We start from the raw sequence: 60,948 nt of genomic DNA on the forward strand, positions 1-60,948 counted from the left end.
CACATAATGTTTGATAATCTTGGAATATTAAAGTTGAACATTGAAATAGATAAGCCAGACTCTGGGATCAGACAGCATTTAGTGTTTATTATTCTGCCCAAATGGTGGACAGTACTAAAACTTAAAGAAGTATTGGGCTGCCAACACTAATGTTTGAATTGTTCATACTAAATGGGCAAGCATAATTAACATAATAATATTAAATTACATCATGGAATAAAAATTATATCAAGCAGTATTCATTATTCATAGACAATTATAATTGGTGTCTATCATAAATAGTGGAAAAATACATAAGTGATTAATAGTCTGTATTGAAAGTTGTCATTGTGATGTTATTTAAATGTCCTTAATCACACAGCGTTGCATACCAAAGAGAATTCAAAATAAATTATTCTTAACCAGTCTATTTTGCTTTGTTGAGATTGCATCTGGACGATTTTGGATACATGATTTGTAGACAGTGCAAGTATTGGAAAGATTCAGAAAAGCAACTAAAAGCAGGATTCTGAATCTTACTCCTCTTCAGAGAAAAGAACAATGGCAATTCCAGTCTATTTAACTAAATTGCAAACATTACTGAGAAAATGAGCATGGAACAAGAACATTAAGTAACAAACTAACAAAGTTCATGTAAAACAGAGTCAACAGACATTTGCAGCAGATCATGCAGTATCTGTGGAGAGAGAAACATGGCATATCAGATAAGTAACACAGGGAAACATGTTCTGAAACACAGAGTGGGAAAATGGGAGGGGAGAATAAAAGTCTGCAATAAGGTGGAGGACAGAAGAGATTAAATGACAAAATGGGTGCGAGCCAGGTAAATGAAAGTGGTGAAGGTCTTTAGTGAAGTAGGAATGAGAAATGGCATCAGGAAGCAAAGTAGAGCTCCTCTAAACACTCCACTCAGCACTCTATAACGCCTGACCACTTTATTTCATAATCTTTATCGTACTCTTTGTCACTTGTCCTCTCCAGTGTTTTGCCACAACACAGACTCTCCTTTCACCTTAAAACTTATTTTACCTCTTATTTTTCCAGCTCTGATGAAAAGTTGATTAAGACCATAAGACCTAAGTGCAGAATTGGGCTATTTGGCTCATTTAGTCTGTTGCGTTATTTTGTTATGGCTGATTTACCATAACCAACTCTCTCAGATGCTACCCAATGGATCGAGTATTTCCCGTGTTTTTATTTCAGATTTTTAACATCTGCAATAGTTTTGACTTAGCAAAAAGCAAGTTTGTTTTCTTTTGTCCATGATAAATATATATATAATCAACTCACAACAAGGATGGTGCTCACTTTTTAAAGATAATGATGTTATATTTTTTGTTGAAAATAAGGACATAAAAACCTTGCCTGACAGTGTTTTTCTCAAACTAAATACCTGATGCTTTGCAGCCAATAATATGCCTTTGCCATGCAATAAAGTAGAAGTAGCAACCAATTGAACACAGAGATGTCCTGTGAACAGCAATGAGTTAATAACCAGATTAATTGTTCTTTGAAAGTTATATGTTGACCCTGATGATGCAAATATTTTTCGTTAACGTGAGAAAATTTCAACTGTTTACTCCTTTCCACAGATGCTCCCTGACCTGCTGGGTTCCTCCAGCATTTGTGTGTGTGTGTGCTTACCGTACTTTTCCTGATTTCTTTTAAAGTAAAGTCATGAGGTCTCTTATCTCCAACTATCGGAGCTTCAATAAAGCATCTCATTTGAAACCTGGTGCCATCAAATGTGCTTTGCTCTCTGAATATTGTATTGCCAGGTTGAACTAAATTTTGAGCTAACATCTCTGAAATAAGTTCTGAACTCTTAACCTATAGACTTACAATCCTACCATCTTATTCAGGAAAACGCCCAGGCAAATGTTAATATACTGCAAGTTGTAAGGTTACATAAGCAGCTTGTCCTAACTTGAGGAACAGGAAGAAGGTCTCCAAAGACTTTTCTCTGGAGATGAGATGAATAGAGTATCATTGGCATAGGAAGTTTATGGAAAAATGGATTTAATAGTACAGTCGTACTTCATTAGTACTTTAGTTTAGACAAACAATCCAAAAAGGAAACAAAATATTTCCAAATTAACCAGAGGACATTAAAAATATCGTGGGCAGACAAGACGTTGGAGTTATTTTTGTTGTTTAGCCAGGAATCCAGTTGTCTAATATACATGTAACAACACTAAAACACAGAGCAATATTGAATCTCATTAGAAGTGCAGACTCTCCAATTTGTCAGAATTATATTTTAAAACCATATATGTCTTTAAAAAAACTTGTCTTCGACATGTAATGTGCAAGTACTGGGATATGATAGACATGTAAGAGTTTGTAAATATCGTCATGGTCAAAGTAACAGTAATGTGGTTTTGCTATTTCACCTCATAAAACAGCATTATACTAATCAAAATTGAAAAGAATTACAGATTAAATACAAAATTAGAACGAAGACCAGCAGGACCGGAAATCTGAAATGAAGTAAATTAGTATTGATATCATTGGACTTAAAACTGAATCGATATTTTACAAACTTTGTAGGAATTCTTAAATTCCGAAGCCAACCTGACGTGATTTCATTTATTGATTTATTTGACAGTGGAGTTTATTGTGATTGGAACATTTAGGAGATTAAGCCGTTTTTTTGTAGTGTCCTACTCTGTGTCTCGTCCTATAAATTAATTATGGTTGTTGAAATAATGCCTTATGCTGGCGCTGCCTGCTTATAGTTTCTAGTCGCAGTAAAATGTTTACTGACCTAAAACGTTTCTCGTTCTAGGCATACTGTAAGATCTGCTGAGCATTTCCAATGATACTCCTACCCGTTTACTTTCCCTTCCGGTTGGTATGGAAAGAGTAGTAGGTCCGTTGTGGATTTTCCAGCTACGTTTTTGGAGTTGAGTTAGAAGTCAACGTTCCTGACCTGATTCATTTATCAAATTGCCTATTAATTCTCGATAAATGTCCAATAACCGACCAAGAACTAAATGAAGAAAATATATTCAAACTCAAAAGTTCTGAAACTAAGCTGTTGGAGTCTGAGAAGGCGGGATCTTGCTTAAGTATTGACACAGGCTGAAAGTTATTGGCCAATTATCGGAAATCACAAGAGGACAGATCCACGACAGCCTGTCTGCACCGATCAAAACTTTTCCGATAGAGTTCAGAGCAAATAAACCCTTCGGGAGAGGTGATTCCCGAACAACCGCGAGGAAATCTCTGCACGCCGAAAAAAAACACAGTAGGATGTTTCAAAACCGATACTTGGCAGAATTGAGGGTGTTGGGTCATGTTGTAGCAGTAAGTGCCTTTATTGCAGAATTGCGGAATTCATAAATAAGTCATGAAAACTCGATCAGGCCCACTGAAGCACAAAAGGCAAGTACCTGAGAGGTGTTGGGTGAAACCAATAAAAGTGAGGTTCGAACGAGCGCGTCGCTTTCAAGCACACACTCCAGATTTTAAGTAATAGTTCTTGTAAATAATAAAAGTCTTTTTAACTACCCACACATTAACATTTTAATAACACGCTGCTCTAACAGAGGAGTCACTCGTTTGATCTAAACCACCTGAATGTCCTTCACTCCCGCCCCCCCCCCCCATGTTGTAATGGAACTGTGGTTTGCTGTTTGTTGTCATTGCATTTCGGTAACCTCCAGCGAACCACTCCGCCTGCACGGTTGCCCTGAACTCTCCAGAGGCAACACTAGTTCTCGAAGTGCGACCTGTGCTTTTGCTCTGGGTTCAATGACAGGATCGCTGATTACCAGCCTAAAGCACGCTGCTTTAAAAATAGTCATAGCGGGGATCACAAAATGCGGCAGGAAACTTCCTGTCTGAAAATAAAAGCAGAGCGTGTTATTGACCTTTAAAATTTTCATTTGAATTTATAGCTCATAACTTTTTTTTGAAGTTACAGTGTGTTATTTATACATGAGAGCTGTAAAATGATCTAAAGGACGTTGGGTTCTGAGATACTACGAAACAATATTTAATGCTCGTCTTTCTGTTTTTTGTGTATTGATTAAAGTAATCAGGACTTTTTTTGTGAAAAGGAAGCCGAGATAAGAGAATCTCAGCATATTATTAAGGATAACATGCAGTTAATTTTGCATGAATGTAATCGTGCTTGCAATGAAGTGTTAATTTGCATGAGATACCGAGCCCAGTACAAGAGGACAAAAATCACTAATTAGGATTGCAGAGTGTCTTGTAAGCTTCAAGCACTGTTTCAAGTGCTTGGGTGATGCAGAAACGCTTTTATGCAAATCTGTAGCAGAACATAAAATTTGGGCATTTGATAAAATGAATGATTATGATAATATATATAAAATGAAATTTATAAAGAAAATGATCAATCGGGCATTAATTGTGTTCGCGCTTTTTACTAAAACAGAAACCGAATCTAATTCAAATCGATCTCCAATTTAAAAAGCGAACGCAGGGCCGAAAAACCACTGGGACGAAACGTTCTTTCAAGTGTGGGGATAAATACTTCCCTTAATCGCCCCCCGCCCCCCCCCCCACACACACACGCACATATTTTATCATGGGCACCGGGATGATGGAATGATACAGTCCAAATTGGTTTTATTTTTGTATATGCTCTTCAACGCTGAAATAAGAAGCCAACTCGTGAAAAGTCGTTGAATTTAGGTGTATGATGTCCTTGTAAAAATAAAATTAAAAAGGTCCAAGGAAGTTTGCAGCGGTTTATCAAAAGAAGGTTTCCACTCTAATAATAAAGGCACTCGACTATCCTGAATTCTGGTATGTGCAACTATTTTCTACGTCCAGTACAACAACCCAAAAACTAAAGGTCACACTTAGAAGAAACCGGTCGGGAATGAGGATGGGAATCGCCTATATACTTTCCTTGTTGCCACAAATAGAAATCAAAACATAATCAACTGCATAAAGTTCCGAAATATTTCTTTAGAAACCGAGTAACTACATAATTAATTATTTATAGGCCGATGTGTTCTGCACTGCAAACACAACTGAATTGCAAGTTTACCCAGTGCATTTTACAATAATACGGCAGAAGTCCGTCAGACGCTTATAAATCCCCCAGATTTACTTCTGTTTATACATACAAACAAGTATAATGCGTGTGTCCTGTTAATATCAAGCAAAAGCACGCTATATTTAATGGTAGGTAATAGTGGATGGGGGATTGAAAGCGGGATGTTCAAAACGTGAGATCTTTTGGTCTAAAATATTATTCTATACGTCGTGTGAGTCTCCCAACCCACCACGACCTCATAGTCTTCTCTAGGTGTCTGACTCGAATGACAAAATAGCTTATTTTTCACTACATAGCTGGGAAATGTAGTGACTGATAATAGAGATTTCTCTTTCATTTTTTACGCTTGACTTAGTTATTGTTGCTTTTCTTTTCCCGTGATTCCTTCAGAGGATTAGCTCTGACTTCACCACTATTCGCGGTCAAAGTGCCCCAACTCTATATGACAATTGACGTGGATCAAGGGATTGCTAAGAACTGATTTGTGCCAGCCAACTCATCAAGTAGGCTGTTTGAGGCGCATAATAAAGGCATTTTTGGTGAAACGTTTTAAAAAGTAACGCTCAATTATCAATAGCTTTTTTTTTGACGGATTACAATTCTGGGAGTTGGGAACTAGCGCAAATGTACAGCGTTTTCAGCGCGCAGGCTACAGTCTTACACATAATCTGCTTGAAAATTAGGTAGATAATCTTTTGATTCGTGGTATGTGATACTTACCAATAAAAAAAGCCAAGACTGGGGATATTACCAAAAGAATTTGTAAATAGTCTTAAACGGAACTCGACGATGACTTTTACGGGCTGAGGGACACTTATTGGACCGAATACACTAGTTGAGATTTTAAACAGAACTGATTATCTACCATTCTGTTATCGGCTGATTTATAGACTCGCGTAGGGGCTTGAGTTAAAAGTTGTCGAGGGATGAAGTTTTTTTTATTACCTAATCAAAGTTAATCTTCACTAAGTGCGTGCTGTCTGTCTACTCGATAAACTGGGTGGTTCTCTAGGATTCAGACAGGGGGATAATTAACAAACACGCAGCCGAGAGAAGCGCACAAAGGCGGCTTTGACTTCCTCGCTGCTGGTCGCCTCTAAGATGGTAGCACATCTTGCGCTGGTCCAGCTTGTGTCGGTCACCCTCTCCCCGGCCCCAGCCCCCATACCTCCTTCAAAAGAGACACAGGAGCGGGTGGGGGACGTCCCGTCTCTGAAAAGTCAGGGAACTGACTTATTTCAACTCTGCTAAACAGAGTTTCAGATCTTGCTAACGAGTTCTGCCAGGCGATGACGTGATCGAGGTACGGGGGGGGGGGTGTTGGGGGCGGGACCCCGGGAAAATGTAGCACATTGCAGTCGGGCCCACAGCACGGTGGACTTCAGCAGCGTGCTCATCAAACTAATCATAATTGTCAGCGGAGCGCTGAACATTATTACAGCAGCCCATCCCTCACTTTCCAAACACTGCACCTAGCTCTTGCACGCACGCACACACACAAAGTCATTCGTACTACATTTTGTAGACTGTGAGTTCCCCTTTTCCAATTAGTTCTCTGCCTGAGTAGCAATAGTCCAGTCCGCCCGAGCACCTCCGAGGAGGCGCATTGGTTTGCGTATTCGTGAAATTGCTCCTTAAATAACTGTTTACCTCCTTGTTAGTGGCCAAGTCTCAACCTTTGAAGAACAACGAGCCTACATTTTTTTGCGCCTGGGCTCATTCACTCGTGTTCTTTGGTAGGACTTTCTTCTTTTCAATTCTCAGTGTGTTACACCAATTAAAGGACGACGTGCTGTAAATGTAATGGGCTGAGGGGTGATTGTTTTTGACAAGCAACAAAACACATGGATCCACCCATCAGATTAAGCGATTCAAGGGAGGTTCATGCTGGTCAATTGCTTGAATGGTTCATGAACTGTAATACTGGGACTCCTGTGAAAAGGTCTCTTTGAAAGGGGAACGCGCAGCATCTGCGGGAAATGAGACTAGCTATAGTCAGGGCTTGTCATTAGGAAAATAGATAGCATCCACCACATTTCATGATACTAAACACACAACCTCTAGAAATGACTTTCTGAAGTAAAAACTGTACCTGAACTTTAATGGCTTTAATCTGCAAATACTAACCCTTCCAACACGTTTCAATAGTCTGTCATCTTTTCAAATATTTTAAATCTTTTAAAATTACAATAGTGTGACTTCCTGGAAACTCATGGCCGACATCAATTCCCAAACAAGAAGGCAGGTCGTCAAATATTCGCTTGCTATTTACCAACTTCCTGCAGCTTCCGCAGTTGTATTGAATTGTTTAAGTTACTTGCCTGGATGTTTCAGGTCTTTCATCGTGTGTGATAAAACAGCACTGATCAAAGACGGAGAAAACTACCCAGAAAGACTGTGTAAGAAAATGAAGGGAAAGGCAGAGAGAGAAAGAGAGAGAAGGGGATAGAGAAAGAGTGAGAGAGGAGAGAGAGGAGAGAGAGAGAGAGAGAGAGAGAGAGAGATTGCGATTGATTTGATAACCAGGAACTTCCTACTGTTATCCAGAGCACAGTACATTGGATTCAAAAAATCACATCTGTCTCCTTGCCAGAGTAGATTATACCGAAACAAATGTGCGAGTCACATAAAGGCAAAATCACAATGACACAATTTCCTTTGTTTTATTTTAATTACTCAATCATTTTGAAACATAGTCAAATGCTACAATCCATGAATTCTTGAAAACGACCTACTAGCGTTCAATCAAGTAGGTCATAATTAATTTCATTGAACAGTAATGTCATTTTATTGTGTATGTTTGTTAAACCCTTCTTTAAAAAGACAAATATCCACGTTATACCACAATTTAGTACTAATAAACGACAGGGCGGCCAAATAAAAACATTATCTGTATATCGACGTCTTAGCTTATGTATAGGTGATGCGCGCAATAAATAGTATTCATTAATATCTTACATTAATTTTATATGTACTTTATAGCATTGAAATTTATGCATCTTATTTATTGATTGCCCAAATCGTGTTAGCAAATTCCAGACATAGGAACGAACATTTTTTTTATCTTTATGTTCATCTCTGCCAACAAGCTAACCCTCCATGTGAAGGTATGCATGCCTTCCTTTGCAACCCGAATAGTGTTCGCTCCTACAATTTATAATTATTTTCCATTAAACCCATTATGTTCTTCGTCCCACAGATGATAGTCTCTTTCGGTCTTCTGGCCAAATATTTCAAAAGCTTCGCTTTAATTAAAAATAAAATTAATATTATTTTTACTGAAGTTAAATAAAGTCATTTGCCGCCCTCTGACTGCTTAAAAGATACAGAATACTTATTCGTGATAGTTAAGGTAATTAAACTTGATATGTCGCTCCCTTTTGTGACGTTAAGCACAAAGCCTACTGTTTACTAGGCCGTATTTATTGAAGGCATTTTCGATTTCATGATAACTCTTTCAATTGTAGTAACGAGACTAATGAGAGTTAAACAAGAATCTAGGTAATAACTGCGTTAGGTGCGATATGCCGCATCAAGCCAAGGGCTGGTGGAACAGAAAGAGCGCATTTCACAAAGTGCAGGGCATTGCGTGGAAATAAATAAATAAATATACACGCGTGTCAACAATGCGCCGAGGGGGACAACCTTCCTTTCAGGGCAATTAAAAACTGGTCCCTGCAACTTCCAGTCTGAACCAAGCCTCTCAGAAACGCTTCATGCCCTCTATTTCGATAGTTCTATAGATGTCCCAAGTATATACTTGAAGCTGCAGAAGTGGCGGCGCAGGTCACCTTCTCAGTGTGAAACCTGACGTCTACAATACTTTATCGATGTGTACATTGAAGCATATCAGATGTATGCATATATACACAAGAATATACGTCTACTACGACCATCTATAGGCTGCCTGCTGAAGTTACTGTATTTACAATGGCAGATGTACTGGCCATAATTTTAATATTGGTGTCTGTCACATGATGAATTTTAATTGGCGTGGGGACGCTTTTATGATTTAACAAATCGCGGAGTGCCTAATACAATGGACTGATATAAATATAAAATGCGGCTCCCATTCAGTTATGGGAACATAAAAGAATCCGCAAGTTAATTAGATGCAAGCGATGGAACTACTGTACATGTCTTCTCTTTGGTAGCCTGTGGCGGAAAACAAATGTACGTAGCTGGAGTCTGCTGAAAGGAAATAAAGCAAACTTTGCTTGAGAGTCATGATGTTAACTTTTACTAGTCTGTCAGATTACCAGGTTGCGTCTCTGCTCGCAGATTCCGCCGATTACATCATAGACAAAGTATGTTTGCACCTCTTGCGAAACAAGGCCGGGACAATTGTCGACTATTTAATTCGAATATATTTCTTGCAACTCGTACTCGCCGGTTTTGAGATTGAGGTTTGGGAGGAGAAGTGTGGACCCATCTTTCTGCATCAACTTCACTAAACGACATTGCCGCCGAGACAGGCTGATCAAACCGTTGACCGCCAACTGCAGGTTCTATACGGGACAAAAAGCCACCTTAACGATTTTCCTAATTAATAGATAACATCTTCCACTAGATGAGAGTGATGTATTCTGCTCCAGCTTATTCTTTGTTAACCTCCTAATTAACTTTCGTAGGTCACCCAGGTCTCCCCAACCTAAAAGTGAAGAGAGGCTTTGTGCTACGTCTTGAAAACTTACTTTTTTTTTGGACCGAACGAGAGATTAAGGACAAAAAGACTCAATTTTGGCCTGATTGTGGCTGCACACACGCATATACTTTTTCTGTCAGAAACATAACCTCAATCCAGTTCCCTATTCTTGGTGGGTAATTGCGGTATTCGAGAGGGGGCGGCCTTCATGCATTTTTTAAATGACTGCAAACACGTGTACAAAGCGGTATTTTGATGGTAGCAATGGTCAATTGGCTGTACAGTCAAGTTAGCCGTATAGTAGCAATATTAAATGCGCGATATTTGTTCACTAGATTCTTGAAATTTGCTCAGAACGCGACCCAAAACAGGAGCAAGTGACGGTGCGGTTGCGATGTTCCACATACAAGGAGGGGGAGAGAAAAAAAACAACAGAAACCAGGTCCAGGTTCAAACTGAGAGACAGACAGTGAAATGCAAACTGTAGTTTCGTAGCGGCCCCCACCCCTCCATACTCCAACCCCCTCCCAACTTCTCCCCTCTCATAATGAGTGAAATTTAGCATTTGGCCGTACAGTACAACGCTTTTCATGTGACTCTGTATCAACACAAATCAGTATTTCCAGCAAATCCTTTGCACTTTCCATGTGCCAGAACATTCCTGTACTTGTGTCTGCAAGAAAAGGCGATTTTCTCACACTCATTAGAGGCGTACCTAGACGCAAAGGAGAGTCAAGCTCCTAGCCTGCCCGCCACTCCGACAAGTCACCTCATAGACCAAAAACACGGGGATGATTTTGAAAAGAAATTGACTTTTGTTTCGAGTTTGTGAAAACTCGGAATCAGGCGGAGGACAATGAGACTCCCCGCAGTGCTGAATGACTGGAGCCATCTCGAATCAGTCAGCCAAGGCACCAATTAATCCGCTCTTTGTGAGCTCCGAGCCAGCCCGGCCACAGCCACCACACTGCATTCGGCCATTGTTCAGACCTTCATGTGGCGGGATTTATCCATTTCAACAGGAAAGTTTTGTCTAAAATAGTTCGAGCGGAAGTTTCTCACTGACAATTTGCCCCAAATTGATAGATTGCCGTATCCCGACCTGCAGCAGGTTCGACAACAGTGTGGAGCGACGGTGCAGAAATAAACTCCGCTTTATAATTTATTTTATAATTTACCCCAAACACCTTCAGAGCTAGGGACAATTTGTTATTAAAGGAATGGGGGTCCCCCTTAAGTCACCGTAACGTTCTAGTAACCATATATCGTACCGTTTCCATTTGGCTTTAGAGGCTCGACAGATGCTAAAACGCTGAGTAAAATCACCCATCGATGCAAACAATTAACATTACAGTATGACGACTACCTGCATTACCAAGGTACAGTCTGTTAATGACGTGCATTATTAAGCACTGGCTAGCCTCGTGCCTCCAAGAGAGCGATATTGCGATGTTTCTCGGGGTCAAGTTGGCTCCAAGATACAAAATGTCTGCTAGTGGGATTCCACTCCATGCAAATAGGACTAAAGCACGCCACCGTACTCTAGGGTATCCCCCTCCGCCCATCAGTTCACTGGGTCCTTGACAGAAATACAGCGGTGAGTGGGATACTTCGCACTTCCTCTTCGCTATATATATATTAAAAAATCAAATGTTCCCACGCGTGCAGTGATTCTGGCGGGAAACACTGTAGAGCTGCGTGTCCCAGCATTGCGTGCTCGTAGATTGTCCGGCTCCGGTGGCGCCCCGCCGACACTTAAGGCACCGAAAGATTTCCTGCTGTTAGTTCGTTCTTACGTTCTTTAGCCTTGTAGTATACCTCAGGAAGAAAAGAAATTGCGCGTCATATTGTACCAACCGTGTAGATCCCTCAGAAATAAGGTCTGAAATTCTTTACCCACCAAATGTTGTAAAAATAAATTCCAGGGACAGTTGAACGGAAAATAAGCACTGACGCGATCTCATTGTGTTAGGCGTGGAAATATCACTCTCATTTTAATAAATCACGGAATGCGTGGCCTTGAACTTGGTTTCAATAGATTTCTCAACCTACCTTGAGAAAAATTCCCAAAGTGGATGCCACAGTTCCATATTTCTCCTCCTACAAAGGTGATAAAAGAAATAAATATCTCGATTCAATTCTTGACTTCTCGTATCTCAAAGCGCCCTGTGGGATTTAACACAGTGAAGGATTTCAGCAAATGTGGGACTTGTTCTGCCGCGGTGGAAGTGCACGATGTTCCTCGCAACCGGATCGCACAAATGACTATCTGACAGGGAACGGAAAATATGCTCGGTAAATGTTTTTTATTGCACAATAAATAACGACCATGGGGGAAAACTTCCTATTTTTCGAAGTAGTCATTGAGATATTTTATAATCACCCGAGGCAGTCGACAAGAATGATTTTAAAGTTTCATGTATAAAATGGCACCCCCGGCAATGCTGCACACTGCCAGCGTAACGTTGTGACTGAAATGGAAATTAAACAATTAGGTTAAATACCCCTTCCTTTCCAGTCCTGATGAAAGGTCTCGGCTCGAAACGTCGACTGTTTATTCCTCTGCTGCCTGACCTGCTGAGTTCCTCCAGCAGTTTGTGTGTTTTGCTATGGACGTCCAGCATCTGCAGAATCTCTTGAGTTCGGGTTCAGTATAGCAATTGCTATCACTTAGACGTGGAATTTTCTTCTGACAAAGTGGGGTTATATTATTTGAAACGAACTATAAATTTGAACCAATCTCACTTTTTTGATCATTAAGGTTGTTTGTCGCCAACCCAGCAGTTAATGAGACTCTAATGACTGTGTCACGATTCAGAGGTGAGGTATGCGATATATTGGATATGTGATGTATTTTCATATGCATTAATACTTGGAGCCCTTTCGCGCAACAGTCAGAATGACTAGTGACGCAGGGAGGTAATAGTCCGGAAGCACGAGCTCAAATCCCATCACGCCAGCTGGGGAAGTTAAATTAAGTTAATCAAATACAAAACTAGTATCCGTAATAATGACCATGAAACTACCGGATTGTTGTTTTAAAAAAGCATCTGGTTCACAGTTGGAAATCTGTCGCCCTATCGACTCTGGCCTACATGCGACTCTAGACCCAGCGAATAATGGTCGACCCTTCACTGCTGTAATCAATGGTCAATCAAGCCGCGCAGTTCAAGGACAATTAGTGATGGCTAATAAATCCTGGCCGGCGCCTTCGATCGCCAGACATATCGCTGGAAAAGCATTTGCTTGAAGACATTTTTTCTCGTATTTTTTTTATCTGAAAAGGATGAACATAAAATCCGGTGTTGGGGCGACAAAAATTCTTGTTGCGGATGTCGCTGAGATTAACCGCTAAAATGGGAAATGTTGCAGTTGAATCAAGACGATGAGAGCATTACATATTTAACAACAACTTTATATACCGTGATTTGCAGATATGCCCGCTTATTTTAAGTCTGCCTCGACCCAGAGGGGCTGCCTACGAAGATGTTCACCAATAGGATATAACGAAACTTCTTAGTTCACCAAAGATATAAAAATAGCTAGATTAAGATTGCGTGTGTCGCTTTGGAATAGAATGTGGCCAGTTTACTGTACACCGATGGATGTTCTGCAATAACTTTTACGGCATGGCAAATTGAAACAACTTGCCCTTTTCTGTTATCTAAATCAGTATGCTATTGGTCGGTTAGCCCAACGCCAGTATTTTTGCATATGTTATTCCCAGAGTGAGGCTCAGATCAGATAATATCATTGGCACAGTAAAATTCGGGTGTTACTTTGACCTCGCGTTCCGAATGTCAGAGAGGCGTAAAAGTTTACAATTTCCATTGTTCATTCGTTCAAAGATTCGACGCATTCTGTAGATTCCGTCCCGCGTTTCAAATTTAATTTTTTTTAAAAAAATTAGTTTGCATTGTCTTTATTGACCATTAAGAATTACACATTGCTTCACGTAAGCTTTGATGTAATCGATAAACGTTAAGTTTAAGATCTTTTTCCATGCCTGTTACAATTTATCACCGAACTGGGTAGCTGTGTACTCACATTGTATTTTGCCGTCATAATCGATGTTTTCATGCCGAGTATCTTGGAAACCAATGAAATATTAAAATACAAAGACACCAAAGTTTAGAATGAATAATGCAAAAGCAGTGAAACCATTTAGACGTACTCTAGAGACGCCGTTTTAAAGTGAATCCAGTTTTGAGAGGTTTACTTCGTGAAAGTAAATAAAACGATAGACTTGATCATATTCTATTTGTATTTAAAGTTTCTGTACATATGTTATTTAACCCATCCCAATATCCTCTACAGTTACATTTGTACGACATGCATTGGGCAATTGAGATGACAATTGCTCTCGATGCCACAACACATAACTAACTCAGAACCTCATGAGTTAGTATTCAAATATCCAAAATGACAGTAACCTATCTTTATAAACTAGGATTTTCGTGGGTCACGTGACAATGATGCTGGCAATGGCCGCGGGGACTGGCTGTCACCGCTTTACCGCAAAGAATTTGTGTCACTACTAAAGTAAAATCGATAATGCTATTACCTAGAAAAAGATCCCGTTGAAGTCGTCAATACAGTCGTGCCAAAGCCAAGCTCACCAGTCCGCCGTGAGCCGTTTCACGTCGCAGTCTGCTTCAGCAGCGGCAGATCCTCACTCATTATGTAGTTAACAACTGTAGCAGTTTCGATGCGCTGAAACTTTAAGGAGGGTTTTGCTGCGGCCCGGCCCAAAACATTGCCAAGAAAGAACCAAGATCAATGCTCCCGGCCTGTAATCGAGTAACAGCTCAGAAGTCGAATCTTCATCCGGGAGAGGTTAGTAACCTCTTGTTTCACATGTTATCGCCACTCGGAGAGAGTGTAACTTCGACACGAAAAACTGAACAAATTCTGGCAGTGGGGGCCTTGTTCCTGCGATCGTTGAAACCGGCACTGGATTCACAGGCTGCATTGTCAGTAGGCGATTTATAAAAATTATATCTTGTTATATTCGTTGTTACGCTATGGAAAAGATAGACATTAGTGGCATATTGCAAATCCACTACAATAACCGAGACTACCCTGGACTTGGTTTCATGTATTACACCGTGTTTATCAAAATATTCAGAAATCTATGCCTCGGTGTTTCTGGACTAGTTACTAGATTTGTGAACCAGAACTTCTCTAAAGAACACACTGGTAGCGAGTGCGAGGTTTCATCCTGAAGCTTTCTGGCGAGGGAACAACATAACTGATATAATTTTACATATCTGCGTACATCTTTACTCACCGGAGCGCGGTCTATGGCCGAGAACTGCAGCTTAGAATTAGATTTTATTGAAAGTGAATAATTCTGACATTTACTGCTGAGGATGGTGTGAGGAGCAATACACGTGACTGCTCCGGTTTCCTCGCCAATTTCCAACTTGCTTGATTCAAAAGATAAACAGTCCTGCCGATATTTGTTTTATTACTTGGATCAGATGACAGAGTGATGGTTTCGTCATCTCACGCCCTTCTCGCACACACCGCGATTATTTTTTTGCAAACAAAAATCTTTTGTAACTTTAAAGTCTCAGCACAGCTCCGAATGCCAATGGCATCTTAAAAGCTGCTGACGTAATGGCTTAATAGTTGGGAGGAGGTGGTTGGTAGAGGGTGATGAAAGATAAAGCGGCGAGCCGCACTATGGAGACTGGGGAAGGAAGTTTGTGCCCGCGTTGATCTATCAAATCCCGTGCTTGTGTGAAAGTATTGATGTTCGAACCTGGGTCTGGGGAGACGTATTCACTACATATCGCCCGAATGCTCAAAACAAATCATAGTTTGGTTCACGTTACCGGAAGCCGCTTGCAACTTGTTCCTTTTTATCCGGACCGAATCGAAAGTCAGGACTCTTTTTTTTCTTTTAACCGCTGACAGCTCGAAGGATCGGAACTTCCAAGGGCTTGATGTATAACGGATGGACCTGCTGAATTCAACAATCGAATTCTTCCTACCTTACAGGAGACGGGGCGAGAACGGGGCATTTATGGACGGCACTGGCTGAGGACTTGACTGGAGGAAAGTGGCTGATATTATTAGAAGTTATCGCCCAGCTTCTTGGGAGCACAAGAGTCGCCAGTGATCAGCGAAAGGAGAGTTATCGGAATAAATCCGAACATACTGTTGAACCAACTCAAGCCTCGTGTTACATCTCTATATGTTAAATATATTCACACACTGCCATATATATCCATACGAACCAATTTCAGACCAAGATCGCAAGAATGAGCAAGCCCGCCGGATCAACAAGTGGGTGATGCATATAAATATGGATTTTTTTTGTGATGTGGGATTCTGGTGGAGCAAGTATTCCAATAATATTCAATTGACCAGTATCGGGAAGACGTGTGAATGGTAGATTTGTGAAGCTCTCTGCTGAGTGTGTGCATCAGTAACAAATACCAGGCTATATTTTATGATCAAAGTGCAGATTGAGAATATTTTGCTACTGGGCCTTGAACTACACCTCGAGCTGTTTTAGCCGAGACCGTTTTGACGGGCCGAGCACGGAGAGATGAAGTGCTCAAATGAAAGCTTTTTATTTGGTACTGGGCAACGGCTTAAGTTTGCAGGTCTTGGCTTATGGTCTCTAACGTTAGCTCGCTTACTGTATTTTAGTGATCCCGTTCCGAGTATCTATTACGCTGGTGTAGCTCGAGGACCTGTTACACACACAGGCTGGGGATTAACACATAGAACTTTGATTCTGGTCGCTGTGGTCTCTGGGTGTGAGCATTGTGGCGAAGGAGTTTTACTTTACCTTCGTAACTCCCATAGCATTTAAAAGGAGAGGGAAAATGTACAGAAGCTGCCAATTCCTTTCTTTAGCAACACGTCTAACTGGGGGGCTGTTAATATGAGGTTCCAACAGCAATCCGTTGCTGTCTTCCTTTACATCTCAAATGCACGACCAATGCTTACCTTTCTAACCTCTCCTCGAGTATTTTCACCATATCAAGTGATTTACATAGATTAACGTCTATTTATAATTCAGGTCCAATCGGCATACTGACACCGGGATTTAATTTTACACATCCAGAGTGAGTGTGTCGGTTTATTAATACTAAAACTACGCTCACTTTATATTAGCGTGACGCACATTCGCTAGTCATGGTAATAACTACTGATTTCTCATTCCTTAAACTAAAATGCATTGGTCTGATCAGGAGTTCCTTCCGCTATAGAATAGGGATTCATTTTATTTAAAGCATTTTTTTTTTGTTTGCTAAATTCAAATATTACAGCCAACGTATTGAAGTCAGTGAGCAACAATTTCAGTATTTGCTTGCCAAACAGACTGGGTTTCAGGTAAAACTTAGTCCGAGACCCTGGCCAGAACAAAACGGGGGTAGACGGCCTCGAACAGAACATCTTTATTAAGATTCACTCTGTTTGGTGAGGACCACGCAGAATACCACATAAGTGGCACTAAAATTATTCAAGGTGTTACTGAGGAATTCACAATGAAGCGCACCGATAAAAGCATTTCATCCTCTACATGATGTAGTCAGGCTCAAAAAGTTAAAGTTTTACAGTACAGAGCAAATGCTAAAAGATACAAATCTATGGTATTATAACTGTAACATGAAAATATATATCCCCAAGGATATTGAAATGGAAATGGTCGCATTTACTAAATTCATTGGCTAATGGGGAATGCTCTCTATATAAATGCTGAATCTGAACACGGGATTATTATCTACATGTTTAGTGTCACAAAGAAAGAAAAACCTAGATTTAAAAAGAAATGAAGAAAACATTAAATATACGTGAGCAGAAGTCAAGCTGAGTTAAACAGATAAACAAATGTCCTTGTAATCGAACCGAGTGAAACATTCAGAATTAACGAAACTACTGTCTTCTGTCCTCAGTATTGCAAGTTTTGCGTATGATACCGTTATTGGAGATTAAATTACAAACAAGAATGCTGATACATATTAAAATGTACAAACCCCACACATCCCCGACAGGGTATGCTTAATTATTTTGTTTTAGTTTTGCAAAAAATGTAAGTTAGTTTAACGAGGTGATGAATTGAACACGTTAACTTCAGAAATGGTCCATGCAGCAACATCTCGCACTCTTGCCAAGATGGGAAAAGGTATTTCTCCCATGGAGTCCCATCAATGCGTGCAAATTACATTGTTTCTGTGTGTTGAATTTCCTACTTTCTGTGAGCAAATATAACGTCTCTTGAGTTTTTTTTAATAATTTCACTATGATTTGTTAGAACGCAGTTTGATACACCCATCCCCATGCGGTTAGGTGAACTGTGGTGGGACTGGAGCTTTCACTAACTCTGCCTATTAGTTTATGTTGAGCACAAACAAGAATGCTATATGGGTGGCAATAGAAACCAACTCGTCTCCCAACAATCACTTTCCTCGAATCAAAGATAACTTCTTTCAACGGCTTATAGCATTGATGGTAATTACAGTAATATAATATGCCATATACTTTTAAGTAATTATTATACACAATAAGTGTCAAATGACCCCCTACTGACAGAAGTTAAAGGCATGTTTCCTAGTGAATAATATCGTGCTGCTTTTTATTTTACAAACGTCAAGACTAAAGCAGTCGATCACCTGTTTAATTATTTGCTCTACTAATAATGTTGCTACCTTAGTCCGTCGATTTCTTTTTTTTATTATTGAGAATTCGTTCTCCTTGGCTGAACTTTATTTGGAATATATTCCGACCGCGCGCGCGAGTGGTATTATAATTAGGGAATTTAGAAAAATAAAAGGGATAACATCTATAGGATTGAAAACTCCATTGTTTATTCTTATCGTGATATTATTGAGTGAAAAGGACTGATAAATATTTTGAGTGGCTTTTACGTTTCACATCGAACTTTTCTATGGCAGAAATCGTTTTTTTAAAAGTTTTTAAATTGTTTAATTTCAGCAGCGGTATCTCTGTATGCAAGAAACAAGAGATAGTGAATAATATCTCGATTTTCAATTTTTTAAAGAAAATCCAATATATGTGTCCATGATTATTCGCATGAGGAGCAAAATAAACATCTTTTCACATTTAAGTTCACTTTTCCCCATCGAAAGTAACTTTGGTGAGGTAACGACTAATAAACTCAATACTTTATGTTAATCAGATCTTTTCTTTTCTACATGAAGAAGGCTATGCGCGGTCTGAGCTTTGTGATGTTAAATGAAATTGAAGCCATACGATTGGACCTTGTCCTTACATATCGATTGCTTTCCCCTGCATCCATGCTGGCATTTCCGAATTCTCATGCTACCGTTTTTGACGGGTCACTGGTAAATCAGTGGGCAGGTGGGAATATATTCACATAATTACACATTTACGAAATGATTCCATTTTCACTGGACGCTGACGTTAATCAGATATCTGTTTTAAAATGACTTGATGGTCGATATCTTTCCTGTCCAGGTTCATTATACCACTTTTTAATTCGCGTCTTTGGAGAAGGTTTTAATCCCCCGCACTATAGTGCTGTTTTTCTTTAGCTCTTGTATAAAGCAGCTGTCAGGACTCATTTAAGAAAGTCATGACAGCTTGTCCTCATTGCGAGCAGTCAACAAGTTCAATGGGAAATCATTAACTCAACACTTTCCCCCCAATGTTCCGACTCGTAGTTTGACTATCACAGACATTGTTACAGCTGTCTGTACTTCTAAAACCCTGATTTTAAATTCCCATGGTCTGCATAAGCAACCTGCGACATAAAAAGTCCTCAAAGTCCCAAGATCCGATGATGTTCAACGTCAGATAACTGCTGACATCTCGACTAATGAGGATTTTCAAGAATTATACAGATGTAGAGTGTAACTACTGTCAATAGTATCAGACCGCTTTGACAAAGTGCCTATTTATTGCTAACTTACAGGTTCTCTGTGCCAGATGCTTTCCAGCGCATCAAGAAATACATTTTAAACAAGTCGTTTCTCGCTCGCCTTTCATGTCACTTTTATCCATTGACTCAAAAAAGGGAATCTGTTATCTTTTTGAAAAAAAAATTGTTCTTGGGTTGTAACACGATAATGTTACTACCCAGACTGATTTTCCCCGAGGCTGTTGCCAGGATCCTTGAAGCGCATCTCTCCTTGTGGCAACGCCCTCCTACTCCTGTATTAACCTGGTCAGTTTACTCGCCCCTTCTTTCGCTTGTTGTCCACATTTTTTTTTTGTCCATCCCCGTCTCTGAAGTAACAAATTGACCCACTTTGAATTGAATCCAAAATTTCAAAAGAGGATCCACAAATAAGAGTGTTTAAAAATCCTGTAAAGTAAGCGCACTTTAAAAAACTTCTCCAGGGTCAATGCGTCCATCAGTCAGCTTACAATTTATTTACAATAGTGGTTTATCTATTTTCATTGTTTTTAGGAACCAGTGTAAGCAGACTTTTCTGTCTGTTTCAAGGCGACACAGGGGTATACCATGTTTTACTTATTCATTGCAGCAAGCATATCTTAAACAGCTTCTTTAAAAAGTTTATTGATAAGAGCAGAAATATTTGGTGCCAAGTTCGACATAAATGTCCAGCCGCTCATGGTAATTGTCTTTAGTTGGATGGTGGGTCCTTTCCATGTAAATAAATTAAAATCTTTTGCTCTGGTAGATGATTTAACCCCATTTCTCTCTCTGTCGAGGTTGGTTGAGCCTGATAATAATGACACCCTATCCTCTCTAACTTCTGCTATGGCTGAAATAAACAAATAGATGAGCAATAATTTCCTAAAACTAAACGAAGATAAAACTGACATACTCTTGGATAGTCCCAAAGCTAAACAGAGGTAAACTTCTTGATAAACTTGGGAACTTGGCTCCCCTTGTAAAATCGGAAGTAACAAGCCTGGGTGTTATCCTTGATTTAGATTTGAATTTTAAACCCCACATAAAGAAAGTGGCCCGAGTATTTCTACACTTAAGAAATATTGTAAAGGTACTGTCACATAAAGATGCCGAAAAACTTACTCACGTCTTTATACCGAATAGACCAGATTACTGTAATGCAGTCCCCCCACCCCCAACTCATTCAGGACGCCGCTGCTAGACTTTTAACAAAAACCAGGAACAGGGGGCACATCACTCCCGTCCGAGGTACTCTCACTGGCTTCCTGAATCTTCTAGATTTGATTTTTAATGTTCTTTTAGTTGTTTTTAAAGCTCCCACTGGTCTGGAACCGGAGTAATCTCAGAAGTGCGTTCGTTTTATAGTCCTGTTCGAGATCTCAGGTCTTCTTCCGCCGGTCTCTTAAATTTAAACTATCTCCCTCAAACCATCATTGGCAGGTCAGCTTTTTTGAACCACGCTCCCAAACTATGGAATTCAATAGCTAAAACTATATAACAGATGCAGCCTCAGTTGACAATTTTAAACACCAACTCAAAACCTGTTTATTTAATCTTGCTTTTAATTAACGTCTTTCTGTCTTTTATTTTCATCCCATTGTAAAACACTTTGAACTACATGGTTTCTATGAAATTGCTCTATAAATAAGTTATTATTATTATTATTATTACTCGCATGTCTGCAATTCCCACTAGCTATGCCTGTTTAAGCTACTTGCAGGGTTGTGTAATTACTCAGCTCAAAACACAATCTCTGAAGGAATCTGATTGCCGCATATTTTGTGGTTCGAATCTAATTAATCCTGATTAATTACTAATGCTACACGCAATATACCTGAATATAACTGTTGTTGGAGCCACCGATGCACAGAACATGTGGAGATTTCCATGGTTTAAAAATGATAGATGCCAGACACTGACAACTTGCACCCGTGATTTTGTTTTGTGCATCTTACTCGTTCTCTTATGCAGGTCTGTGGCTAATAAAACGCTTATTTCCTGTGAGATTCCTAATGTCTCGATAGAAGGTCATCACTTCATTATTCCGAGAACATAATCTTCATTTTCAACACCCTTGATATTTCTTTATATTGGACTCCTAAATAAATCGTGCTTCTAACAATAACTTCAATTTGAAAACCTGAAAACCCTTTCATCTCCAACTTAAATCATCCAATTTGTCATTCCGTAGGTCGTATTTTGGATATTCCGTGCAAAGTCTGTGGAGACCGAAGTTCTGGTAAACATTATGGAGTTTATGCTTGTGACGGCTGCTCGGGTTTTTTTAAGCGCAGTATTCGCCGGAACAGAACCTACGTTTGCAAATCAGGAAATCAGGTACCAACGAAGCTCCAAGACCCGATGCGATTACCTTCTGTGCTCAGAACATTTGAGAAGCATTTCGCATCTCCTCGACACGCACGATTGGCTGAAATGTTCTTTCGAAAGGATATTATTTCGAAAGGACAGATCTGGCTGTGTGTTTGTCGGGATTCGCTCGTTTTCGGCAATTTATGGGAAACATGTCTGTCCCGTTACGCTGGGAGTAGCCGTAAAGATGCATCTACTTTCCACCAGTATGCCCGGCCTAATTTTTTTATGGGGGGGGTGGTTGTGGGAGTGAGAATTTACTCTTAAAAGTAGTTAGGATGCCGATTTCACTTTGTATTGCGGGATGGGGTGCTCGCCGGATTCCCATACGGGAATCTTGCTTACTAGGTTCCAGACCCTTATGGAAATTGTTAAGCGAGATGGACCAGGGGGGTCGGATCGACTCCGGCTGCTCGTGAAAAACAGCGTTGCGGCAGCGATGTTAAATCCTTCAGCAAGTTTGATTCGACACAGAACATTTGAGATTATTGTAGTGTTAGACCGGTCAGGGAAATCAAATCAAATCAAATCCAATCAAATCAAATCAATAAGTTAAACGTTTGTAAACTAATTTGACCTTATGTATAATGAAGATTTTCAAACTGATTTATGTTGCAGGGAATGAGAGACAATTTGGCTCTAGTTACTCAGTCATAAGCACAATATTTCGATTTCCACCTTCATTAAAGCACTCATACGCGTCGTCTAAAGTGAGACACATTTCATCCCTACCAAGCATAGTGTTTATTTTAGGCTACTTTTATCTTTTTAAAGGGTGGCTGTCCTGTAGACAAGACTCACAGAAATCAATGCAGAGCTTGCCGACTGAAAAAGTGTCTTGAAGTTAACATGAACAAAGATGGTAAGTTTTCTTTTCGTCATGTCTCAATCCAGCCACTCATGCCACCGCCTCTAGTTGTTGGGTGTTTCTATCTGCGATTTAAACTAATCTTCCCTTCTAAGCATAATATCGTTCGCCCAATTTGAGTATCTAAACCATAATACGATTTTCAACTTTTTGTCGTAGATGGAAAACACTTCTTATAAATCTTACTTAGTTCAAATTGTAATTCTTTGTTGTATCAGAGCAGGACACGAACCACGCTATGCCACCGAATCAACATGATCCCTACCCAAGCTTATTAATACTTCACTGGGAGTCATCCATTGCAAATGTCTTTCATAAATGGCTTCTATTGTTGTTTGATATTCAAAACAAAAATGATTGCATTTCCATCTTTTTGCTCCTTAACGAGATGTTGACATCAGTGACAATGCCGACATTGTATTGTCCATGTCCATCCCTAATTTGCCCGAACCGGTGAGGTAGTTGAACATTTTTCAGGTTCAAGCTTTGTCACACGCAGGCCAGACTTCACAGATTTCCGGAAGGACATTCCGGAAATAGGCGGACTTTTAGTGTTTTTAGTAAAAGAGCTTTTATTTGGAAAATTCAGTGTCCATTTGATTACCTGAATTAAAGTTCCTATTAATCACATCCAGTAAAAAACTTCCCCCCAATTCCTCTTTAAAATTCCTTCCTCTCACCTTAAACTAATTTCCTCTTGTTTTTCATACTCCACCATGAGAGAAAGTTTCTGATTACCCCATCTATGCTTCTATAATATTATTTGCCTGTTTCAATCACCCCTAAGCCTCCTTCGCACCGGGAAAATTAAATCCAACCTAAGGTCCTCAAGTCCTGCTGAATCTCCTCTGCGGTCTCTTCAGCGCCATCACATTCTTCTTAGCTGTAATATGCCATTAAACGCTTAGAAAAATAAAATGCTTTGGAATAATTAGCTAGAAAATCTATCTTCAAATCAAGATGCTGCCCAATCCTCAACATAAACTACCCAATAATTTTCAAATTTAGTGGAAGAAATACATTTTTCGGCCGACATTGAACTATTGACAAGTGCTTTCGGCGGAAACTTGATTTAGGTCTAGATATCCCCTACCAGACCCCAGCCATTTCCTTTCCTTCTAATGCTTTCATATGTGTGTGCGTTTCTCTCTCGGCGTGTCCCTTTCGGGCAACCCACACGCACGATAACCTATCGATTAGGATAGCTTGTGGTTTTAGTCCCGAGTGGGACCGAATCCCTAACCTATATGGCGCCGCTTTTCTGGAGCAGTTTGGCAGAAACCGTTCCTCAAGAATATCATGTAGGCCTTCCCTTCCACCTCTCCCTCTTTTTTGCCTTAAAGCTGCAGATGAAACCAAAGGTCATTTTCCCGCCATTCTTATTGGTTAGAAACTATTTATTCAACAGGCAAATCCGCGATCCAACCCCCAACCCATTCAGACTGAAATTTTTTAACAGTTGATTTGAAGACTGTTTGTTACTCGGTTGTTAGGTTAATTAAATCGAATGACTGATTTGCTGAGACTTAATTAGAAGGATGAAATTCGCAAACATCCCAAGTTATAATGGGGATGAATGTCATTTAATTAGTGTTTCATTTTTATGATTAAAACTACTGATATCACGTTCAATATTTTGGCAGCAAGTGCGTGACGTTTTACAATTCATGATGTACGTACAATGTAGAAATCTCTGATCTGCTGTTGCCACATATGTTTCGTGTCTGCTCTGTTTCTCGTATCGACGTGGTGTCCATTCAATTGGGCAGATGAAATAATCAGCTTTTTTTTAATACAGCCATTCTCAGAGCAAAATTCAATCAGCAGCCGCAATCATATTTTGTGGCCAAACACTGTTTTCGTTAAATGACTTTTAAACTCGAACTTTTCCTTATGGGTGCGGAGGCTCGGTGCTTAATTCGCTGAAGTAACCGTTTCGAACTGATAATCCGAAACAGCCTTCAGATTCCGCCCCGGCACTTGGGCCATGCTGAACAACACACTCTAACTCCAGAATGGAAAGAGATCATCAGAGATGGACAAGGTGAAATTGGCGGATGATTGTAAATACTGGTTGATGTGATACAGGGAGAGAAAAAAAAGCCATTCGGCCCAACCAGCTCATGCTCTATTCAAGCCTGCACCTAAGTTTCCTCGTCTAAATCTACCAGGGCGACGTTCTACTGTCTTCTTCCATTGTCAAACTTCTGTTAAAATGTATTCACTTCACCTGCAAAGGAGATTTCCTCATTTTCCAGGGTTCCCAAATGATTTGCTGTTGACTTATTTTTATTAATGGGCTCCTATTAAACATTTCCTGACAAAGGAGACAATATCTCTCCATCCTTCCAACAAAACCTTTTGTCTTTGGAAAGAACAACAGGAATTCTGCAGATGCTGGAAATTCAAGCAACACACATCAAAGTTGCTGGTGAACGCAGCAGGCCAGGCAGCATCTCTAGGAAGAGGTGCTGCCTGGCCTGCTGCGTTCACCAGCAACTTTGATGTGTGTTGCTTGTCTTTGGAAAGACATGCTTCAGGTCAACTGTCTATCCTCTTTCTTGAAGCGGGAAGACGCTCCATCTGTTGAAAATCCAAACATCTGCAGATGCTGGAAACCTGAAATTAAAAATAGTGGAAGCTGCCGGAACACACACAGTAGGTTAGACAACACCTGTGGAAAATAAAAGTTAGCGTTTTCATGCTAAAGACTAATATTCATCAGGTTTCTGATGTGTCCGTCCTTACACCTCTTCTCCGCACCCCCTCCTCAGGCTCTGCTTCCTCTGGTATCTTACATTTATCACAAAGAGGTAGCCCTTTCAGCCCACTGGGTACGTGTTTGCTTCCATGGGAGCCATCCCCTCAGTCCCATGTCCCCTCTTCCCATTTCTCTATACTCCTTGTAATTTGTTCTCTCAGATGATTACCCATTTAGTCCCCTTAACTCTTTTTACATAAGGCAAAGAGCATAGAGCATATAACATAGACCATAGAGCATAGATCAGTACCACTAACCTATGCTGAGATATAATTAACAGCTACCAATAAGCCTACCAGTCTTTCTTTGAGGTGTGGGAGGAAACCGGGGCACTCAGGAAACCAATGTAGTCATGAAGATGAGTGTAAGTACTGCACAAAAAACAGCCCAGGTCAGGCTTGACGCTGGGTCCTAAAGATATGAGGCAGCATCAGGAACTGCTGCATTAGCATGGCACACATATGTCTAACCAAGGTTTGATATAGGTTTTGCATAACTTTCCTACCTCTTAATACTTCCTCTCAAGAAATAAACCCTGGTGATTGATTGGCATTTTATGGCCTTGTTAATCTGTGGTGCAACTTTCAGTGATCCTAGCATTTGTTTGTCTGCCCAGTCTGCACTCACGTTTTCCAAGAGCTGTGACCTTCCTATTCCTTCTGCCAAAATGTCGTAGTGTACGGTTAACTGTGCTGGTTTTTATTCACATGTATTTGCTTATGATGCAGACTTACTAACGAATTCATAATTTGTTGTCTCCATTGTCTTTTCTCACTACCCACACTTCTCACCTTCACCACCCCCATCATCCTGAGTATCTCAGCCACTGCCACCCCACCAAATCTAGTATCATTCATATATTTAATAGTTGTGTTTATGTTTCCATAATCTAAACTGTACTGTCAATTGAAGTTAATGGTATCAGGCAAGGTGATTCACCCCACTGTGTACTTGCCTGCTGTGAAAGAGCTATTGTAAACAATCCACCTTCTCACATTTTGTCCTGCAGCCTTGAGGTTCAGGGTGAGCCCAGATGTATCAAAAACTTATCCTAGATTGCCTTTAAAGTATTCAGGGCTTTTACGTCCACCACCCCAGGGCCAGATGTGAAAAATGGACCAGGTACATACAGGTAGATGGTTGAATGAAGTTATATTTAGAGATAAATTTTAATCATCAATTGCAATTTATGAACATAGAAGTTATCCAGCAATTGATTGACATCTTATTTTTCCCATTCACACGGTTTCTTATTTAGACTCACAGTACTTTGCTAAAGTCTTGGGCACACTTATATAGCTAGGGTGCTGAATACTTTTGCACAGTATTGTAGTAATTTTATGTATTGCACTGTACTAGTGCCACAAAAAAATCATGACATTTATGCGTGATGATAAACCTGATTCCGATATGGGTCTTCATTCTGGACTGAGAATGGGGAGGGTGCAAGAAGAGGGAACTCCTGATTGGAGAAACGGAAGGGAGAGGGAATGGACAGGGAAGCACAGAGAGGCATTCTGTAATGATCAATAAACCAATTATTTGGAATCAAATAACCCTGTCTGCTGTCTCGGGGTTGGGTGAGTCTGCATCCATACCACCCCTCACCCCTGACACTCCTTCTCTGCCACCTATCCCCCCCGCAGTGCTCTACCCTCACCATTCCCAACATCTTTTGCTCCCGCCAGATTTACAAACTCACTCTCTGCTCTACATTGACAAATATAGTACTATACAAAAGTCCCAGGCACTCTAGCAATATATATGTGCCTAAGACTTTTGTACTGTACTGTAGCTACAACAGTTTCAACTTTATCATGTCTCCTCTGCCATGCAATAAATACTATACAAAAAGATCATTGTAAATATTCCTACTGGGGGCATTCACAGCAAATCATGCTGTGAATGTTTCTGTGGACATTGTTTCTGTGGAATACAGACAAAACTTACCGTTCTTGGTTCCATCGCTCTTTCAATGCAACAAAGTCCTCTCTAATTACTATATTATCTTAAATCCATGTCTCTGTTATTGACCTCTTTGCTGGGGAAATAATCCCTTCTAACCATTCCACAAAGTCCTCCCTCAATTTATCAAACTTTAACTGAGTCTCTTTGTCCTTCTATTCCAAAGTACACCACCACAAGTCCTCACAGCCCCGTTTCACCAGTTTGAGCAATATACTCCCCTGAAACCTGTACAGGGCTATCATGTTTCCTGTAATACTGCAATTGGAACTCTCTCTAGATGTTGTGTACCAAGTGTTTTCAACAACTCTTGTATGTTATCCTTGCTCTTATATTCAAAGCCCTGGGCAGTAAAGAATCATCCCACAAATCCTCTTAACCAGCACATTCCGTTTCTCAGCAACTTAAGGGATTTTTAAACACATCCTTCTAGATCTTTCTATTTCCCTGCACATCTCAGTTACATGTACATGCCTTTGCATTGTTTGCCCTCCCCAAATGCATTTCTTGCAATTTTCTGGACTGAATTGTATTTGCTGCTTTTCAGCCCGGTGAAATAAATCCATTGATATCTTTCTGTGGCCAGCAACTTCCTTCCTTTCAAAGGTTCAAAGGTCCAAAGGTCCAATTTAATGGCAGAGAAATGTATACAATCTTCCTCCTGAAATACTTCTTCTTCGCAAACATCCACAGAAACAGAGAAGTGCCTCAAAGAATGAACGACAGGTTAAACGTAAGAACCCCAAGTCCCCCCAGCTCCCCCTCCCTCCAGTGCGAAAGCGGCAGCGAGCAACAATCCCCCCTCCCCCCACCGGCAAAAAAAACATCGGCACCATCACCAAGCCCTCAAGCGTGAGCAAGGCGACAGCAAGATATAGACTTGCAGTTACCCCAAAGACTTCGCGTAACACCCGGCTTTCGACATTCTCTCTCTCTCTCTCTCTCTCCCTAATAAGGGAGAAAAAGATGTCTCCATCTTCCCAGAGAGCGGGGAGACATAACAAACAACTTCAGTTAGTCCTGACGAAGGGTCTCGGCCTGAAACGTCGACTGTACCTCTTCCTACAGATGCTGCCTGGCCTGCTGCGTTCACCAGCAACTTTGATGTGTGTTGCTGTAACAAACAACTCGCTGGTTTACGATGTTAAAAAGTCCGTTACGTCGCTTTTTTTCGAGCTCTGTGCCCGAAGATCGCAAAGATCCCGGGTCTTCGGGCCCACAGCAGATATCCTGACTCCCCCGACGACACACGGATCTCCTGTCCTGACACCAGAGATCTTAGGCTTCCGAATTCGAGGCGTGCCGAACAACAGCCAGTCCTGAAACCCCGAGAACGGGTCCCATTCCAGCAAAGAACCGAGGTCAGCGTGTAACTCCAGGCCAGGGTCTTCAAAAGAACCCTGAAATGGGAAAACAGAGATATTAAAGATGGAAATGGAGCTGTTTCCGAAGATGCAAGTAAAGGAGTCACCTTTTAGCGCCATCTTAACTCCGCCTCTTCATCAATTATGTTCTGGTTTGAGTGTCTCCGAAACTGCTGATCTTCTGTCTGGTAATAACGACTATCCCATAGTCAAAGTCACTTAGCTCACATCTCTTCCCCATTCTGATGTTTGGTTTGAACAAATAAACCTCCTGACCATGTCTACTGCCACATGATAGGCTGATTAGATATTTCCATTAATGAGTGGGTGCACCCCATGAAATGGTCGCTGAGCGCAACATACTGGAAAATGGTAAATTATTGTCCACCAGGTGAAGAAGTCATCAGTGTAAGTGCGAAGAACCATTGTTTCAGGATAGAGGGTGGACTGAGAATGTTCCTCTCCCAGGACGGTTCTGAAATGGAATTCTCTACCTCAGTGAACCATGTCTGAGTATAGTCAAGGCAGATATATCTCGGATTAATTACATGGAGAATCGCAGGACACGGCAATATGGTAGGAGAGTGGAATTAGGGCAGGCATGAGATTATTGAGGCAGAATAGGCTCAAGTCAGTGTATGGCCTATTAATTTACATAGTGTCTTTCAAAACCTCCATTGGGCAAGACACTTTAAACCCAATTAAGTACTTAAATGGCCACTGTTGTAAAGTGAATGTCACGACAGATAATGAGGTATTGAATATCCAAGTGGGTACAAGAAATAAGAGCAGGAATCGACCATACATTCACTGAGGCCTGCTCTGTCTTTCAACAATATCATGTCTGAGCCCATTTTACCACTGTATACTTGTATTCCTTGATTTCCTTTGTGCCTCAGAATTTATCATTATTGTTATGATGACGATGTCTGCCTGTTACTGGCGTTTAGGGCAGCAATGAAGGTCCTCCATCTCTGGCAGTGTTCACTGTGTCAGTAGCCTCCTCTTGGTTTTCACTACTGTCAGTCATGCAAGTCTTGGGTGGAGATTCAGAAATAGTGCCGCACTCAGATGCAAGAGGATTCTTCATTGCTGTTTCCATAACAATTTTGTTTTACCAGTCAGGGTGGTTAGCCCTGAGCTGAACCCCCGAACCTGGAGGACTGGTGGACCACTCTTAGTCTGGCCTCTACTGTTTGGCATGGGTGACCCTACCAAGAGCCAAAGCATAAGACCCTGATTCCAGCCAATATATTTCTCTGGGTCTTTGAGACACACAAGCCTCCAAACCACGACAAGGTTGTGGTCCACTTGGAAAATTATTGCATATAGTTAGCAGAGTAACCAGAGTATCCTGGATTAGAGAATTTCACTTTAGAATCCTCCTGCGTCTCAGTTGCAATGTCCCACTCTTAGCCTGAAGCAACAGACACTAGTTCTATACTATCCTTCCATCAAAGGAAACAGACTTGAGTAACTCAAAAACTCTAAGATTTTTCCATGTATTTAATAGGATCTCCTCTCATCCTTGTAAATTAAAGCACTGCAGTCCATTGTAATCAATTTACCTTAAAAGTAGGCAAATAATTTGGATGCATCGAGTGTAAACTACTTCGAAGATCTGCCATATCTAGAGTACTTTTTTCTTCATTTCTTCTGAACAGTATGATTCAATTAGGGTTAATTAGTGCAGCTCAAAATTCTCATTCTTCCTTTGTAACCGAAGGGAATCAGTTACTCTTAAATTCCATACATCTCTACCACAGGAGGTGAAAGGAGCTCTTTCCCTCTGCTAGCCTACAGGTCACCCTTGGGTTAGATGTTGCACCCATTTAGCCCCCCAATCAGGGTCACATGAAGCCATGGGAGCAGGTGATGGATGGTCATATGTGCAACTGGTGCATATCACAAGTCCTGGTTATGCAAACACAGACACCAGGCAGACAATCTCTGAAGAGTTTTTGATAATGGCTGGGGTCACCCTTCTTGTAAAGACGTTGCCCAGAGAGAAGGCAATGGCAAAAAACTTCTGTAGAAAAGTTTGCCAAGAACAATCATGGTCAAGACCATGATTGCCCACATTATACAACATGCACATAATGAATGAATGAATATGTATTCCCTGATCTAAGTGAATGACTAATCATCAAACCAAAGCACACCTGATTTGTTTCTCTTTGGCTCCTGTCATGTTTTCTTACGCTTTTTCTCCACAGCCGTGCAACATGAAAGAGGACCCAGAACATCCACGATAAGGAAGCAAGTAGCTCTATATTTTCGGGGGCATAAGGAAGTGAATGGAGGAGTCACTCCTTACCCATCTGCTGCATTGCCTGGACCAGCTTTCTTCACTGCTGTAACCCAGTTAGAGACACACAACATTGACCTCAATACTGGGCCAGATCATCAGGCGCTAGTAGGCTTACCACAGCCGACTCCAAAGGTAAATGACTATCTACAATAGTAATGACACAGATATTGATAGTCACCTTTAAGATGCACTCGACAGACACATCAACAGCCAGGGTTGGTGGGACTTTGATCACGTCCAGGCAGATGGGATTAATTTAACTTATCATCATGGTTGGCACAGACATCATGGGCCAAAAGAGCTGTTCCTGTGCTCCACTCTTCCATGTTCCATGTCCTTTTTCACCTTTGATATCAAACAGCAAAGAAAATCTGTGAATAATTGATGCCATTAATTCTTAGTGAATACAGCCAGAGGCAGAAAGGTTTCCTGCATAAAATATTTCTCTAATTTATTTAGTCACAAAAGCATTTGTATCAATAAAAACGAGGGCCCAATTTTTATTTAAATATTAATAGTTACTTAGCTCAAATTGTTTCTTCTAATGCAGATGATGTGAATCTGAAACAAAAACAGGACGTGCTGGAGGTACTCATGAGGTCAGGCAGCATCTGCAGAGAGAAGAGAACTAGCATAGACATTTCTATGTAAGGTCATCGATCTGCAACATTAATCTCCCCCGATGCTACCTTACCTGTTGAGTATTTCAATAATTCCAAATTTTCAGCGACTTGTGTTCTTAATTTCACAGTTCTAGTACATAGTTTTTTTAAAAATCTCCTTTGTCCTCGTTCATGTGTGTCTCCCTTTGTTGACATCCCCTCTAAACAGCGCAGCTGTCATTAACCAACCCTCACTGCCCTCGACACTAACAGTATCTGAGTCATCTTGATTCACATGGCCTCAATCTTATGAGATGTTCTCGCCTCTCCAAACCCCTGCCTGCTGTCACTTAAAACATGCTTGTCTTCTCATAAGAACATAAGAATTAGGAGCAGGAGTCGGCCTTCTGGCCTGTCAAGCCTGCTCTGCCAATCAATAAGATCATAGCTGATCTGGCCATGGACTCATCTCCACCAACCTACCTTTCCCCCATAACCCTTAATTCGCTACGATGCAAAAATCTATCCAACCTTGTCTTAAATATACTTACTGAGGTAGCCTCTGCTGCTTCATTGGGCAGAGAATTCCACAGATTCACCACCCTCTGGGAAAAGCAGTTCCCCTTCATCTCCATCCCAAATCTACTCTGCCATATCTTGAGGTTATGTCCCCTAGTTCTAGTCTCACCTATCAGTGGAAACAACTTTCCTGCCTCTATCTTATCCATCCTTTTCACAATTTTACATGTTTCTATAAGATTCCCTCTGATTCTCCTGAATTCCAGTGAGTACAGTTCCAGGGGGCTCAATCTCTCCTTATAGTCTAACCCACTCATCTCTGGAATCAACCTGGTGAACCTCCTCTGCACTGCCTCCAATTCCAGTATATCCTTCCTCGAGTAAGGAGACCAGAACTGCACGCAGTACTCCAGGGTGTGGCCTCACCAGTACCCTGTACGGTTGCAGCATAAAATCCCTACTCATAAATTCAATCCCTCTGGCAATGAAGGCCAACGTTCCACTTGTCTTCCTGATAGCCTGAATTTTTCTCACATGTATACTTTCTGATGAAAAGTCATTGACCCGAAATGTTAAGCCAGTTTCTCTCTCCACAGTTGCTGCCTGGTCTCCAGATTACCTCCGTTACTTTTCTGCTTTCAGTTCATTACAAAAGCCTGCTTTCTGTTCAGATGTTTGCTGCCACAATACCGTGATGTAATTAGCCACACACACAAATATGCGGACACAAAAGCCGGACAGAAACAAACCATGAAACACCCAAGCACAAAATAACCATCATTGCTCATACATGCATTTATCTACACTGATTGCCACTAATGTATTGAAATGCCTTAGACACACACACACATAGTGTCACATACAACTATATAGTGGGCATGGGATGGATATTCACATAGGAAGATATCTTCATCCATACAAGCGACTCACACGCAATGATCATCTGACTAGGATGTTTGCGGTCGTTCTCTGCCATACAAGAAAGAGGGAGAGAGCAGTAGTTTATATCAGCTAGCGCCTATTGTTGCCTGCTCTACCCCGTGAGTGAACCCACGCTAACCCCCATGTGAAAAGATTCAGTTGTTTAATCCGCAGTTGGAAAATGGCAGCGCGGCAGTTTTCATTTCCCTTTGTAGCCTTGTGTGGCGAACCATCTCCTATTTATCCGAGAACAATATACCTGACTACTGTAAAATGCGGATTGACTCCAGTGCAACCCGATCCCGTCAACTGAAAACGATCCCAGTTCACGAGGCCAAAAAGCACCCTCTACCTACAACCACAACAATCCACAATGACATCACCACTTTGTTCTCAGACTCCGGCTCGCATTTGGACTGTTTAAAAAGAGCGCAAATCGCTTTAGATTACGTAAATATGTAAATGTTTTTTAAAAAAACAGGTCTGGGGTTCAATAGGCACAGACATGTTTGCTTGCAAAGGCTCCCTACGGTGCAGCTATCAATTTACTTATTAGTGCCTTTTGTGGACCGTGAACCTCTGTTTCCCTCTTCGTTGAAGGAAGTACAACTATGGTCTTAACCAGTGCTGTGTTCCTGGTCTGAGAATGTACCTCCCCCGGTGAACAAATACCGATCCCACAATCAAAAGATCCAAAATACCAAAGCCCTCAGGAAATCTGTGGTTCCGCGGAGCTTTGGGAACGCGGAGGCAAACCCGTCATTTGACGATTGCTTCGTCATACGGCGCTATTCATCGAGGGACTGGAGATGGCCGGGGACTGTGCCCTGTCCAACTTTGTGGCTTCTCGGAAGGGCTCGGTTAGGCAAATTGTTCCTTATTTGAACCAGATATGACATAGTCCCTGCAACAAACTCGGTGATAGTGGATCGTCGTTTTACACCCAGTCAGGTTTGTTTAATTGGATAAAGTCAATGGATTGGTTGCCGGTGCGTTCTTGTCTGCTTAGCATGACATTCACCCCTCAAACTGATATTAAAGTCCGTCCTGACAACCTTATTCGACAGCAACGTTGCTATAGGCGGTTGTGCTCTACCAGGACAATATACTTCGAAGTGAAACACTTACGGAAATATCACAGGCACACAACATTAACAAGAAAAACATGAATTATGCATAAATTACACAAAACATACAAGAAAGGACACAATTAGAAGAAAGAATGTCCTCTATAGAAAAAGTCAAAGTGGTCATAGTGTTGCTAAGCTAGGGTAGTGATTAGGGTTGTTCAGATTGGTTTAAGAACTGAATGGCTGAAGGGAGGCAACCAATCTTGAAACTAGTGGCGTGAGACTTCGGGCTTCTGCAAGAAGATAGCGTGGCTTGGATGGTGGAGACCTTTGATGGTAGATGTTGCCTGCTTGAGGTAGAACCCCATGTAAATACTACCAGTGGTGGGGAAGGATGTACTAGTGATGTAATGGGCTGACTCCACTACCCTCAGTAGCTTCTTACATTGTCATGCCGGAGCATAATGCCCCCAGTCAGGATACTTTCAACAGTACATCTTTAGAAGTTTGACAGTGTTTGATGATAGATCTTGTTTCTACTGTTGAGAACTGTGGGGAATACAAGATTGTGAACATGAAGACAAAGAGGAGGAGGAGAACAGAATTGGAGCCAACATGAGAAAAACAAATATATTTTAACAACATATACATTGTGAAAAGGCATAAAAAACACATTATTGGGAAAAATCTTCCTTCTGATTGTGGTATTGCCTGTACTCAGCTTTGGTTTTTAGATGAGGCTATTATACTCATAGTGTCTCTACTGGCTCTGACTATCTGATTAATCTCAATCTCATGCTCTTTCCCCATAGTTTGTTAAAACATTAGATATGCATAGAATTGTATTTAAAAAGTTACTATTGCATCTACTTATACCATTCTCTCAAATGTCCCCATCAAATCCATTCCAAACATCTGGTGCTATAGAAGTAATGTTTCATCTCCAACTCCTGCATACTTATTCTCTGGCAAAATCTAGACATCTATAGAGCAATGACAGGCTTTAGCCAGAGCCTAGGTAATTTTCACCCCTCGGTAACCAAGGATATATTCCCAGCAGATTGGTGACCTTTCCACTTTGGAAACTCTTGACCAATTGTATCCTATCTTATCTTGTTGTCATAGACTCATAGAGTCATACAGTATGTATACAGGCCGTTTGGGCCAACTGGTTCATGCCAAACAAGATTCCTATTGATGCTAGTTCTAGTTGTCTGCATTTGGCCGATACCCCTCTAAACTAGGGGTTCCCAACCTGGGGTCAATGGAACCCTTGATTAATGGTTGGGAAACCTTTCCTATCCATGTTCAAGGCTAAATGCCTTTTAATTGTGGTTAATTTACCTGCCTTAACCCTTTTCCAAAATCCAGTCCCTTGAGTATGGGCAACATCCTTGTAAATATCTTCTGCACTGATTTGCTTAATGACATCTTTCCTTTAGCAAGGTCACCAAAGCTGAACACAATTTTTCAATTACAGCCTCACTGACATCTTCTGCTACTGATGCATCGTAACCCAACTTCTTTTCTCAATGACTGGTGAAGGCCAGTCTGCTAAAATCCTTCTTCACCACCCTGACTACCTGTGCCATCATTTTCAGGGGACCATGTACTTATATTCCTATGTTCCTTGGTTTTTGCTCCACGAAGAAAAATGTAGTGCTTCTATTGGTTCTAGGGAATTTTATCAGTAAAGTTTCAATGGGAAAGTGTTTGGGAAACAATGATCACAACATAAAAAAGACTTAGAATAGTCATGGAAAATGACAAGAAGCAATCAAGTGTAAAAAATATATTGTTGGAGGAGGACTAAATTCAGAGAGTTGCATAAAGATAGAATAAAAAGGTTAAAAATTAATGGATTAACAGATGAAACAGGAGCTGGAGTATGCGTCCAACCTATCAAGTCCATTCAAAAAGATCACAGCTTAATTTCTACCTCATAATCATTTTCTTGATCTTTCCCATATTTCTTGATTCCTCTAATATCTAGAAATCTATTGATGATTCAGTAAAAGCAATCAAAAATGGAAAATCCCAAAGATTAACCAGTCTCTGAGTGAATAAATTTCTCCTTATTTCATTTTTCAATGGTCTTTGCCTTAATTTGAGACTTTTACCCTACCAGGGGATACATTCGTCCTAAATCTACATTATCATGGCCTCTGACTAGTTCACCTCCTAGGAAACAGATGTCATAAGACCATGAGCCCATAAAAACATACGAGCAGAATTAGGCCATTCAGCCCATTGAGTCTGCTCTGCCATTCTATTATGGCTGATCCCGGATCCCATTCAACCTCATACACCTGCCTTCTTGCCATCCTTTGATGTGCCGACCAATCAGGAAACAATCAACTTCCACCTTAAATATACCAATGGACTTGGCAGAGCATTCGACAGATCCACTACTCTCTGGCTAAAAAAATTCCTCCTTACCTCTGTTCTAAAATGTCACCCCTCAGTTTTGAGGCTGTGCCCTCTAGCTCTGGATACCCTCACCATAGAAAACATCTTCTCCACATGAATGCCGAGTCCATTCAGTCACTCCGCATATGAAAACCCATCTTCACAGGAACCACAGTGGTGAATCTTCAATGCACTTACCTCTGTAGCAATATTTCCTTCTTTAGGTCAGTGGACCAGTATTTCACATAATACTCCTGGTGTGTTCTCACAATGTCTGATATAATTGTAGCAAGAAATCCTCACTTCTGTACTCAAATCCTCAAGCAACTAAAAATAATCTATTGAGTAGTTTCATGGTTACCATTAATGAGACAAACTTTCTTCCCCCAAAAAAGAATTCCATATTTACTTAATTAGGTTTAAATTCCCCTGCTGCTGTGATAGGACCTGAACCAGAATATAAGATCAATGGTCAAAACTCCGGTTGCTAGTTCAGTAACTTATTAACCACACTGCATTAATTAGTAAACACATCCCATGAAGGAACATGAAAGGTCATCTGAAAGTAAATATTCTTGTATGAGAATAAAATAAAACAGGAAAAAAGGTGGCTTGAGATACCTATAAGGTTTATAGTGTACTAGAGAAGCAAGTTGAGTATAGAAATTATAAAGGAGATTTTAAAAATGAGTAAGGTGCTAAGAAAGGCAATGAGAATAGATTAGAGGCAAACATAAAAGATGACCCAAAAGCCTTTTATAAATGCATGAATAGGAAATGAGTACACAACTATAAGGTAAGTTTGATTAGGAGTTAAATAGAATGCCTGCTTTTGGATGCAGACAGAAAATCAAAGTTTGAACTGAATGTATCAGAGTTTTCACTAGAAAAGACGTTGGCCATAGGGGCTACAAAATGGAGGTGGGTCAAAGAGTAAGTGACAATATTGGATAGGAAGTTATTGCTAAATATTGATAATAAATGGCTGGTGGACCTCAAAGTTTTGAGAAGCATCCAGACTACAGTGTCAATATGGTAACAGTACATACCTGGAAATGTTAAAATGGTGCTGGAAAGGAGGAGAGGGATAAAGCTGACATCTACAGTCCATTCACTAAACAGTGAGGATCAGAACCAACTTCAGGAAGACTTAGATTCTTCAGTAAAATTAGCGGGTATTGTGTATGACTTTTAATGCAAAGAAGTCAAGTAACAGTTGACTATATGCAAAATACTGATCAGATTTTAGCACCACACTTTTAGATGAATTTGGAGAGGATGCAGAATGGATTTACCAGAATGAAGGAACTCACTTATACAGAGATGGAAAACCCCAAGATTTCCCTTTAGATCAGGAAAGGTCAGGCGATTAGTTGGTAGAAAAACACATGAATGATTTTGGTAGTGCAAATGAGAGGCATATGTCTAATGAGAGAAAACTCACAAAATAGGCAACAATGATTTAAGGCGATTACCAAATGAGCTAGACGTGACATAAAGATGCACTTTTCAAAGTACCTTGCTGTATTTGGATATGCACTGCTATAAAGTAGATTCACAAGTAACAGTGAAAAAAATGCACAGAATGGAAATGATTAGCTAAAAGATTACGAAAAGGGCACAGGAGAAGAATTAATTGAGCGGACTCTATCAGACAGGGATACAAGGGCAAATGGTCACCTTCTGCGCCGAGCCATTCAATAAATTAATGTGCTAGGAGAAAGAATTTAAATACCCAAGAGGGCAACAGTTAGCTCAGAATTCAGAATCATGACCAGGTTCAATATCACCGGCATGTGTCGTGAAATTTGTTGTTTTGCGGCAGCAGTACGTTGTATTACACAGGGATAAAAACTGTAAATTATAATAAGTATATATAAAAATAAATTTAATAAGTACTACAAACAGCGAGGGAAAATAATGAGGAAGTGTTCTATTGTCCGTTCAGACATCTGATGGCGGAGGGGAAGCAGCTGTTTCTGAAACGTTGAGTGTGTGTCTTCAGGCTCGTGTACCTCCTCCTTGATGGTAGCAAAGAGAAAAATGCATGACCGGGGTGATGGGAGTCCTTAATGATGGATGCTGCCTTTTTGACTGAGGCATCGCCTCGATGTTGGGGACACTCTTGCCCATGACGGAGCTGGCTGAATTTACAGCCTTCCGCATCTTTTCCCCCGATCCTCTCCAGTGGGCCCTCCGTACCAGGGGTGATGTATCCGGTTAGAATGCGCTCCGCTGTACCTCTTGTGAACTTGCGAGTGTCTTTGGTGACATACCAATTCTCCTCAAGCTTCTAATGAAAGATAGCCGCTGTCTGTGCACCATAAATATCCTCAATTATTCCACTGCACTGCCTTTCCAAGCAATGCATGACGCCGCGTTCATTTTCACAGTACCCACATGAAGTCAACGGAGCGCCAATGTATCTGTACGAAGTGGCGACTGAATCGGTGTGTGAATCGGCCGCGAGGCTTCTCTTCATGAGCATCAAGTGGGCGAAGAGCGTGCCCGCCTTTTCCACGCTCCCCTTCCAAGATCAGGTTAGTGCACTCCTTCTTGTCCTACTGTCGATTATCCCAAACACTCAGGCAACGCTGTCCAGTTTACGGAAATCATAAGCAACAGGTGTCTTCACATGAGCGATACCAGTTCATTGCCGTCCCCGTAAAAGATAGGGAGGGAAGCTAATTCTGGGATGAAATGTGGGCTCTTTCATTGGTTCAGTGAATGGGTTCCCCTAGGTAGGAGGGCGCGCCGACGCTGGACAAGAAATCAAAATCAGGTCATAAACCTTTGGAGAAAAGCCAATAAAAAGCCATTGCAACTGTTTTCAAATATAAAATTGGGGGGAGGGGCACATTGTCAAAACTAACAGAGACTTTTCTGCGCTTCGTCTCATTCCAGCTAATTCTGTTGGAAGATGCGTGGAGGGAGCTCTTTGTTTTGGGGATAGCCCAATGGGCCATTCCAATCGATTCCAGTACTCTGCTGGCCGTATCCGGTGAGTCGCCGCACATTTATGATATACAGTACTGTGATTAATGTCAAAACACAGTTCACTTGCAATTCTCGGTACGAATGTGACTACACGGAGATAACATACGTCGAAGAAACCTCCTTTTGCACTTAGATTACTTTTAGTTTATTATCATAGGCAACGAGGTACATTGAAATTCCTTGCTCGTGTGAAACTCACTGACGATTATAACGTCGAGCGCAAAACTACAGAGTAGTTACAAAGATCGTAGATTTTAAACTCTTTGTGCAAGTTCGTGGCATTACAAGTTTAACGGTGTGGAAAGTTCCTGGATGCCTATTTGACAAGAAGATCTGCAGATGCTGGAAATCCAAAGTAACACACACACAATGCTGGAGGAACTCAGCAGGTCAGGCAGCATCTGTGGAAATGTACGGGTAGTAGCCAACGTGATGTCATGAAAATCGATTTCTCGTACTTTCGGTAATTGCCCCTACTCCCCATCATTATTCCCTCATTCCTGTTTCCCCCCTCACCTGCCCATCACCTCCCTCTGGTGCGCCTTCCCCTTTCTTCCAAGGTCTTCTAGCCTCTCCTGTCAGATTCCCCCTTCTCTTTCACCAATCAACTTCCCAGCTCCACACATCCCTCCCCCTCTCCTGGTTTCATCTACCACCTGCCACCTTCCACCTCTTCCTCCCCTCCCCCACGTTCTTACTCTAACTTCTCACCTTTTCTTTTCCAGTCCCGATGAAGGGTTTCCGCCCGAAATGTCCACCGTTTACAGTACTCCTTTCCATAGATACTGCCTGGCCTGCTGAGTTCCTCCAGCATTTTGTGATGCGGATGCCAATCTTCCTGGTTTTAAAATCGACTCAGAAACGAGAAAATCTGGAAATCCGAGCAACACACACAAAACACACATTGCTCCACTGTCGTGATGTGGCCACACTTTGGTTGGAGGAACAACACCTTATATTCCGTTTGGGTAGCCTCCAACCTGATGAACATCGATTTCTCAAACTTCTACTAATGCCACCCCCTCCCCTTCACCAATACCCATCACCTTGTCCCTCTCTCTTGTTATCTCCATGCCCGCCCATCGCCTTCCTCTGGTGCTCCTCCCCCCCCCTTTTCTTTCTTCCATAGCCTTCTGTTTCTTTCACCAATCAACTTCCCAGCTCTTTACTTCATCCCTCCCCCAACAAGTTTCTCTCTCCCCTCCTCCCACCTTTTAAATCTACTCCTCAGCATTTTTTCCTCCAGTCCTGCAGAAGGGTCTCAGCCCGAAACGTCGACTATACTTTTTTTTTCCATAGATGCTGCCTGGCCTGCTGAGTTCCTCCAGCATTTTTTGTGTGTTGTTTAAAATCAACCGTCGGGAGCCTCAGCATTTTCAATGAATTCAGCAATCTTGCTAAACTAACTCACAGTAAGGACAATGACAACCCGCCTGATAATTCTGCTGCGGTACGGTACTGGAGTTGTCCGCATGATGGAAAACTACCGGCACGGTGGGAAACAACTGATGGGTGGAGAGGGGATCGCTAGCCTTCTCTCGCTGCCTCTGGTGGCGAGGCCCTTCTGAGATTGAGCCAGCTCTCAAGTCACAGACAGCACAAGCAAAGTATTAACGGCGTGTTCATGTTTGCTTTTGAAAGGAATCCAATTTCTACCCATCAAGTGGTGTAAAGTTACGTCCATGAACGGAGACCTAAGTCCCAGTTGATGGTACTGCTCGTTAACTTCGCATATATTAGCCCCATCGTTTTACAATGCTTGCTGAGTATTTGGTAGGTCAAATATGACAGCAGAATATAGTATTAATGGTAAGACTCTTGGTAGTGTGGATGGTCAGAGGGATCTTTGGGTCCCAGTCCACAGGACACTCAAAGCTGCTGCGCAGGTTGATTGTGTGGTTAAATGGCATACGGTGTATTGGCTTTCATCAACCGTGGGATTGAGTTCAAGAGCCAAGGGGTAATGTTACAGCTATATAGGACCCTTGGAGTACTGTGCTCCGTTCTGGTCACCTCACTATAGAAAGGGTGCAGAGGAGATTAACAAGGATGTTGCCTGGATTGGGGAGCATGCCTTATGAGAATAGGTTGAGTGAACTCGGCCTTTTCTCCTTGAAGTGACGGAGGATGAGAGGCGACCTGATAGAGGTGTATAAGATGACGAGAGGCATTGATCGTGTGGATATTCAGAGGCTTTTTCCCAGGGCTGAAATGGCTAGCACGAGAGGGCACAGTTATAAGGTGCTTGCAAGTAGGTACAGAGGAGATGTCAGGGGTAAGTTTTTTACGCAGAGAGTGGCGAGTGCGTGGAATGGGCTGCCGGCGACGGTGGTGGAGGCGGATACCATAGGGTCTTTTAAGAGACTCCTGGATAGGTACATGGAGCTTGGAATAATAGAGGGCTATGGGAATTTTTGAAGTAAGTACACGTTCAGCACAGCATTGTGGGCCGAAGGGCCTGTATGGCACTGTTTGTTTCCTCTCTGTTTCTGAGTCACCGGGTACACAGTCCGATGTCTGACATGCCGCATGCCAGTCATCTCTTGTCATTTAGTCCCCTCGCCCCATGGATTTGTGAAGGCGGGGTGAACGACAGCTGTGTCGCGATGTATCACTGACAGAGCTAAGTACCAACTATTTAATAACCAGTTAAACTCTCATCACGGATATGGATCACTAGTTTACTTACACAACCACAATATGCAAATACATTCGGTGTTACTCCTAGTTTGAAGGTTTTATAATGAGCAGTACCTTTTTGAATTACTCTCTGAATTATTGTATTAATGTCAAAATCGCATAAATTTTTCCGTAACGATCTGAAATCGTTGAGGGTGATGAAATAGACTTTGAAGCGGTTGCTGTGATAAAACTTGCGGAAGGGTTTCCTTCACAAGTCCAGAAACCGATCTGATGCCAGGAAGAAACCGAGTCACTCTAAAGTGACGGACGGAGAGTAAAGCTGACTAAATTCGTCCCTTTCGTTCTCTTTTTCCTCAAGGAATGAACAGCGATAACACCGACTCCCAGAAGTTGAACAAGATCATCGCGGAAATCCACGCTCTGCAGGAAGTGGTGGCGCGATTCCGTCAGCTCCGCGCAGACGCCACTGAATTCGCCTGTTTGAAGTGCATCGTGACTTTCAAAGCCGGTCAGTTCGTAGTCTGTTGCGAGGTGTAAACCTTCGGCATGGATTCCCAGTTTAAAACCAAAAGTAAAATCGCAGCATTTCCCAAAGCCCGGGATTTTCGGGCTGTTGTTATCCACATCGCAAACTATCACTGGGAATTTTGTACCTGGAAAACGGGCCTCGTCGTTGCTGATGGCATTTGGAGTGGTATTAATTAAGTATTTAGGACTAGGGATTGGGATCTCTGAAAGTATACTGAGGTATTTGACGGGAACTTGCTTTAAAATTGGGTACACTGGAGACTGCAGATGCTGGAATCTGGAGCATTAACCTGCTGAAGGAACAGGGGGTCAAGCAGTATCTGCGGGAGGACGTGTGTGTGGGGGGGGGGAACCGTTGATTTCTCTAGTCCCAAACCCTTCATCGAGATCGTCCCTATGCAGGGATTCCACCCACACTTTGACAATTTTTCCATCACCACCATCCCTTCAATACTGCCCCCCCACACACAAATGCTGGTCCACCTGCTGAGTTCTTCCAGCCAATTGGAATTGATCATTGTCACATGTATCAAGATACAGTGAAAAGCATGTCTTGCATACTGATCATACAGATCAAATCATTACATTGAGATAGAACAAGGGAACACAATAATAACACAAAATAAAGTGTAACAACTACAGAGAAAGTGCAGTGCAGGTAAACAATAAGGTGCAAGATCATTACAAAGTAGATTGTGAGGGCAGGAGTCCATCTTATGGTACTGGGGAACCATTTTATAACAGTGGGGTAGAAGCTGCCCTTGAGCCTGGTGGTATGTGCTTTCAAGCTTTTGTACCTGTGATTCGCCGCGATGAAGTGCTTTAAGAAATTGGGGATGAAACATATCAACTCCTTCCTGAGAAGTGACTTGGATCCTCTCCAATTTGCCTCCTGTCTCAGAAGGTCAACATCAGATGCCATTTCACTAGCTCTTCGCTCAGCGCTAGAACATCTGGATAGAGAAGGTGCAGGCATCAGGATGTGCTTCATGTGCTACAGCTCTGTAGTCAATGCTATCATCCCCTCATAACTAATCAATAAGTTCCAAGGCCTAGGATTCAATACCCCCTTGTGAAATTGGACCCTCAATTCCCTCACTTCAGATTGGCAACAACACCTCCTCCACAATCACCATCAGCACAGGTGTACCACAGGTACTTAGCCCCATGCTCTACTCGCTTTATACTGTACTCATGACTGTGAGACTAAGCACAGCTCCAATGCCATATTTAAGTCTGCTGATGACTTGTTGTGGACTGAATCAAAGGTGGTGACAAACCAGCATACAGGAGGGAGACTGAGAATCTGGCTGAATGGTTGCATGACAAACAACCTGTCACTCAGTACCAGCAAAATGGAAGAGCTGATTACTGATTACAGGAGGAGGAAGCCTGGGATCCGTGAGCCAGTCCTCATCAGGGGGGTCACAGGTGGGAAAAGTCAGCAACTTTAAATTCCCCAGTGTTATCATTTCAGACCAATCCGTCTGAGGTCCAACATGTAAACGCACAGCAGCACCTCTACTTTCTTAGAAGTTTGCACAGATTTGGTATGACATTGAGAAAACTTTGGCAAACTTCACACACTTAGTGAAAAAAAAAGCAGAGAGTTTTAATTTAATTTATTCCTCCCTGGGGATTTGGGGGTCATTAGCAAGGCCAGCATTTACTGTCCATCCCTAAATGCCCTTGAACTGAGTGGCTTGTCAGGCGACTTCAGTGGGCAGGTAAGAGTCACACATGGGGTGGGTTTGGAGTCACACATAGACTAGACTGGGTAAGGATAGCAAATTTCTCCCCTGAGGGGTATGAGGGAACCGAATATCAGATGTATTTTTACAACATTCCAGTGGTTTCTATAATTGTCAAAGTCAACGTTGAGTTTATTGTCATATGCACAGGTACCGTAAATGCATGCAGAGGTGCAATGAAAAAGTTACTTGCAGTAGCATTGCAGCCAGATAGCATCAGAACCACAACCTTCACAAGAGAAATATAGAATTAAATATAAATAATACAAGAAAGAACACATTTAGAGTTTTTAAAAAGCCTTGTGTTGCATGTTTACAAGCATTTGCATCTTCTGTTGAATTGAAGGAGTGGGGGTGGGGGGGGGGGGAAGATAGATGGGAGGCATCTTGGATTGATTTTCGCTTTCCTGAGCCCGTGAGAATGTAGACAGAATTAATGGAGTGGAGGATGTTTTTCATGATGGACTTGTCTGTGTCTACACCCCTGTGCAATTCCTTTCCATCTCGGGCAGAGCAGTTGTCATATCATGTTTCAATGTACCTGCATATTTTCTGTGGCCCAGCAGTAACAATTGGTGATGGTCACTGCGGACTTGCCAAACCTTCTTAGCCTTCTGAGGAAGTAGAGAAACCGAGTGTGCTTTCATGGCCATAGCATTTGTGTGGTTGGACCAGGACAAGCTTTCTGTGACATTTGCACCTGGGAACTTGAAGCTCTCAAGCATTGATAGTTGCATCCATTTCTTTGATTGTTTACTTTGATTATTACTTTTCAGATTGTTAGCTGAATTTATGTTCACCAGCAGTCTAATGGAGCTTGAAACAATCTGCTGTAGGAACTCAAGGAGTTAGGCAACACCTGTGGAGGCAAAGAGATGGGTGACACTTGGGGCATGTCATGACGAAGACTGTGGAGGAGAGATAGCCAGTGTAAAGGGGTGAGGGCGGGAATGACGCACGGACTGGCAAGTGAGGGGTGGTGATGGGCTTCAGCCCTCCCCTTCACCTCTTCGCACTGTCCAACTCCCCCCTACACTCTCAGTCTTGATGCGGTTTTGCTCTGAAATGTCAACCGTCGCTTTGTCTCTGCAGATAGAGCCCGATGCACAAACTTCCTCTAACAGTTTGCTTTTGCTCTAGATTTCAGTGCCTGCAGTCTCTTGTGTCTTCTGGTAGAATTTGAACTTGGTTTTCTGGATCACTAGCCGGTTATTCAAAGTGCTCAGTAGATCAGGCAGTATGCGCAGGGAGATCACCAGAATTAGCACCGAGGTGGATGATCTTTCATCACAAGACATGGGAACAGAATTAGGCCATTCAGCCCATCAAATCTGATGATCTGATTCACCATTTGATAATGGCTGATTTACTTCCTGCCCCCAACCCCATTCTCCTGCATTCTCCCCATAACCTTTAATGTCCTTTCTAATCAAGAACCTATGAACATCCACTTTAAATGTACCCAGTGACATGCCTCCACAGCTACCTGTTACAATGAGTTCCACAGATTCACCATCCTCTGGCTAAAGAAAGTCCTCCTTATCTCTGTTCTAAAAGGACATCCTTCTATTCCTAAGGTGTGTTCTCTTGTCCTAGATTCTCTCTGTATTGAAAATATCCTCTGCATGTCCACTCTATCCAGGCCTTTCAATGCTCAGTAGGTTTCACTAAGGTCGCCCAGAGCCATCAAACACTCCTCATATGTTAACTCTTTCTTCCCAGGATCATTCTTGTAAACCTCCTCTGGACCCTTTTCAACGCCATCCATCCTTTCTTAAATATGGGGTCCAAAACTGCCCATAATACTACATGTGTGGTCCGACCAATGACTTATAAAGCCTCAGCATTACATCCTTGCTTTCATATTCTAGTCCTCTCAAAACGAATGCTAACATTGCATTTGCCTTCCTTATTACCAACTGACCCTGCAAGTTAACCTTCAGGGAATCCTGCATGAGGACTCCCAAGTCCTTTTGCATCTCTGAGTTCTGAATTTTAGAAAATAGTCTACACCTGTGTTCGTTCTACCAAAGTGCATGGCTATACACTTCCCTACACTAAATTCCATCTGACACTTCTTTGCTCATTCTCCTAATCTGGACAAGTCCTTCCTCAACGCTACCAGCTCCTCTACCTCTTTTTGTATCATCTGCAGACTTGGACGCACAGCCATCCATTCCCTCATCTAGGTCATTAACATACAGTGTGAAAAGTAATGGACCCAACTCTGGCCCCCATGGAACTCCACTGGTCACTGGCAGCCAACGAGCAGCAGATAAAAATAATCAGAACAGATAAAAATTAGGAACCAGGTATCTGTTCATCTGCAGAGAGGGATGATAGGTGTGGCGAGCAATGAAATATAGGATGAGAGCAAGAGAATGGTGTTGGCTGAAAGAGGGTGTGAAGGGTGGGGAGTAGCTCATTAGAATGCTAGAGGTAAGCAACTTCTACAGGGAGTACCTGGGGGAAGTTCCAAAACAAACTGCAGAGGTTGGCCATCTGAAATCGTTCAAATCAAGGTTCGTTTTGATAGGTGTTCAGATCTACAATGTTTGTAGATCAAAATGCTTTAAGGTACCTTTGGTCCCCAGAGAATCACTTAGCTTATTAATGGACAACCGACAAGGCACTTGAATCCATCCAAGTACAAACCTTGACAATGCAGAAACACCTCCAAGGGTGAGAACAGCAAAGGAATTAACACCAGTTACGTGGAGTACGGATTCACCCATCGGAACTCAACATCACCAGCCTTACACAAGGCCATATATTTTGTACGTAATTGACTTGTGTCTTTTGTTGATGCATGAATGTGCTCTATAATGTTCAAAAACAAAAGAAAAGTTAAAGGTTCACTGAAAGTAGATCACATTTGCAAGCCTATTTTGAATCATGTGTTTAGAAAATTGCTTCTTTCCTTCTCGCTTGGTCTAGATCATGAGGCTATTTTCATAGTACAGTGGCTCACCATGGCCTCTTCTCTGCAGTCCCTGCTCACCACAACACCCAGCCCACTACCTGCGACCATCTCCACCCATCTTACCACAATCCATTACACCTACCGTCATTTCCCAATCTGCTGGCACATCTCTACTTCCATGACCACCTCATCTTTCAAAGCACCATCACCCAACCTCATTAACACCCAACTCCCTGTCACTCCGTCACCACGCATCCACCACCATCACCCACCATACCCTCCCACTTCTGTTTATTTAATGATAGTTTTATGTTGTGATTTGATGAAGCCATTTAACAGAACAAGTTTTTTCTCTCTAGGGAAAGATTACCAAAGACTACAATGTTATTAATTGCGTTCTTTCTCTCTCTCTTTTTTACCCCTAGTTCCAACACAGAGTGGCTCAGAGCTAAGGAATTTCCGCAATGCTTCAGCAATCGCAGCTCTGCAAGATGAGGCTCAGCTCACCCTTAATAGCTACATCCACACCAGGTAGAGGAGAGAGTGGGGCCTGCACCCACACTGGAGTACATGTTAAGTGCATCTGGGTCGCAAGGGTGAAACGGGTTTCCTTAGAGGTTAATTACTGGCTCATGACCTTCAGATTTGCTAACCATAATAAGTAAAGAAATCCCTCAACTGATCAAAATAGCTTAAAAAGCTCAAAATAGTTTATACCCCTGTTCTAAAACACACAAGCAAGCCCCGAATTCCCATTACTTAATTTCTGAATGATTCCCATTGTTCACATGTAAACATACTGGCTTCAGTCCATTTTTGCCAGCTTCTGTCTTAGGATATTGAAATCAACTTTCCCCAGGACCTTAATTTCTGGTCTATTCCAATCCTTTTCTGTAACTGCCTTGAAACTTACAGAGCTATGTTCTTCCACAGACACTCCCCTCACTGTGCCTGTATTGTCTCTTCTCTAGTGGGATTATCCACATACCGGCTCAAATATCTATCCTGGATGGACTTTAAAAATTTCCCCCCCTCTGAACCTTTCACACTAATTCAATCCCAGTTAACATTAGGGAAGTTGCAATCCCTTCCTATTATGATCCTATTTGCCATCATATCCTTTCCTGCTGCTGATTAGGAGACCTGCAGTATACCCCAATGATTCATCACCTGCTTGCTGCTTCCAAAGTACAATCTGAACTCACTTAAAGAGCATTTTGGGATGTACCTTCTCCTTCTTATAGTCATAGACACCTTGATTAATATTGCAATGTGTACTACCTGCTCGTTAATATGCTAAATATTTACCATCCTGGAACATTGAGTTGACAGTCCCTTCAATATTTTACCTATGTCTCCATGATAAAATCATATTCCCATTGTTAATCAATGCCTGCAGTTCATTCGGCTTTACTTTTGTCAAACTCCTTGCTTTAAAATAGTTGCAATCCTGCTTTGCATTTCTCTGATGCGCCTTTCCATGTCGATGTATGCTCTGTTGACTGGACTGACTTAATTTTCCTTCTGTATTTGGCTGACCATCACCCCTACCATACTCTTAATCTGTGGAGCATTAGTCTGTCAAATCAATTAAACCAACCACTTATAGCGTTTGCAAGCCAGCCCGCAAGCCTGCCAGGCCTGTTCCGGTTCAGATGCAACCCATTCAGCTTGTGCAAGTCACACTTTTCCCAGAAATGGTCCCAGTGATCCTGAAATCTAAACCTCTCCTTTCTCACTAGCTTTCCAGCCATGTATTTGCTTAGTTTATACTTCTGTTCCTAAAGTCATGTACATATGACCGGATGTAATCGCAAGATGACAATTTAGAAGGTACTGCATATGAACCTGCTAGGGACTTCCTTGACTCAAGTTACACAACCTCATTGATCATTTTATCTATATAATTAATACCTTAGTGATTCAAGGTTTCTGACTCTTTACCCTCTGCTTTTTGAATGGCCTACAACTGTTCTGTGACAGTATTGACCCCGCCACTGGGGAGGCATCACACCAGCTAAATTCATGTTTCTGGCCACAGAAGCTTATGTCTGCTCTGCTCACTATTAAGTCTTCTACAGTTATTACCCTTGGACTGTTGCAGAGAAACAATTTTGGAGTGAAATGCACTTTTCGTTTCTCTGAATACCAACCTCCCTTCATTTCTCAGCTCAGTGATCTCCCTCTCTCCCTCTCTCTCTCTCTCTCTCTCCCCTCCCTCTCTCCCTCCCTCTCTCCCTCCCTCTCTCCCTCCCTCTCTCCCTCCCCCTCTCCCTCCCCATCTCCCTCCCTCTCTCTCTCCCTCTCTCTCTCTCCACCACCCCCCCATCCTTAAACTGCTATTTGCAGTGTTTCTGCTATTTCGCTTCCCATGCTCAAATCCAGAATATTTACTCTGTGTCCACTTTATTAGGTAAAGGAGTGGAACCTGGTGTTGTCATCTGCTGCTGTACCTCATTCACTTCAAGGATTGATGTATTGTGCATTCAGAGATGCTCTTTTGCACACCACTGTTGTAATGTATGGTTATTTGAGTTACTGTCGCCTTCCTGTCAGCTTGAACCAGACTGGCCATTCCCCTCTGGCCTCTTTCATTTACAAGGCATTTTTTTTTCTGTCCACAGAACCGCTGCTGCTCATTTGGATTTTTTTTTTGTTTCTCGCACCATTCTCTGTAAAATCTATAGACTGTTGTGCATGATCAGCTGTTTCTGAGATACTCAAAACTGCCACCAATAATCAATCCACAGTCAAAGTCATTTAGATCACCTTTTTTTCCCATTTTGATGTTTGGTCTGAGCAACAGCTTCATCTCTTGACCATGTCTGCATGCTTTTATGCATTGAGTTGATGCCAGATGATTGGCTGGTTAGATATTTGCATTAACGAGGTATAGAGATGTACCTAATAAAGTAGCCACTGAGGGTATAGGCCTGGAGAAGGAAAACAGAACTTTTGAGGTTGACTGCCAATTGCAATATTCCAGCTGAAATCTGCTCTTCTTTTCAACCCTCTGTCTGACTTCACATCCATGAAGCTCTGACCTTGTTACTCTAGGGCTGTGGTTTACTATCGGTCTCTTAGGGACACCTTATCAAATCACATTGAGAATCATCACTCTATTTCATGTATCTGCATATATGTTATTTCTTAAAAGCAGTTTTTAAAAGTTTTTCAGGCCTGGGTTCTCTCTAAGAGATTCGTAATAATTTTTATTAAATAACCCATTTTTTTCTATGTGAGTATTAATTGTATCATGCTCATTACAGGTGATTAACTATTGTCAGTATTATGCTTTATGTTTTCCTTTTTTTGCTTCTGTGCTAAGGGTTACACCTTCCTTTTGATTTCTGCTGACACTTGTCAGAGTTTGGTTTTTATTTAATATGTAAAGGAGCTTTACTCCCCCCACCCAAAAAAAAAGTTGATGAAGTTAAGGTGCATTGTGTGTTACTGCGGCTCTCGTCAATATACCATGTTGTTATTAACTTCCTGGTCAACTGATAAAAACACTAAACAGGAGTGTTCAAGGCAATGCTATGGGTACATAAAGCACTGATGCAGCATTTAAATTTACAAAATAGGCTGACATTCTTTCTTTTTTGGCAGTAATGTTTTACATTAAATCAGTTTTATCCCAGTAACGAAAACAGAAACGCTCAGTAGTTCAGCCACTTCTGTAAGTGGTGTTGTTGGGTGCAAAGTACAAGGATGGGGTCTTAAATCTACAGTGGAAATGGAGTATGCTGCACATCCTCATCAACCCAGGCAGCATGTATAGAGAGAAGAACGAAGTTAACCTCTCACGCCAGTTTAAAATAATCTTAAATATAAACAGCGAAGTACAATTTGGGAGTGATGTGATGGTGATCACATCTGATAAAGGTGAGGGAAATGCTCCTTCACAACTCTACACGCCAGCAGTACAGAAGATCATTTGAAAGATGGGGGGGGGGGTTTGCTTTTCAGTCTCTTAGGTCGTTCCCTGCCGCCACACAACACACGCAGTGGATATGTGTTGGTCCCCTCTATTGACCTTGGGTTAACCGGAGGGGGATTTGTTTCTGCACAGGTTCAAGAAGGCAGCTCACCAACACCACCATCTTCTCAGGGGCAGTTAGAGATGGGCAACTAAATGCAGCCTCGGTCTGCGAAACCCACGTACCCTTTGCGTGAGTGAAACAAAGCTCCGCAAGTGGAGAATTGTAGATCGGGAGATGTGCGCGACGGCACGTCGAAACGTTCACCCGGGCTTCCGCGCTTAAACTCTTGACATATGAACACCGTGTTAATCCTTACAAGGGAAGGTATTGTCTGCCCTCAAAATGCTAACTCTTTTTTCTCCGTACTCCCCAGATACCCAACACAGCCGTGTCGCTTTGGCAAGTTACTTCTACTTCTGCCGGCCTTACGTTCCGTCAACCCTTCGACTATTGAGGAAGTGTTTTTCAAGAAAACGATCGGCAATGTCCCTATCACAAGACTTTTGTCAGACATGTACAAATCCAGCGATATTTAACTCTTAAGTCTTTCCCACACGGATAATCAACCTCGCCGGTGTTATAATTGAAACTTCTTAAGCAGACTAACAACATTCATGACTCTTACTGTCAAACACATGTTTTGTGTGCCTAAATAAAACTGGGCCAAGGGTTGTTGATATTGTGTAGCACGCCACCCGAAAACTGCCCGTCCTGCAACTCGAACTGTTTGAAGCTCGCACCAACCCAAACGCGAGCCCAAACTTGAACATTGTTCTTCTCCACAGAAGCCATCAGAAAACTGGCAAGTCCGACGTATCCCTATGAACGTTTTGGGGGCTTCTCGATGCTGACGGTGGGCGAAATGTTGCTCAGGTGGCTAGACCAACTTGACTGATCCTTAAACTGAATGGAATCGAAAAAGCGGCCGAAGCTAACTTCAATGTGGCAAAACTCAAAACTTCCCATCTGTCGCGTTTCCAAAATAATTCTTGCCAAAATCACAAATGATCTTTAAAACATAGTCTTCAACTGATCTGTTAGTTATACTGTACCAGGCTGCAAGAAAGCAACAGTTTAGATTATTCCCGAACAGGCGCCTGCATGTTTGTACGGTAGTGGTATTTCCCAGTATACTTACTCCTGCGGTTCTTAGTAGATCGTTTTAATTTTCTTTTTTTTTCGTTGTCGTTGTTAACATTTCCAACGTGGGTGTAAGGTCAACACGTGTACATGAGACAAGCCAAATGTGAAGTCTGAAGCGACGGATCCAGCAGCTGTTCGGTGACGTAAGTACTGAGACCAAAGGAGAGGGCAGCTTGACTCTCGGCGGGAAAACTGCGAGAACAATCGTGCAGGCAGATCCTAAATCCTGCTGCTCTGACACAAGATAGAAGGCTTTCGTTCTGGCAGGAGACCAACTGGACAAAGTTTGTCTAATCACAGACTCCATTATAAGTGCCTTTTTTTTGTTGTCTTAAGGTATTTGGTTAAACTAGCAGTGCAGTTTGAACGCGGTAGGGAAGGAGATCCCACTGTTGGTTGGGACGCCGAAGTACACCGTTTATTCCGTCTTGGAGCGAGAAGCGTGGAGTGGACGAGATACCTTTCAAATAAGCACTGAGAAAATCAGCACTTGGATATTCTTTTCTCTCCAACGGAACGTTTATTGCGTTGTTCTGTGCATAAGTATCAGATGTAACTGAGTTGTCAAGACCCTTGTAATTCATTTGGAATAGAGAATAATTATACAATTAAATGTCAACGTTCAGAAGTTTCCTTGGACGACAAGATAAATCTCTGAAAATACAAGTAACTCGGGTTACTCTTAATGGTGTCCGCCGCATCTTCTTACATGTGTTTAATACCAATAGTGTGTTTGCCCTGGCCGTGTAGCGGTTCGGTTTTAGCTAAATAACTGGAATGCCAGGTTTGCAAAGATGAAGCCGATATGAATCTGAAATAAAAACAGAAAATGCTGTGGATGTGCAGTAGGCCAGGCAACGATCTGTGGAGAGCGAAACAGAATTTGCATTTCAGGTAGACAATCTGTCTTTGGCTGTGGTTTCGTGGAAGACCAATATCCAGAAACTCGGCATAGAATTAATTATTGTCTGAAGCAATATTTTAATGCCAACTAATAGTGGATACACCGTGTATGACTTGTCTTCTATGCCTGCTTGAACCATTGCAGCATTAGATGAGTAATCAATTTTGCAGTATCTTTCTCGGCAGCCCTACTTCAAACCAAGTCTCACCTAGTCTCACTCACCACTCATCAGGTAAACGCTCATCAGGTAAACGCCAATAGCTCGTTGGTCATGCAGAAAATTACAGTCAAAATCGGTCACCCGGTTTCCCAGTTTCCTTAACAACTTCCCATATCTTGCCTCTGAAATTTCGTTAGGGTTTAAGAGCCGCTCTGAATTACTGGAAGGCTGCAGCATGAATCGCCTCACTGATTTCCTGTCGGGTCACTCAATGAACAACTGGCAATCCGCGCCTTCTTCCAATAATCCTGCAATTTCCCCCTGCATGTCCCAACTACATTTGACTCTACATCCAATAACCCCACCCTCAACCTCTTTGCCAGTGCATTCCAAACCCCGGTATATAAGAAAAAGTTTTCTTAAAAACCGCTTTGAATTTGCATTCAGTCTATATCATTTGGTTTCTATCCTTTCGCCAATGGGAACAGCTTACCCTAAGAAAATTTGAAAAAGAGGCGGGGCTTGGCTGTTCAACACCTTGCTCCTGCTTTAATCTTCCGAAAGACCATAGCTGATCTTTTTCCTTCTACCACTCTTTCGCAGTAACCCGTATCCATTGATTAATTACCTAAAAAAGGACATGCATTTTCTTTTTATCCCTATCTATTCCATGTAGACTTTTCATGATTTAAAATATATCTTACACAACCCCTAATCAACCGTTCTTTTACCCCAAGGAAAGCTGCTCTGCTTCTCCATTCTATGACAAAGCTAATGTTCTTCATACCAGCCCCGATGAAGGATCTCAGGCCAAAATGTTGACTTTTTATTGCTCTCCATAGATCCTGTCTGACCCGCCGAGTTCCTCCAGTATGTTGTATGTGTTATTTTTCATACCTGAAATAATTGGAGTGAATCTCTCCTACACCCTCACAAAGGCTTCCATACATTTCCTTGTGTGGTGCCAAGAATGACACAATATGTTTTTCTTATAGAGGGTCATCATGCGTTTCTTTCTCTTGTGTTCCATGCCTCTGTTTATAAAGCCCAGGATCGTCAATATCTTTTTTTCACTTTTCTTTCAGCTCTCCTGCCACTTGCTGACAATTTAAATATTCTGTTTTCGTACTCCATCATATTGAGAATTCTGCCCTCCTGTTTATATTTCCTCTCTTTGTACTTTCCATAAAATGTAACATGTCACGACTTTCTACACTGAGGTCCACATTTCCACCTATTCCTCTAAGCTTTTTGCATCCTCTCCCATTACCACTCTCCTCATAGTTCACTGTGCTTCCATCTACATGTTTGGAAGCCGGGTTCCGTAAACCCAGTTCCACTGCAACATACGTTAACAACAGCCGTGGCCCAGGTACCAGTCCCTGGGAAAATGCACAGTATAACATCATCCAGCTGGCTAAATACCTTTCACTACTCTCTTTTCCCCGATCTCTGCTGCAATTGCACCTCCTATTTCACGTGCTCCAGATTCCTTTAATCTGGCCTCTTTATCTTAATGCTTTTCACTTGGCTGCAGTTTCCATTATATTGACATTCTCTTTGTAGGAATCTTTCTCTATTGAGGTGCTGCACTTGAGTCAGTGTAGCGCTCCTTCTTTTGAGTTAAGAGACTATGGGTTCGCGTTCCACTTCTCCACCATCCCCCAGCATACTACAACGGCAAGAGCACGATCCATTGTTCTGCATGGTCATCCTGTATTACATCATTGAAGAGCAGCTACAAACTTCCAACAGGTTACCACATTCATTTTCCCTTCTGGAGAGGGGAGCTTCAGACTCATCTCCAATTCATTCCTGATGAATGCAACTTTCCAATCCTTGCAGCAGTTTAGTAAACACATTTTAGACTTCCTCTCATATCACCACTGCTTTTTGATATCCGAATCTCCATTGTGCTTCAGGGACATGGTCCAAGTGACATTGTACGTACACTTAAAATTATTTTTTTATTTCTTTATTTTAACACCCTCGACTTATATCTTGATGCTTTGAGCTATCTTTTTTTATGTCACTGAGCTCTACCAACCATTTTATTGAGTTATTTACCCTCACATCCCTCTGCTCTGCAATCAGTCACTAGCTTTCTAAGGGAGCATGTGAATTCCAATATTTTCCGTCTAAAATGAACCATGTTACACACTTACAATGAAATTTGGTTACCAGTTAATTGCCGAACAGAAAATCCTCACAACTTAATCTGATTCGGCATTCTTATCCACCAGTGGTAACCAATCACTCCCTTACTTCTCCATGCATTTTGAAATTGCTCTCTTAATTCCTGAGTCCAAGTGGTTAAGGTAACTGGTGAGAAATAGTGCTTCCAGCAACAATGTTTTTAAAGAAACCCTTCTCAGTACTGCCTGCCTAATTTGGTGTCTATTAATTTGAAAAATCTGAATGCATTCTGACCTTTTTATGTGTTGCCTGAACCGAGACATTGAAGGAGCAATGTACTGCAGACAACGCAATCTTTTCAAACAGATTTTTAAAGAGGCAAATATCTCAAAACCCTAAATGCTGGCAGCATCTCAAACCATATTTATCCCTCATTGCTAAGGACAAATTTTCAGATCATCTTGACATTATTTTTAGAGGAATTCTGTTACGTTTAAATTAGCAGCTATATTCTGCACTACAACCTCAACAACACTACAGAAGTATCTAATTTACTGTAAAGCATTCCAGAATGTCTTGTGGTGATATATTCTCTATGTAAATAAAAATCATTATGGTCTTTCAAAACTGTTCAAACATTCCCCTTTTACTTTTCTTCATCCACTAGTATTCCCAGTTGGTGAAATGGTTTAAGGTGAATAAGGAGCAAAAGTAGGTCACTTGACACCTCAAGTGTTCTTCACTGATTAGTGAGATCGCAGGCAATCTGAAAGCCGTTTCAATTCTGTATTCTGCCAACCCGAGGTAATTTTTCGCACTTTGCTTATCAGGAATCCATCTATTGCCACCTAAAAAAATACATTATGTGAAAGACAGGGCACAAATGCAAATAAAAGAAAGATTTTGTTTCAAAAGTTAATTTTTTGTTTCCTTTGATCAGTACTAGAATTGCAAAGTCCGTTTGATGAATTACCCACATCATCCAGGCCTCTGAACAGTAGCCAAGATGTGAGGTACAAATTAACAACATGAGATAGAAAAAGCATGTAAAACTGGTAACGTTGCAACAGTTAAAGGGGATTTCAATATGCAGGTAGATTGGGAAAATCAGGTTGGTTCTAGATTCCAAGAAAAGGGATTTGTAGGATGCCTACAAGACGAGTTTTTAGAGCAGCTTGTAGTTGAGCTCACCAGAGGAAAGGCAATTCTGTTGTGTAATAAACTAGATTTAATTCGGGAGCTTAAGGTCAAGGAACCCCTAGGACAAGTGATTACAATATCACAAAAATTATCCTGTTTTTTGAGAAGGAGAAGGTAAAATCAGATGCATCAGTATTACAGTAAAGGGAATTACAGAGGCATGAGAGAGGAGATGGTCAAAGTTCATTGGAAGGGGACACTAGTAGGAATGGTAAAAGAACAGCAATAGCTAGAGTTTCTGGGAGCAATTTGGAAGGCACATGATAGGCATCCCAAAGAAGAAATATTCTAGAGAGAGGATGAGATATCCTAGTCAGGGAAAATGTCACAGCAGTGTTCAGTCAGAACAGACTGGAGAGATCACCTAGTGAGGCTTTATGGGTAGAACCGAGGAATAAGAAAGGTATGACCACATTGATGGAATTATATTATAAACCATCCAACAGTCCGAGATTTAAAGGTGCAAATTTATAGAGAAATCACAGACTATTGCAAAATACATAAGCTTGTGATTCTAGGTGATTTTTACTTTCCACATATTGACTGGAATTCCCATACTGTAAAAGTCCTGGATGGGAAAGTGTTTGTCAGACATGTTCAGGAAAGTTTCCTTAATCAGTACATTAAAGTCCCAACTAGAGAGAGTGTGATATTGGATCTCCTAGTAGGGAATGAAACAGGGCAGGCGACAGATGTTTGTATAAGGGAACACTTTGCATCTAGTTATCATAATACCATTAGTTTCAAGGTAATTATAAAAATACATAGGTCTTGTCTTCCGGTTGAGATTCTAAATTGGAGAAAGGCCAATTTTGATGGTATCAGAAAGGATCTGACAAGTGTGGATTGGGATAGTTATTTTTTCTGGAAAATGTGTGCTTGTTAAGTGGGAGGCCTTCCTACTTTGAGAGTACGGAGTTTGTATGTTCCTGTCAGAATAAAAGGCAAGGATAGCATGTTTATGGAATTTTGCTTTTTTGAGAAATATGGTATTGATGTGCTAGATAAGAAAAAGGAGGTACTTAGTAAGTACAGGCAGGCAGGAACAAACGAGATACTTGAGGAGTGTAAGAAATGCAAGAGGACAAGTAAGAAGGAAATCAGGAGGACTGAAAGACATGAAGTTGCTCTAGCAGACAAGGTAAAGGAGAATCCCAAGGGCTTCTACAGATATATTAAGAGCAAAAGGATAGCAAGGGACAAAATTGGTCCTCTGGAAGATCAGAATGGTAATCTATGCATGGAGTCAAAAGAGATGGGGGAGATCTTAAATGGATTTTTTGCATCTGTATTTACAGGGGAGATGGACACTCGAGGTGAGGTAAAGCAGCAGTGGGGTCATGGACCCTATACAGATTACAGAGGAGGAGGTGGGGTGTTTGTTGTCTTGAGGCAAATTAGGGTGGGTAAATCCCAAGGGCCTGATAAGGTGTTCCCCCAGACCCTGTGGGAAGCTATGGTAGAAATTGAACAGTCCCTAGTAGAGATATTTAAAACATCCTTAGGTACCGGAGAATTGGAGGATAGTGAATATTGTTATGTTGTTTGGGAAAGGCTATAAGATAAGCAAGAACCTATTGGCCGATGAGCCTGATAACAGTAGTGGGAAAGATAGACAATGACAGATTAGGGATAGTCAACATGGCTTTGTCCATGGTAAATCATATCTAACTAATCTTATAGAGTTTTTTCAAGTAAGTTACCAGCAAAGTGGATGAAGGGGAGACAGTGGATGTGCCTACATGGACTTTAGCCAGGCCTTTGACAAGATCCCACATGGGAGGCTGGTCAAGAAGGTTCAGTTGCTTGTCGTTCAAGATGAGGTGATAAATTAGATTAGACATTGGCTTTGTGAAGAAGCCAGAAAGTGGTTGTAGATGGTTGCCTCTCTGAATGGACACCTGCAACTAGTGGTGTGCCACAGGGATCGGTGCTGGGTCCATTGTTGTTTGTCATCTATTCAATGATCTGGATGATAATGTGGTTAACAGGATTAGCAAATTTGCGGATGACTCCATGATTGGGGGTTTAGTTGGCACTGAAGAAGACTATCAAAGCTTGCAGTGGGATCTGGACCAGCTGGCTGAAAAATGGCAGATGGAATTTAATGCAGACAAATGTAAGGCAAATGGTGCTCCATTTTGGGAGAACCAATTAGAGTGGGTCTCACACAGTGAGTGGTAGGGTACAGAGGAGTACGGTAGGATGGACGGATCTGGGAGTACAAATCCATAATTCCTTGAAAGTGGAGTCACAGGTAAATAGGATCATAAAGGAAGCTTTTGGTACATTGGCCTTCATAAATCAAAGTATTGAGCAAAGGAGTTGGAATGTTATGTTGTATAAGACGTTGGTGAGGCCTAATTTGGAGTATTGTTTGCAGTTTTGGTCACCTACCTAAAGGAAAGATGTAAATAAGACTGAAAGAGTGCAGAGAAAATTTACAAGGCTGTCGCTGGGTCTGGAGGACCTGAGTTATAAGGAGAGATTGAATAGGTTAGGACTTTATACCCTAGAATGTAGAAGATTGAGTGGCAATTTGGTGGAGGTATATAAAATTATGAGGGGTATAGATACGATAAATGTAAGCAGGCTTTTTCCACTGAGCTTGGGTGAGATTCCACCTATAGGCCATGGGTTAAGGGTGAAAGGTGAAATAGTTAAAGGTGAACTTCTTCAATCAGACGGTGGAGAGTGTGTGGAACAAGCTGCAGGTGTAGGTGCTGGATGTGGGGTCGATTTCAACGTTTAAAGAATTGGATAGGTACAATGATGGGAGGGGTATGGAGGGCTAAGGTCTGGGTACAGGTCAATGGGATTAGACAGATTAATGGTTCAACACAAAGTAGTTATACTGAAGGGCCTGTTTCTGTGCTATTGGAGGACATATAAAATAGGAAAAAATTGGTGGGAAACTAAAGGGTTGGAAAGGTTTTAAAACAGAAGGCAACAGAAAAAGCCTTATGGAGGGAAAGAGAAGGTAAGCTCCCAATAATATCAAAGAGATACCAGAAGTCTTCAGATACATAAAGGGTAAAGGAGAGGCAAGAGTGGATATCGAACTGCTGAAAAATGATGCTAGAGAGGGAGTGAATCACAAACATGAGAAATTCTGAGTCCTGAAGAAGGATGTTGGCATGAAATGTTGACTGTTTACACTTCTACAATTTGCCTACTGACACAACCGATCAACAGATGACGCAATAGCCACAGCTCTACACATTGTCCTTACACATCTGGAGAAGAAGGATGCTTATGTTAGAACACTGTTCTTGGACTACAGTTCAGCATTCAACACCATAATTCCCTCCAGGCTCAACAAGAATCTCAGAGACCTCAGCCTTCACCTTGCCTTGTGTAGCTGGATCCTGGACTTCCCGTCAGATTGCCAGCAGGTGGTAAGAGTGGGCTCCTTCACCTCAGCCCCTCTGACCCTCAACACAGGTGCCCCTCTGGGTTGTGTACTAAACCCCCTCCTTTACTCTCTGTATACCCATGACTGTGTCGCCACCCACAGCTCCAATCTGCTAATTAAATTTGTTGATGATACTATGCTGATTGGCCTAATTTCAAATAATAAAGAGGCAGCCTACAGAGAAGAAGTCATCACCCTGACACAGTGGTGTCAAGAAAACAAGCTCTCCCTCAATGTTGCAAAAACAAAGGAGCTGGTTGTGGATTAAAGGAGGAATGGAGACAGACTAACCCCTATAGACATCAATAGATCTGGGGTTGAGAGAGTGAACAGCTTTAAGTACCTCGGCATACACATCACTGAGAATCTCATGTGGTCTGTGCGGTGAAAAAAGCACAACAGCACCTCTTTAACCTCAGACGGTTGAAGTTTGGTGTGGGCC

At 41.6% G+C, this 60,948-nt stretch overlaps 1 protein-coding gene across 1 annotated transcript; it reads left to right on the forward strand.

Moving 5' to 3' along the window:
* Positions 1-15,949: 15,949 nt before the first annotated feature.
* On the forward strand, positions 15,950-52,084 carry nr2e1 (nuclear receptor subfamily 2, group E, member 1). Its single transcript, XM_072277608.1, has 9 exons — positions 15,950-15,974; positions 21,755-21,900; positions 22,708-22,795; positions 31,108-31,334; positions 39,117-39,263; positions 39,628-39,724; positions 42,722-42,871; positions 47,991-48,096; positions 51,922-52,084. Exons 1-9 carry the CDS (start codon positions 15,950-15,952, stop codon positions 52,082-52,084), a joined length of 1,149 nt encoding a protein of 382 aa, XP_072133709.1.
* The last annotated feature ends 8,864 nt before the right edge of the window (positions 52,085-60,948 follow it).

The sequence above is a fragment of the Mobula birostris genome, chromosome 2, assembly GCF_030028105.1.
Source record: "Mobula birostris isolate sMobBir1 chromosome 2, sMobBir1.hap1, whole genome shotgun sequence".
NCBI lineage: Eukaryota > Metazoa > Chordata > Chondrichthyes > Myliobatiformes > Myliobatidae > Mobula > Mobula birostris.

What these genes read in the sequence shown, in the direction of transcription:
- nr2e1 (XM_072277608.1), top strand. Translation starts at nt 15,950, where the DNA reads ATGAGCAAGCCCGCCGGATCAACAA. An exon ending in CGCTCCCCTTCCAAGATCAG is followed by an intron (nt 39,264 to 39,627) that starts GTTAGTGCACTC and finishes GTCTCATTCCAG; the next exon opens with CTAATTCTGTTGGAAGATGC. An exon ending in CATCGTGACTTTCAAAGCCG is followed by an intron (nt 42,872 to 47,990) that starts GTCAGTTCGTAG and finishes TTTTACCCCTAG; the next exon opens with TTCCAACACAGAGTGGCTCA.